This window comes from Haliotis rufescens, unplaced genomic scaffold (assembly GCF_023055435.1).
Source record: "Haliotis rufescens isolate VD_foot unplaced genomic scaffold, xgHalRufe1.0.p SCAF_14, whole genome shotgun sequence".
NCBI lineage: Eukaryota > Metazoa > Mollusca > Gastropoda > Lepetellida > Haliotidae > Haliotis > Haliotis rufescens.
This window is the reverse complement of record NW_025963824.1, coordinates 1925399-1997487: the sequence shown is the minus strand read 5'-3', so window position 1 is coordinate 1997487 and position 72089 is coordinate 1925399. Positions and strand designations below refer to the sequence as shown.

The following is a 72089-nucleotide window of genomic DNA, read 5'->3' as shown; positions in this document are numbered from 1 at the left end:
GTACGGAATTGACATGGTGTATATTACCTGTCTTAAGCTCCACATATGTACCAAGATGACATGGTTAACATTACCTGTCTTTAGCTCTACATATGTACCAGGATGACATGGTGTTCATTACCTGTCTTTAGCTCCACATATGTACCAAGATGACATGGTGTACATTACCTGTCTTTAGCTCCACATATGTACCAAGATGACATGGTTAACATTACCTGTCTTTAGCTCTACATATGTACCAGGATGACATGGTGTTCATTACCTGTCTTTAGCTCCACATATGTACCAAGATGACATGGTGTACATTACATGTCTTTATCTCACATATGTACGAAGATGACATGGTGTACATTACCTGTCTTTAGCTCTACATATGTGCCAAGATGACATGGTGTACATTACCTGTCTTTAGCTCTACATATGTGCCAAGATGACATGGTGTACATTACCTGTCTTTAGCTCCACATATGTACCAAGATGACATGGTGTACATTACCTGTCTTTAGCTCTACATATGTACCAAGATGACATGGTGTACATTACCTGTCTTTAGCTCTACACATGTACCAGGATGACATGGCTTACATTACCTGTCTTTAGCTCCACATATGTACCAAGATGACATGGTGTACATTACCTGTCTTTAGCTCCACATATGTACCAAGATGACATGGTGTGCATTACCTGTCTTTAGCTCCACATATGTACCAAAATGACATGGTTTACATTATCTGTCTTTAGCTCTACATATGTGCCAAGATGACATCGTGTATATTACCTGTCTTAAGCTCTACATATGTACCAAGATGACATGGCTTACATTACCTGTCTTTAGCTCTACATATGTGTCAAGATGACATGGTGTATATTACCTGCCTTAAGCTCCACATATGTACCAAGATGACATGGTTTACATTACCTGTCTTTAGCTCTACATATGTACCAAGATGACATGGTGTACATTACCTGTCTTTAGCTCCACATATGTACCAAAATGACATGGTTTACATTATCTGTCTTTAGCTCTACATATGTGTCAAGATGACATGGTGTATATTACCTGCCTTAAGCTCCACATATGTACCAAGATGACATGGTGTACATTACCTGTCTTTAGCTCCACATATGTACCAAGATGACATGGTGTACATTACCTGTCTTTAGCTCTACATATGTGTCAAGATGACATGGTGTATATTACCTGCCTTAAGCTCCACATATGTACCAAGATGACATGGCTTACATTACCTGTCTTTAGCTCTACATATGTGTCAAGATGACATGGTGTATATTACCTGCCTTAAGCTCCACATATGTACCAAGATGACATGGTTTACATTACCTGTCTTTAGCTCTACATATGTACGAAGATGACATGGTGTACATTACCTGTCTTTAGCTCCACATATGTACCAAGATGACATGGTGTACATTACATGTCTTTCTCTCACATATGTACCAAGATGACATGGTGTACATTACCTGTCTTTAGCTCCACATATGTACCAAGATGACATGGTGTACATTACCTGTCTTAAGCTCTACATATGTACCAGGATGACATCGTGTACATTACCTGTCTTTAGCTCCACATATGTACCAAGATGACATGGTGTACATTACCTGTCTTTAGCTCTACATATGTACCAAGATGACATAGTGTACATTACCTGTCTTTAGCTCCACATATGTACCAAGATGACATGGTGTACATTACCTGTCATTAGCTCCACATATGTACCAAAATGACATGGTTTACATTATCTGTCTTTAGCTCCACATATGTGCCAAGATGACATCGTGTATATTACCTGTCTTAAGCTCCACATATGTACCAAGATCACATGGCTTACATTACCTGTCTTTAGCTCTACATATGTGTCAAGATGACATGGTGTATATTACCTGTCTTAAGCTCCACATATGTACCAAGATGACATGGTTTACATTACCTGTCTTTAGCTCTACATATGTGTCAAGATGACATGGTGTATATTACCTGTCTTAAGCTCCACATATGTACCAAGATGACATGGCTTACATTACCTGTCTTTAGCTCTACATATGTGTCAAGATGACATGGTGTACATTACCTGTCTTTAGCTCTACATATGTACGGAATTGACATGGTGTATATTACCTGTCTTAAGCTCTACATATGTACCAAGATGACATGGTTAACATTACCTGTCTTTAGCTCTACATATGTACCAGGATGACATGGTGTTCATTACCTGTCTTTAGCTCCACATATGTACCAAGATGACATGGTGTACATTACCTGTCTTTAGCTCCACATATGTACCAAGATGACATGGTTAACATTACCTGTCTTTAGCTCTACATATGTACCAGGATGACATGGTGTTCATTACCTGTCTTTAGCTCCACATATGTACCAAGATGACATGGTGTACATTACATGTCTTTATCTCACATATGTACGAAGATGACATGGTGTACATTACCTGTCTTTAGCTCTACATATGTGCCAAGATGACATGGTGTACATTACCTGTCTTTAGCTCTACATATGTGCCAAGATGACATGGTGTACATTACCTGTCTTTAGCTCCACATATGTACCAAGATGACATGGTGTACATTACCTGTCTTTAGCTCTACATATGTACCAAGATGACATGGTGTACATTACCTGTCTTTAGCTCTACACATGTACCAGGATGACATGGCTTACATTACCTGTCTTTAGCTCCACATATGTACCAAGATGACATGGTGTACATTACCTGTCTTTAGCTCCACATATGTACCAAGATGACATGGTGTGCATTACCTGTCTTTAGCTCCACATATGTACCAAGATGACATGGTGTACATTACCTGTCTTTAGCTCTACATATGTACCAAGATGACATCGTGTATATCACCTGTCTTTATCTCCAAATATGTACCAAGATGACATGGTGTACATTACCTGTCTTTATCTCCACATATGTACCAAGATGACATGGTGTACATTACCTGTCTTTATGTCACATATGTGCCTAGCTATTGGAGAATTACAAGTTGTGAAAATCATAGGTCGGCGGGAGGGTGTACCTGGAAACTTTAGATTTTGTCCCTAAAAGCTAAAACTATTACAGGAGACAAGTAACATTTCTTTTTTAGTATGCCAAACTGATGATTTTTAAGACAAACATATTTTCCCAACAATAACAATAAAATGTTTATTCCCTCAGAACTTTACTACACATTTCAAACATTGAAACCTTGTCATTATTTGCTGAATACATTAAAGATATCCTTTATTTACGTTCGTCATTATTATAATGTTAATTTGTTGATTGGAACTCGCTACTTCTTGATGTTTCTCCACCAGTTTGTAATGTACAATGACCTTGCCACTGGCCAATACGACATCGTCTTCTGTTGGTTGCCCAGCCATGTCGGCATTGTGGGTAACACACTGGCTGATGCTGCTGCAAAGGCAGCACTCAAAAAATCTGTGACCCCACTTCTTATTCCATACAGTGATATTAAACCTGTTATTAGATGTTACATCAGGGACCTTATGCAAAAGAAGTGGGACACCCAAGTAGGTGTAAATAAGCTACATGCCATAAAACAAACCATCGGTTACACTTACTTGGGTTGTCATTCAAAATTTGAAGAGGTCACTCTGTGACGATGTCGTATTGGCCATTCTCGTTATACGCACGAATATTTGTTAAAAGCTAAAGATCCTCCATTCTGTATCCCTTGTGATGAGAGAATCACCGTCATGCATGTTTTGCTTGATTGTGTCGATTTCTCTCTCTAAAGGGATAAATATTATCATTCATCTTCATTTAAGGATCCTTTTAATAATGTCAGTACTCATTTAATTCTTGTTTCTTTAAAAGAAATTGAGTTAATAGATAAATTTTGATTGTATGTATTGTAAAAATAAGTGGTTTTAATTTGGTAGAATGATTAGATAACTGTGATTATTTGTGGCTGTACCTTCAAAGGGGGTTGAAGTATCGTAAAATGATTGTCCTCCTGGGAGGGTGCGTAAGTCCGACTTCCTCCAAAGTATGTTTCATTTTCCTGGATTTTAATCGTAGTATGCTTGTTATTTTTAAATATTTTGGCTTCAACTGTCTAACTATCACCAGTAGCCAGAGGGATGATGTAGTTCCTGCTGGGGTCCCATGCAGGAAGCAGATGTACCGTAAGTCCCCATGGTCCCTAGTATGGTGTCCTAACTTCAGTTGCTGGTGATCTCTAGCCCATTTTTATAATGTATTGTTCAGAGTAGTCACATTTTTTGGATAACATGCTAGTTTTAAATCTATATCTGTGATAGACTAGTACTTTTACTGTCCTTTGTTGACATATTTTAATATCTATGTGAATGTATTATTACTGTATAACTTGATTTAGTCACTATATGGCTGAAATATTGCCGATGTGACTTTAAATCTTAACTCACTCACTCACTAACTCCACCACTTTGTATAAAAAAAACAACCATATATATATACTCTACTTGGGCCTGTGGTCTTTGTACTGAAATAAGCTTCTTCTTCTTCTTTAGGTATGCACCTAGCTGAAGTGGTGAACACTTCCTGTCCATAGATCTACAGGTGTGTTTAGCTGGCATGGTGTACTTTACCTGTCTATAGATCTACATGTGTACCTAGCTGACAAGGTGTCTATATCTGTATATGCAACAGCACTTTGTCACCGATTTTAAGCCACTCGAGGGATTCTACAAGAGCCAGCGCCAGCATATGCTGTGTAAGTACGTTGTTGTATTGATCTCTTCACGACAGAAACGTGTGGCATCACGTGACGTATCAAACCGCTTAAAAGCAGTGTTCAACCTACCTGTGGTACTTTGGAAACATTCATGTAGATAGTCTTGTCATCTGCATCTACGAAGTGACAGTCTCTCTTACCGGGTGTGGTGAATTATAGGATCCTCTGTAAACACTTTAAGATGACGCTGATGTGGTCAAGCGACGCTGGAAACCTGTGCCTGGCATTTTATTTTATGTCAGTATTTTCCACATGCAGCACGGAACAATGTGTACTTCAGAAGGTAGACAAATTGACGCCTTGTTCTGCCACTATCAGGAACATTGGCATCAAAATGTGCCAAGAAAGATGTAATGAAAAGGGTGGATGTTTGAGTTTGGAATACAATCATGAAACTTTAACCTGTCGTTTGTCAAGTGATGAAGCAAAGAAAATTAAGAAGAGGGAAGGATTCATCGTAGAATCTAAGGATCATTCTTATGTAAGTTAAAGATACAGCTAGCTAAATAAAATCTAAATTCATATAATTTTCATTGTGTCTTCTCAAATATCATAGAACACCATCTGTAAAATCGATGTACTCATTAGAAGGCAGACGTTCTATCTCGGAGTTTCTTCACGTGCAGAATAATGTATTGTGTGATTTATAACATTACAGATATGTGACAGATCAGAGACAACAAAATAAATCACGAAAATGAGAAAGAGATTGAGATTCTATTTTACTATAACATCTAATCCGACCACTTTACCCAAATCCCACCTACACTTTACAGTAAATGCAACAAATACATATGGTCCCTTTCCTTTGTGTTTAAAGGTTCAGACTGGGCCCTGTGCATCCAAGACCTGCAGCCTGAATTCTCGATGTTTGGCGACTAGATCTGGGAAAACTGTCTGTATAGACGGTAAGCGCCCAGAAAATTCTACCATATTTAAATTTCAACTGAGTGTTTTCAACTGCTTTCTGGAGTTTTTCAGCAATACACCTTTATCTTTTTAGGTATATTTATATTTCTTATTTCTAAAACACACGTAATATCATTTATCTAAAAGTTGATTCATTCCTCAATCAAAGGTATATCTGCAAATAAATTTACTGAACTATGTATTTCGTGTCGAATGTCTGCCTGAAATCTTCCGCCTCCTTGCCTGTCTGGTAGAATAATACTGTTCTGATTATGTTTTTTTTAGAATGACCATTCCGTGTCTAGTGCTCTTAGTACGGGATAAAGTTTGCTTTGGGCCAAATTAATAATATAACCATTGTGAAAATGACCCGGGTCAGTCTTCATTTGAAAGTTGTAAATTGCTGGTAGTTTACACTATTAGTTTGAAATCCGCCAATATAACAACATCTACTCTACTGTATAAACATTGCCTTCCACATGTGTATATACTAGCCAGCCAGACTCTGTATATCACTTGCTTGATACCGGTCTAAGAACCTACATCGAAACGTCGCTCTTAATTGTAACTCTATCAGTGTTTAAGTTGACAGTAGTCTATCAGACCAACATGTACTAGCTCCACAGAAAGCCTGCTGTAGTAGGTACTGATCATGTAAAACGTCATATATCTACCCATGGTGACCTTATTTTGCGATTCAGTATATTAGGACTCGTTAGTCCAGCCAAACTATAACGCAGAACTTACAGTCAGGTTCCGCAAGACATCTGAACTTTTACAGTTAACTCCCTTGCCTCGGGAAGATGTTCTTTGACGACAGAACGTGGTAACCAGTGTAAACAAAAACTAAATACGCAAACGAAAATAAATTTAACGCTTTAGGGTATTTTGTCAATGGATGTTACCATTTTATAACATATATTGAAGCAAATGTGTGGATTCGAGATGAAAGGTTGAACAACACGTGTAAGTTGTTGACTGGTCTGGGAAAGATGTGACGAATCACCAAATCTCTCTGGCCTGTGGGAGATGTACATGGCTGACCACAAGGAACTACGAGAAGGCGTTGTCGCATTGTCAGCCTTTACTAGTAATTGTGCACATGTGCAGCAAGTAAATTTATCTACACATGCGCCGAAATGGTCATACTCATTTGCCAGTGGGCTTTTATTTAGCTCCAAAGGTAGCAATGGAAATAAGAGGTTTTTTTCTTACCATATATACTTAGCAAAATTTAAGACGTCATAATCCTAAAATTTTAACATTTTGACCAGTTATCATTGTGGGCCCTTGTTGTATATTTAAACAGTAATGGCCACGTATTGTCTTCAGATAACACCCGTTTTTCTGCACGTGAATCGATCAAAATCATGTGCACAGCACTGGAGTGGCAAAAGTGTTTTTTTTCACGTGCAACTGGTCACGTGGCCATAATACCGCACGTGTTGTCAGCCATACTTGTTAGCAGTCATTAAAAAAAAGAAGAAAAACACAAGAAAACAAAAGTCTTTACGGCCATTTGTCATGCCACGCCTTTCAAATATACAACGTGAACGTGCCATCAGCATGTTGCAGACGGGAACGTCCGTAGCTGAAGTCTCAAGGACGATGGGATGTCGACGCACTGTTTATGATTTACAGACGCGTCTAAAGCAAACAGGTACCACCGCTGATCGCCCTCGGCCAGGTCGACCATATGTGACGTCATATGCAGAGAATCGTCAGATTGTCTTACGTCACCTCCGTAACCGATTTTTGACGGCTACATCAACCAGAAATGAACTGTTTAGGGCTAGACGGAGTACGCAAACTGTTTGAAACTGTCTGAGAACTGCTCACCTTCAAGCACAAAGACCATACTGCGGGCTGATTCTGACTCAATTATACAGACGTCAACGTCAATTGTGGGCACAGGACACTTACGAGGGACTCAGAGGAATTGGAATCAAGTGGTCTTCAGGGATGAATCCCGAGGTAGGGTAGGGCAAGGGTGTGGAGGCGCGGTCATGAACGTTACGCCCAGTGTTGACAGATTTCGAGGCGGAAGTGTCATGGTGTGGGGTGCTTTCTGAGGCAATGCACATTCCAGGCTTCTTGTCATTCATGGCAACCTCAACGCTACTGCTTATCGCGACAGGGTACTGGCACCAGAACTTCTGCCTTTTATGGAAGCTCATGGACCCGTTTTGATCATGGACTGGCCGTCAAGGTCTGGGTTGCTCTTGGCAGAAGTCTGCGCACACTCAAGAACCAACCAAAGACTTTGCAAGATCTTGGCACCATTTTGCAGCAACAATGGCGTTGTCTTCCCAATCATGTGTTCACAAGCATCACAAGGTCTATGCGGAGGCGTTGTGTGGCAGTTGTCAACACACATGGTGGCCATACATGCTACTGAACTTGTGTGCCATCAGATTCACCGTTGATTAAAATCCTTCTTTGGACATTAATTACCTTCTCTAAATTGTCCGTTGCATATCATATATTTGATTACTTTTTAAAATGTGAAGTGTTTAACGTGACTCAGCATATATTGTATGTCACATATTTCATTTATCGCTATTGTCAATGTCGAATTTGTTTTCAAAACAAGAAACACATCAGTTGCATTTCAATTAAATTCATTTGTGGTCTCCAACAAGTTTTAAAATTGATTTTAAGAGTTGCGTCCCCTAGGTGTGCAAGAAAACTAGTCATTAGTTTCATTCCCAATACCATACCAGATACAACTTCACACATCAACGTCGGATGTCGTGATATGACTGAAATACTGTTTCAGTCCTTCACTCTGTGAAACTCTCACGGCCATGCGAGTGATGTCTTAGACTGATCATGGCGACACGGAACAGTAATAGGAATAGGCCATAACGTACTGTGATTGTGCAGGTCACACCATTCCATTGATGTTGGTTTGAACTTTATAGTTTTTCACTGGAGGAGCCTGATTTACTGGTGCATTGTCATCCTGGAAAAGCTTACATCATTTCCATGCATTAACGGCCAAAGTACCTACACCGGGCCATGTACTGCAGACCCACACCATGAAACAAACACGGGGCTGACGACTGGGACACAAACACCGGGGGCATTATTCTTCGTGGGTCAGTTCCAGATATAGACACGAATGATATTGGGCAGACTTTTCATCACCTTTTCTTTCCAGTTATTATCTACAGTCCCAAAACGCTTTCTTCTTGTCCGTGCCAATCAATTTCTGACATAACCACGGATTCTAACGTTCGTCCTCACAGCACGTGGATCGAAGTTATTTACATATTGATCTACCCTACGTCCCATAGTTCTCCGAGACACAGAGCGTATTAAAGATGGACTAGAGCATGCAATATGTGACGACACATTGAATTTACTCCCTACGACCCATTCTAGTGAACAAAACGAAGAAATGCACATCCAAACTATGGTAGTATGGACTCGATTTGTGTCTAGGCTGACAGTGACAGTCTACAGCAATGTTTGAGTTTACCTTAGTGTGTATTGGCCTATTTCTTCTTTAACCACCTGTCAATGATCGGCTAATTGATCAATGATGACTAAAACATGTAACCACCATAGGTCAAATGTTTTACGATGCACTGTCATTGTGACTGACTTACTGAGGTAGATCTTAACAGACCTTTCTCATCCAATGGCGATATTATTTGAAAACATGTGTTTCGTAAGATTTTCTGAAGAGCAAGTTGTGCATCCATACGCTCAAGCCAACTCTCTTTTTGAGGAACTATTTTATTCCGTGATATAGCTGGTTTCGTATGACTGTCAGTGTAAACACGAAGTTAAACATACTAACTCTGACATTCATACAGTTCGGCCCTCATTCTATGACGGTTCATACTCCAATGAACTCACACAAAGTGAAAGTCAATTCTGTCAACAATGACGTTCCTGTAATGTGTAGCTGATGCAATTATGGATATTATAGTTATTTTCCCATAATTATTTTCTTTTTTTAACGAGTGGCATCGTCTAGATAGGTGAATCGTCAAGTGTTTTATAACTTCCCTAATTTGTTCAAGAAAAATATATTATTTACTGTCGAGACATTAGTAAAAATAGTGGACATTTAACGTATATATATATGTATTAGTAATAATTATGGTATACCACTTCACACTGCATTAGTGCTAGAATGGTGACTGGATGGATAGTAGGGTTTAGGCTACAGTGGTGTAGTGTCACTAGCGGTTGATCTCGGGTGCATTGCAAGCCCCGAATTGCTAAGAAAAATGAAATTAATTGCTCGTCTCGCGCTCTACAACAGATTAAAGTGATTGGGAACTTTCCTAAAATGGCGGCGCAACTACCGCTTGGTTGCTTTGACGTAATAAAGAACGTAATAGGAGAGGCTCGATGATGAGCGGATGAAACTTATGACCACTTTGAAAATGTGGAGTGGGCTGAGGATGATGGGGTGTTACAGCTGCCTTCGTTCATTTCCCCTTTGATCCAGTCAATAATTTCTTGTTCCGCTGTCAAAGTAAGCCACCATGTTGTCGCCAGTTTTAGGGAAGGAAACCCCTAACTCTATCCTTAGCCCTTGGATCCCCTTTACGATCAATGACCCCTTTACGATGATTAGGGTCAGGTACCCGGTTAGTGGCTAATAGCCATTGGATCGCCTTTACGATCAGTCATCACTTTACGATTATTAGGGTTAGGTAGATCTACCCGTTTAGTAGCTATTTTAGATTCTATAGTGGTTCCTAATATTATTCACAGAAAAAAAACGTTGATTAAAATTAATGAAATGGTTTTGTGTCAGATATTTTGGCTACTGGAAACTGTCCTGGAACATTCACACAAGCCACCTTCACCGGCTACATTTTGTCAGTACTGATTCAAAAGCAAACTCACCGTTGTGTCGTCACTAGCCATGCACATGCCTCCCTCGTTTCTTACTTTTATCCACATCATCCTTTTATTATCCCCTACCACACTTTTCTGTCAAAAAGTCCACCTGACGAATTATTAGATACCATGTCATTCATACATACACTACTGCCTAGAAGTTCATGGGCAACGCGTTACTCAACCAGTGTGCATCGGGTTGGTCACGCGTGTGATACCCGTGTGCAACGCGTTGCACACGGGTGTGCACTCTGTCCGCCACTCGTGTGCAACGCGTGACACACTCATTAGAGGGGGAACAAACTTTTGACCAAAGGAGGACCCGTGTTAAGCAGAACCTGGAGGTGGTAACAAGGAGAGAAAATTTTGTTATTCTGACGAAAAATGATAATACACATGTATTTGCTAATGTCTCCTTTCTTTATGTGATTTTGTGGGAATAACATGAATACTGTTGTGATTAAGTTGATCTGTCTTGTTTTTTACGACCATTGCTTCTAAATCCGATGGTGTTAAGAGAATACATGGTCCTGGAACATATTATTGCAATTGAAATGCTTAATATGTATGAGGTTTGGCGGCGCATTGTTTTTATTGGACCCTAATTACTTTATGATGACTTGGACTCTTTATCTCAGCTCCATAGCCGTGAGCCTGGACAAGAGCAGCAATTAATGAGGGTGGGTTATATCATTGAGGATACACTTGAGGGAGAGAATACTAATTACCGTACTACAGGAAGAAACCTGTAGACGTAAGCGCGGGGTTGTGTTTTAGCTGGCCGTTCGATAATGGCCGCCAGGAGAAGTGAGCTTTGACTGCGTCATCTAAAATAAATAATAAGATCAGCAGTGTTATTTTTACGGGTCTGTTGAATAAACTCCCAGCTCTACGGTCAATGTCTCTTCTACTTAATCCTTGATACATCAATTTGGCATTCACAATATATAGTATTTCAACGTACAAAGGAGCATTGATCTAAAGCAATTCCGCGGGAGTAGTTGTTACCTGTGCATTACTGTATTTTCCCAGTGAGTACCCGGATGATATAGCAGAAATCTAGGCTTGTTCGCGACCTGTGCTCGCCATTTGTAAGCGCATTTTTATTGATATTAGAAGGACGTATTGTCACATTGATCAACAAAATGAAATACAGTTTTGGAAATGTAGGTATATTTGTGGGGAACATCGGTAATGGTGATGCAGTTTTGATAAGTCACTTGCTTGGTAATTGTGCGATCTTTGTGTACACTATTTTGACTTGCAACACAAAGTTAAAATTTCATCTGAACATTGCTTATTTTACCGTGTGTATATCAAAATGTAAACAGATTTCACTAAGGAAATTTATTAAACGCCTAAATATTCAGTTTATTTTACAAATTAACTGAAAAATATGTCCATCTTTATTAATATGATAACGAATTCCAAATATTTGTTTATGTTTAATATCATCACCAAGTACAGTTCTGTATTGTTTGGCTTCTTTTCTTAGCATAATTAATATGTTGTGATGTGTTTAAGCTCTTTTGATCGTCTTTATCATTTTTAGTCAGTCGGTTAAATAAATGAATGGATTATTCAGTCAAGTTGTAAAAAGACTGAAATATTTAGATATTTAATAAATTGCCTGAGTGAATCATATTTTACACCTTGACTGTAACATATACATGCTTACAAAAGAAATACTTGTGAAAACAACGTCTATCGCGCAGCGAAAAACTTCCCAACCAAACGGAAAGGAACAAGAATGATTCTGTTCAAAGCTGCAGCGAATGAATGAAAACAAAATGCAAATATCATTATTACAACCTACCAAAGTTATAATGTATCCGGGGATATCAACATAACGGAACAATATCCATTGCGTCTGCAGCTGTACCAAAATACTTATTCGATGTCAAATGTCTATGTGAGAATCAAATACTTTAATAATAATTATTTAGAAACCATTTTTGAAATATATATGAAATATATTAAAATATTTAAATATATCGTTTTTAAACGTTATTTAAATGTATCGAATATTATAACCCGTGTTTGTTTCTTAACTGATCACTTAGGTTGTTTCAAATGTTTCACATAGGTGCCAAGTTAGCTGAGAAAGCCCACGTGACAACTATTTTTATAATGTCCACGGTTCTTAAAAACATACATTGAGTTAGATAACAATGAACAACCAGTCAGTGTATTATCGGTTACCCTTTGAACAAAGTATGTTGTTTTTACATCTGTACTTCACGCCATGATATGAGTGTATTCCCTAGGTTTAGTAAACCTTCCTTCACATGCAAAAACTTACTTTTGACATATCCACTGTGCAAGATAACAGTTATTAATCAATCAACGTATTTCCTGTTGATCCTTTGATGTCTGGGAATGATCAGTTGATTTACAAAAAAGTAAAGCAACTGATCATACATCTCTTGCCGGGCTGCCACGTGCATATCACATAACTCACATTCCACCTCACTTCAAACCTGGATTAAGATTGAATAATTACCCCAGGTACAAGAAAGACCAAATTTGAACCTTTATCGGGTAATCTGAGTGGTGCTACAACTAAGTATACATGTTATAAATTCATTAACTGAGCAGCAAGTGAATTATGACAGATACACAAGTGTAGGGTTATACCAGAAAATGTGGATGACAACAAGGGAGTAGTAATTGTATCATCCACGCAATCCGAAATCCGCAAATGCTTTCACTCAGGGATGCTTTTTATTTATTAAACTGTAACCATCAGGTTTTTTTTCAAAATAACGACATCCGATGAGCTTTCACCATTATTTGTCTGTTTGTTTAGGCTGAAGAAATTTTATTGCAAATTGTATTAGTATCCACGTATCCTATTTTTATTATTTTTGTTAAATTGTACATAATAAAAATTGTAGATAATTGTATGTCATGTTTTTCTAAGAATAAATGAGTTTGAGTTTTTGTCCGACACCCGAGAAGAAGCCAGAGATTAGTGCCCCTTTTTTAATAGTTTACAATCATGTGTTTTAGGGTTAGCTGTGTTGGCTTAAACGTATTTTTATTTCAAAAGAAATCTGGATCGGTAAACAAGCAAAACTTGCTCATGTAATACCTCTCCAGGAAACAACTTAACAACAGCTGGATATATATAAGAGAGTGATGAACATAAACATACAAAATGCACAAATGAAATACACAAAGCCAATACACTGAAGCAAGTGGTGTCTGTGAAATAAGGTAATGCAGTTTTCTTTTACTACATGCATAAAATGAAGCTACTCAAACCTTTTGCTTTTGACAATGATGTCGTGAACTGATTTAAGAAGAGTCATGTTTGTAGAACTGCTCAACTACTGCCATGTAATATCATTTTTAGACCATACCCTTGCGTGTAGAAATACAGTGTTTCTGATATTATCGTATTATCGTATAGTTATAGAAAAAGTGAATTGCATCTTCAAGGTGATATCCAAAAGTGCAGTCTGGTATTTCTGATACATGTCGTCTAAACTTATCAGCGTTTAAGTCACTGCAGCCGAGCCTAAGGCGACAGTGGACAATTTAGCATGATCTATGAAAATATTTGAGGTCAAAATTATTAATAATTGCATCAGAACGATTAATTAAGGATTTGATTTCTTTTAATGAGCGAGCATTAGTTACTTCATCGGATAGAGGGTTCCGCAGGTTGATCATATGCAGAAGAAATGATTAAGCATAGGTCTGTGTTCTACATTTGATTGTTTGTATGTTGAATCTATTTCTAAGGGTATATTTGCTGTTATCAGAGAATTGAATATTCACTTTTCAAATATTTTGGCTAAGCAACTTGTGAGGGCTACAGGTCTATAATTTGAGCATTCATGTTCATCGCTGACACTGACACCGCATCAGCCCGGCAGTGGACTTCACACAGTTATTTGCGCACCGATTATATAACTCCTACAGACAGGGTGGGGTGGTTGTTCAAAAGCGAAACGGACGACCCCGTCTGTTATTTAATAAATACTGTGCGGCGCCTTTGATCTTGCCTCCAACCATACACCTTTTAGTAGTAAACGACGATCAGGATGGCCTGGAAATAAACACAATTCTGTCTGCCCAGTGTATCCACAATTAACTGGAATGCTTCATATCCACAAATATATATAGAAAATAGATATTTGCCCACAGCAAATATTAATTTGCTTAATTGCATCAGTGTGGTTTATCAGAACATGTACAATGCTTTCTTACGCTTGGTGAGGCAGACTGAAATTGAACATTAGGATAACGTCAGCAGGGATAAAATAGGTCAAACCAAAGAACTTTATTTACTAGTGGAAAAGTCAGACATTCCGATCAACCACTACAAGGCCCGGCCGGATCTCAAGGTTGACCAGATCAACACCCCAAACGAACATTACTACGCCAAACAAGGAGTCTCTTTCGTCATGGTGCACAAGAAGGGGGGACAGGACATCGAGTACTACGTCACAAACTACACAGACTTGTACCACTTCTTCCAGAGTGGTGGCATACCGACCTCAAACCACTTCGTCGCCAATACCGCCGCCCTCCTTGCCAAGAGTCTCTACCAGAATCCCGACCCGCAGAATGAGAAGCTGACCAAGAGACTACTACAAGGATACCGCGGCTCGATTTCTAGCCACACACGCTCGCAAGCCGACGCCGTACCTTCCCACACTTGTCCCCACAAACTGTGGACTTTTAAGACATTTTCGCTTATTGTAATAACATCTACCTTAAAAATCATGCCTATCTCTGAAATCCACAAGCATAGTTGCTGTCAAACCTGAAAAAAACATATTCAGGGAGGTCAGTTTTGACTTGCCAGGCACCTTAAGGTGAGTTTATTTTTAAACTGTCAAAAGCGATTGTCCCTTCAATACTAGTATATGGCTGGAAGCTGTCTCTCGGACTGTTATGAGTTATGATTTATTTTATGATATTACTGGGGAATGTTCAAATTAGTTACTGTCATTTAATCCAACATTCTAACTGTCAACTGTCTCAACAGGACCATAGGTTTGGTTATATATCTCCTCCCTGTCTCTATGTCTTAAGTTGTTAATCGGTAACTGCGGTCCAAATGTATCAACTTACTCATCTATTGTTGCAAACTTGGCAGATTTAAACATATCTAATTGATCATGAACTACTCAGTCAGTCAAGCACCTGTATCAGAAATGTATAACCAGCCATGTTTCATGTAGTCCCAATATCACTGAAAAATGCTGATGTAACGTAACATATAAATTTACCCACAGACAATATATTTTTCGTGAGAATGTAGCACAATTTTATTAAAGTTTTATTAACAATTTTATAAACTATAATAATATTAATATTAAAATTCATCATCACTTGCCAAGTTTATGAAAATGTCCCCATTTGGGAGATGACACATATAAACAAGGATTAGAACTAAGTTTGATCGTCTTTGACACTGAGGTTTATCCCCACTCTGCAAAAGATTAACAGTGAGTGAGTGAGCATCGTTTCTATGTTTATACAAGAAAATATGTCATGCCAAAAACGCTCACAGTAGTTAGTGAGTAAACTCACGACCTGTCATGACCTGGTTGAGTGACTTCCTCCAATGAACGTGAAAGGATTACCCACAGAGAAAGAAAGGATTAAAGTCACCCATAAATCTTATCCTAACGTAGTACTCAAACTTCTAAATGCCTCTCAAAGAAGGATTAAAATCCTAAATATATCCTATCTACGTGGTATAGGAACTCACAACCTCTAATAATAAACTGTTACGTTTGGTATCCCCAGCAATACTCACTATGGTCATTGGGCAAATGTCAAAATCACAAACCCTAACGAGATTCTGTCTACATTGTCACACCCGGTGATTGTGAAGATATCAAATTATATCAACAGTCAGACAGCATGGCTGTTCATATTCATTTACAACATCCTCTTATACTTAGTATAAAAGTGTCCCACACAAAACCTTCTTTTATTTATTCTTTCAAAATACAAAACATTCCTTAATGGCGAACATTTAACAACCCGCGACAATCGTGTCAACACGGGAGTTCCCCTAGCAATAAACTCGCATCTAAATTCACTACTGTTCTACTGTCTGCTAGCCACAATGGCTAGACTGGACCCTAGTGGAATGGTTCATGCCATAAAAGTCTAGCAACCGAACACTTAATAAGACGGGCCGACCTTGTATTTACGGTCTGGTGAACACAGCTCATTAACTCAAATTTCACATCTCACTGTTTTGTTTTATCTCACTATTCATTTGATAAATTTGTCAACTTCAACTGGAACCCGTTCCCGTGTTACACGCGTGGCACATGCGTGTGCAACGGGTTGCACACGCGCTGCACACCCGTTGCACACCCGTGTCCAACGGGTGCTCACCCCGTGTGCAACCCGTTGAGCACCCGTGTCACATGCGTGTTACACGCGTTCTCAACGCGTGTTAGGGGAATGAACTTTTAGGCAGTAGTGTACTCCCGAGTTCGACGTCTGACGTCTGGAGCCATATTGGATCATCTTTTAGATTATGGAATGGGACGAGTGTGCCAAATGGCATCGGGATCATATGTAAGTGTCAGTAGACTGAAGTCACTATCCACCATGCCTAACATTAACCTTTGTATGTGTCCGTCACCTATTCGACCATTTTCGTTCAGTTCCGTAACGTTGTAGGCATGAGTAGGTAAAATTGCACTTACTTTCACAGTGTGAACGTACATGTAGCTCAATCTGTTAGTTGACACGCGAGTTCGCGTCCGACGGATTCTTACAAAAAACTGGTTGCTTGTTTTTGAGACATGTGACCTACGGCAGATATCGTCCTTACGAGATGTTGTGGTACTGTATTCTAAAGTTGGATAGAAAGAAATGCCAGGCAAATAAATACTGAAAGAGTGTATAACGAGCCGAGACACCCCCAGGGATCAGACCAGCTCGGAGGACGTACCCTACAACATGCATGTAACATACAGGTACTGCAGTATAATTATTTATTAGACGTAATGATGGGTGAATTTGTTAGAGACTAATGACACTGGGACATCCTGACTATGTTTCATATTACTTCCTTCTGAATTCATGGGGATCACTGATTCTGCAGCATCATCAACTGAGGAACCTTGAGGCACACGGAAAGAATAACGACACAGAAAATAATAACACTATTTACTTCAACGTATGTGCATGCTTCTGGTAACAGTTGCGGTGCTTTCATCACTGCATGGAGTTATTTCCATGATGTTCTACGTAACATAAGCTGTGTTGCAGCCTCCAGTGACCCGATCAAGATGAAGGCACTGAAACCTGGGGTGACACCAGAGTCTGACCACTGGTGATAGTGTCAGTGTGCACATTGGATAGTTTGTCAAGTCACCAGATGTATCAGCAAGCTCTGTCCTTATAAGAAAATATCCCTTCGTCTGGAACATATTTCTTAAATTTACCACAGAGTGGTTAAATGTATATGTATACGGGAATGTGTCAACACATAAGTAGAGTTTCAGTCAAGTCTAACCACCCTGTTTGTCTCCACAGCCACGAGCAGAGAGGAGGAAACACGGAAGTCTCGGATCCCTCTAGAACCTGACACACGAGGTGGGTGGAGACAATGTCACGTGTATTGTAGTGGGCAAACCACCCTCCAGACATACACACAACTGTGTTAGAACTGTAAGACCTGACACACGAGGTGGGTGGAGACAATGTCACAAGTGTGTTAGAACTGTAAGAATATGACATGTGTACATAGTTTACTTTGTGTTTCAGCGACACCGACTCCTGCAAGTACAGACCCCCGAGCAGACAGCGACCTCCGTGATGCCAGCAAGCGGGGAAACGTGGCGGCTGTGAAGCGCATCCTGGCAGCAGGACGGGCTGACGTCAACAGTAAAGACTTGAATGGGTGGACACCGGTGCTGTGGGCAGCAAGGTGGGGGCACGGAGAAGTCGTGGAGCTCCTGATGAGGAAAGGAGCTGATGTGTCAGTGTTGACCTTTAACGATAACAACATCCTTCACGTCGAATGTATGGGTAGTGATGTGGAGACGGTGAAGTATGTGCTGTCACTGAACGTGGTGGACATCAACGCCAGGAACAAGCAGGGGCAGACCGCGTTCTTCTGGGCGAGAAACTTTCGACATCGGCGAGTGGAGAGTCTGCTTATGTCCATCGGCGCTCATTGACATCAGTGTAGTGTTTGTGTAGACTGTGGAGGAGACAGTGACGTGGTGTGCCGTTCACGTTGTCTTGTTATATATTTCCGGACTAGGTGAGAATGTTTGTAGTGTTTGAATAGAAATAAAACTTTGTGAAAATATTTTGAGATATTTTGTCATCTGTTTTGTTCGGAACTCCGCACGATCAGGTGAGAAAATTGTTAACTGAGTGTAAATAGAGATGATGCGTCATTATAAGGTGAACACTGCATCTCGTAATATATAAATTTGTCTGTCTTAATAATGATGTGTCAAGAGTTTGTAACCAATCGTGAAACAGACAAGAATCTGTTTGTTTACATCTCGCTGCACTCTGTGACCTCACACTAAGCCGAGGTTCGTCGAGCTGCATTGGCAGCAAATGTACAAGGAATGCCGCCAAGACCAATTCTAACCCTGAATCATCACCTGGACTATTACAGTTTTAAGCTTGGTTGACTCGTGCAAATCCGTGGCATGGTTTTAACACACCATCTATGTTTGTTTGTTGTTTAACGTCACAATCAGCAAATTCCCAGCCGTATGACGGCGGTCTGTACATAACCAGACAATCCAGTGGTTATGAGCATCTATCTACTCAATTGGGAAAATTCGATTTATTTTCTCGTTACTTTGATTATACTTTCGTAATTTCGACTTTATTCTCGTTATTTCAATTATATTCTCGAAACTTCTACTTTTAATTTGAGAGAAAATATTCAAAATTATGATAAAACATTACGATGTTACAAGAAAAAACTCTAAGCAATTACTTAATAATGAGTTGAAATTCGAAATTTCAAGTTTTTAGAATAAATTTAAAACAAAAATGGAAATTACGATAGAAACAAACTCAATTATTTAAACAACAAGAAAATTACTGAAATTACGAAAATATAATCGAAGTAACGAGAAAAAGGCCGAAATGTCGAGAAAATAAACACATAATTGGAACAAGGAGAAATTGTGGTTTAAAAATATAGATATTCTACCACAGTGGGTTTTGTAAAAAGTGAATTGTGCGAGGATTGCACTCACACCACAGGGGCTTGTAAGGCAAACATTAGCAGCAAGAGCAATAACGGAGTCATAGTGTAATAGTACTGATCCTGTTAGTGACGGTATATACATCTTGCTTGTGAGTTTTGCGTTACAATCCCTTGTGCCTCGCACTGCACGTACTTGGTCTACCCCCGACAATATCCTTGCGCAGGGATGTAGATTATTACATTTCCTGATTGTGTGAATTTAACAGTCCAATACTGCCTAAAATGTGAACGACAGAAATATTGATCAAATAGATTGGTATGCTTATTGAGCCAATGTATGCAACGAATAGACGAGTGGATCTCTCAAACTATGAGAAAGTGCTACAGTGTAAAATCTGAAGTTTGCTTTGTTTACATTTCAAACCATTGCAGTTTTCCGAGCACAGCCTGTATTTCGCTTGATTTTTAGGTGACAAAGACCATTTGTCATATCACACTAAAATGTAAACTGGGCAGCAAAAGAAAGTATAGGTCGAGTTCCATGATGGATTAAAAAATAACAAGAAGAGGTTTTGTTATGAATTATTATATAAGCTAGGGACGGGAAACAGATGATTGATCAACCACAGTTTGAATAAAAGTGTGCAATCACAGGTAATGTAAGCTCAAGGTAAACAACGGTGGGGTAAGAAATTTCATTTTCAAAAGTTGTCTGAAATGTCACCAAAAAATTGTCAGACAAACTACAAGTTCATTGTCGACACAGTTGCCTTCAAAAGCGTGTATGACCTCCAACTGCCTCAATGCATGCTGTGGAAGCCGCCTCATCGATGACATCAGTCTTCTGATGACATGGCCTGGGATCCGTTGCCATTCGTCTCTCAGGGCCTGTTGCAATTCTTGTCTGTTGACGGGAGGCTAATGGCGTGGCAATCTGTCCGTCCAGATGGACCCACAGATACTCGATAGGATTCACATCTGATGAGTGGGCAGGCCAGGGCAAACCGTCAACGTTCTGCTGGTTTAGAAAGTTCCGACTCAGTCTTGCAGTATGGAGCCTGGCATTGTCGTGATGAAACAATGTCCCCTGTTGTTGGTTTTGTAAGAACGGAAGCACAACTGGCTGCAACACTAGTATTGGGATTGCAAATACCGCCCCACACCATGACACCTCCCCCGCCAAATGGATGGACCTTCCGAATACACGCCGGAGCCAAACGTCCCCTCTGCATCGATAAACGCGTTCTCAACCGTAATTCCAAAACAAGTTAAACTGACTTTCATCAGTAAACAGCACTCGACGCCAATTTCTCACTTGCGAGCGTCGAACCTGCCTCGCCAATTGCAGTCTCAGTCGTCGATGTTGAACAATCAGTACCAATCCTTGGAAAGGACGATACGCTCGGATTCCAGCAGCACAAAGTTGTCTTAGTACTGTACGTTGGCTGATAGGCTGTCCCAAACCTGTTTCAGCCGTCGCCTTCGCCGTTACGAATCAGTTTCGGAGGTAAATGAGCCGTATCTGACCGTCTTCCAGTGGTGTTGTCACTTGAGGTTGTCCAGTTCTATGCCTGTCTTGTGTCCTCCCTGTCTGCTGTACCGTTGGATCAGCCTTGCTACTGTCAATGGTGTACAACCAAACCTTCTGGCAATTTCCCTCCCTTTTCGGCCATACCGATGGCTCCTTCTCTCTGCTCCTGTGACAGTCGTTGCAATTCTGTTGTGTGCCTTCATCACGTGTGGTTATACCCTGCAGACGAACGCATTTATACAGCTAACATGCACGTGCTGTTTATGCCATAGGCAGGAAACCTGTTTCACCATTTTTTATCACCGCACAAAGTTCCAGTTGAAGTTGACAAATTTATCAAATGAATAGTGAGATTAAACAAAACAGTGAGATGCGAATTTAGAGTTAATGAGCGGCCATTGAGCTGTGTTCACCAGACCATGAATAAAAGGTAGACCCGTCTTAATTAGCGTTCGGTTGCTAGACTTTAATGGCATGAACCATTCCACGAGGGTCCAGTCTAGCGATTGTGGCAAGCTGACAGTAGACCAGGAGTGAATTGAGATGCGAGTTTATTGCTAGGGGAACCCCCGTGTTGACAAGATTGTCGCAGGTTGGTAAATATTGGCAAATGATTGTTTTTCGTTCCCCAAATTTATACTTTAGACATTACAATAATGATATAGCCGTCACCACTACTAATGTCTTATTATTTCACGTCCCATTTCCCCACACCCCACTTTCTGTTTTGTATTTTGGAAGAATTAATAAAAGAAAGTTTTGTGTGGGACACTTCTACACTAATTCTAAGAGGATGTTGGAAATGACTATGAACAGCCATGTGGTCTGACTGTTGAAGGAATTTGAGATCTTCACAATCACCGGGTACCATGTAGACAGAATCGCGTTAGGGTTTGTGATTTTTACATTTGCCCCCAAACCCCAACATTTTATTATTATAGGTTGTGAGTACCTATATCATGTAGATAGGATGTTTTTAGGATTTTAATCCTTCTTTGAGAGGCATTTGGAAGTTGGGGTACTACGTTAGGATAAGATTTATTAGTGATTTTAATCCTTTCTTTCTCTGTGGGTAATCCTTCACGTTGATGGGACGAAGTAACTCAACCAGGTCATGACAATGGTTATGCGCAAGGCTCGGGATCGCAAAAAGATCACCAGAGGTGTTGATGGAGGCTGGCCATGTAGCATACAGCATTCCCTGTGTTTGCAGGAACGGGAACCTCGTCTGTGTTTAAATCGGTACTTTCTGGATGCCGAGTTTTTTTTCTGACGCACATTTTCCTAAGATCAGAAAAGTGAAGTTTGCGCGAGAATTGCGCTCACACGGCACTGGATCTACCTCTGGCTATAAAATTACCCAGAGGTGGAGAATATGAAATTTCTTATTAAAAAGTGTAAATTTAACTGTAAATATCAAACCGGTTTTTAAAAAAGACACTCCTAAGTGTTGTCCGAGAATTTATTCTGCGTTGAAAAACAGTAAATTTCTCCGCTTTTTATCGTACACCGATAAAAGTACTGTGCGACATTTTTTTTTATTAAGAAGCTTTACGGAAACTGTGAGCGAACAAAATAATGCCTAATATCTGAACGACATAATAACATATCAAATGGAGTTATATGCGTATGTATAACGACATACATTCAATTCCAAAAATAGCATGCCGTAAATGACGAAAACTGATTTATCTCTATGACGTCAAAAGGTGACAGAGAGGTTACACACGTACAAAGAAAAGGGGGCATAACTCCGCTATGCTTAGCTCTAGTTTGTTGTAACTCAGGTCACTTGGTGAGAATTAACTGTGGGTAAGGACAATATATTTTCGTGGTGTTTTGTTCAGGAGGAACCAAACTATTCCAACACAAATATCAATATTGAAACTGTACATGTTTAGTTATAAAATATACCCATCAGAAATGATGAAATCGTACTTCATAAAAAGGAGGTAATAGAGAAATGGATGGCCTTATCTAACTTATAACTTTGTCCTTAGATTCCAACATTCTCCTGATTGTGTAAGTGTAATTTGACTAATGTTGCATCATTATTAATGGAGCACAAGCCTTATCACCAAATGTTATGAAATACCCTAAAAATAACACGATACCTTTTGACGTCATGGCTGGTTTTATGTCTTCGATAACGTCGGAAAAAGAGGACACTGGTATTTTGATTAATATATATCTCCCCTAATTTTCGTTCATGGTATGGAAAATCTCGATGTGTGAAACGGAATTTGACGCTTTTTCGACACAACATAAAACGACTGCTCTCACAAAGTAAATAATGTCTTGAATATGTAAACAATTAGAACGTTTATCGTGTGTCTTAACTGGACAAGACACGCACCTGTTTGGCATCAATTTACGTAATGAAATTCCCAAAAGAATATTTCAAAACAACCAGAATTATATTCAATATTGGACATATATTTGTTCATAATTATGCTATTTTTTCTTACACAATAAAAGATGCAAAGAAAGCTCTATTGGTATAGAATTATCAGGGAAATCGTATACGTTTGAACCAACGGGGTTCCTGGCATGGGTTTTATTTTTATACATTTTACAATTCCTGGAGAAATAAAGTAAACTGTTTACTATCCTGTGATCACAATATTGAAACAATAATGTAACCATTGATTATATAATGCAAAACGAGAGGAATAATTCGTAAATTGTTTGTGACTAACGCGCCCTGGTGAATCGTTAGATATCACTGTTCTTTGTATCCAACGACATAAAAGACAAATCCAAGACCAAGACATTTCAGAAATGTGTGCATATATTTTACCAAAACATATTATCCATTTTGTTAAAGTAATATATTCAGTTTTAGTTATAAAATAAAATGAAACGGCTGTTAACGTTCATGGACATTGGTTATATGAACTTATAATATTGACTTATTACACATCCCAAGAGATATGTACATGCTGCAGTTACATTTACACTTCATCTTGTAACACTTGTCCAAAGGAAAGAAATATCATAGTCGACACTATAAACCTATCACATTGTTATGTAAACAATGTTCTAACAAACAGGAGATTATCAAAGGTTCCTTCATACATGTTGTGGCCTATATGTACGTATGATTTCATTTTGAACATTGACAAATATCCAAAGTGAAATTAATTGTGTGAAAAAATGTATAAAAGACATGCAAAATATACACCATAACTGAAACTGTAAACAGCATGATACAGTGATCGTGTGCACTCTCATTCAAGGACCTTCACCTCAAAGAAATGACCAAATATGTACAACAATGTTGACGTATGACATCACTACCTGTGACCCACTTTTACAAAATGGCGTGTACACTATCAACAGTACGCGGGATTGTACGATGGGACTTTCGTTGATTCAGGGATCGTATAAACATAAATGTGACATGTAAGTAATCAGAAACATTCTGATAATCTATGTACTGTTATTTGTTGTCATAATTTCCATAGAAACAAACGGAAATAGTCAGAAATTCCGATAAATACCGTTGTCGTTGTGCGTGATTTTGCGTCAGTCATGGCGTCAACCAGAACGTAACTTTGACAACTTCTGTTGAAAATATCTAATCATTGCAATGTATCTATTTGAAATTCCGTACTTCTTCCTACGATTCTCTTCCCATGCATGTTCTGAAAATGTTGAGCCAATATATTGAACGAATAGACGAATGGATAGCTCAAAATAGGAGAATATGCTACACTGTGTAAAATCTGAATTTTGCTTTGTTTACATTTCAACCATGTGCAGTTTTTCGAGCACAGCGTTCGTTTTCACACCTAAATTATTTTGCTTGATTTCATCTAGCCACTTTGTATTGGTGACAAAGACCACTGGTCATTTGATTCTAAAATGTATGAGGAATTCAAGGATGTAGGTATTGCAGATAAGTTTGAAATATATACGTGATGTTACAGGCGTCTCATAACCGGTGTACCTGAAACGTGATTTTGTAAACACTATCCAATATGGCGGAAAGTTCACTTCGGCGTTCGTGTTTTCGTTTTTCCCAAACATTCTAAACGATTCTAGGGTTATCAGAGACGTTTTGGAATGATCATTGGTGATTTCATAAAAGACAGATACCCGTGATCACTAATATGCTATTTTTGAAATTCATTTCTCCGAGTAAATATCCGAAATTTAGATTTCAAAACATGCTGTAAATAACGCCGTGAGTGGTGATTTAGTAATGTGTACAAAATTGCGACATTTACGATGTGCCTAATTTTCAGAGGTCATGTTCAGTACTTTTGCTTGGCCTAAAATGCCAGTGGATGAAATCACAGGACAGGGAATTTCCCACCTTATTCAAAACTGTAAAGTGTTGTTGTGTGGGTGATGTATTTGGAATTTTATTCGACTTCAAAGTGAGGGTTGTAGAGGAGGGACATATATGTCCCTCTGGCATCCAGGGGGTTAAAACCTTGATATACAAGGGTACGCACCACAACGGTACGGCCACCACAAGGCTACGTCATATATACAAGGCTACGTCATATATATATATATATATATATATATATATTAACGAGACTGATTAATGAGTGATTTCGGTAATTCGTTGCAAATTAGGTGTGTCGGAGTCGGAGTGCGAGAATGTCGAATTAACGGGACTAAATAGCACTGAATCAATCGGTTCCCATCATTTGTGTCGGATAAAGCCGAGTGTCGGATTAACGAGTGTCGGATTAACGAGACTTGACTGTATATATATATATCCGACACAGTGATCAGCGTACTCCGTGGTCATCTGCCCGCGAGTACACAGCCAGTGTTTTGACACGCACTGGCTGCAGAGATTAACTTAACAATTAACAGGAAAAGCTATTCAAACCTGTATGTACAAAGCTATACAAATGTAGTTTACAAATTGAAGCCAGATAAATGTGCATGAAGCCAGCTTATTTCGTTTTTAATGATTTTATTACAAGGTACACACGGTTATTATCTATCGTGAAGACGTCCGATTTTCGATCACAAATCAATTAATTTCGTTAATCCGACATACTCGTTAATCCGACACAATCACGTGCAACCAACGATGTCGGATTAACGAGACTTGACTGTATATATATATATATATATATATATATATATATATATATATAAAGCACAGAACAGTTCTAACTCTCAGGCACAATATGGTAATAATTAAATAAGTGGAGTAAGATTGAACACAGTTTTAATAGGCTACCGCTTTCAACTCGTACCACGTACGAGTCTCATCAGGCAATAACTGAATAACGGACATGAAGTAGTAACATATAGTTACGTGACGTCATAACATTTAGGAAACTATGACGTCACAATACCAAGGTGAAAATGGACAAATAACTTACGCCTTGACATTTAACTTAGGCGCGTATTTATGAATGAAATGTTGCTCTTGTAGGTTCATGATCAAAATTTAGCTTATATAGCGGGAAAACTAAAAAGTTGCCGTTTCCACATGCTTCTAAATGTTCACTGAGTGGAATCGTACGGTTGTGTGGCTGCTTTATTTGTGACCATACGTCCTTCTACTATCAATAAAAATGCACTTACGAATCGTGAGCACAGGTCGCGAACAAGTCTAGATTTCTGCTGTATCATCCGGGTACTCACTGGGAAAATACAGTAATGTAAAGGCAACAACCACTCCCGCGGAATTGCTTTAGATCAATGCTCCTTTGTACGTAGAAATATTATATATTGTGAATTCCAAAATGATGTATCAAGGATCAAGTAGAAGATACATTGACAGTAGCGCTGGGGCTTTAATCAAGAGACCCATGAAAATAACACTGCTGTTTCTTATTATTTATTTTAGATGACGCAGTCAAAGCTCACTGTTTACCTCTCCAGGCGGCCATTATGGAACGGCCAGCTAAAACACAAACCCGCGCTCACGTCTACAGGTCTCTTCCTGTAGTACAGTTATAAGTATTCTCTCCCTCAAGTGTATCCTCAATGATATAACCCACTCTCATTAATTACATGCTGCTCTTTTCCAGCGTCACGGCTATGGAGCTGAGACAAAGAGTCCCAGCCATCATAAAGTAATTAGGGTCCAATATAAACCGCCAAACCTCATCACTGAAAGTCGTACCACAGACGGTTAATGTCAAATCACAATAAAAGCATGTCAATGGCAATAACATTTTCCAGGACAATGTATTTTCTTAACACCATTCCATTTAGAAGCAATGGTGGTATAAAACAAGACAGATCTATTTAATCACAACAGTACTCATGTTATTCACACATCTAAAAAGGAGACATTAGAAAATACATGTGTATTATCATTTTTCGTCAGGATATCAAAAAATTATCTCCTTGTTACCACCTCCAAGTTCAGTTAAACATGGGTCCTCCTTTGGTCAAAAGTTTGTTACCCCTCGAATGAGTGTGTCACGCGTTGCACACGAGTGACGAATGGGGTGCACATGAGTGACCAACGGGATGCACACGGGTTGCGCAACGCAGTGTCCATGCGTGTAAGGGGAATAAACCTCTAGGCAGTAGTGTACCAAGGAAGAAAAGATGATTTTTTTTTTTAAATAACTCAGTATTTACACTGTGTCAAAAGATGTTCAAAGTCAGTCTATATGGCTAGATTTTACCACTGCTTCATTCAGTTTCCTTCAGTAAGAGAATCTTTGGTTGCAAACAGAGTGTGATTAATTGTTATTTCATGTAAAATATCACTCATAATTCCCTACTGGACAGTATTCTAGTGCATGTGACAATAACGTGTTTAATACTACTTTCATTATCACAACTATATTTGGAGGGTTATGATATAATTTGTAATAACAGATGTTGACAGTATTTTACATAATATATTATTAATACTGTCAACATCTGTTATTACAAATTATATGAAGTCATGAATCATGCCATAGAAAATATCTCCTAAGAGATGATATCATTTAATGGACATCGTTGGAAGTCTTAATCCATCCTTCTTATGGCTTTCTTGATGCTAGTTCAGTAAATGCTATTGGTCCAGGATTTAAGGTTTTTATTAACAGCCTTGGCCCAATGCCAGATGTTATGTCTTCAGGAGACGTTCTTGAATCTTAACCAGCAATTCCGCCTGAAAGGCCATGTCTGCCTACTTAAAGATTGTCAGATTGGTTTTAGAGGTGGTAGTGCTAAACTCACTCAATCACTCACTGTCATTCAGTGAAATACGGTTCCACCATCCCAATTAGAAGGGAATGAAGACAATATACATTTGAAGGATAAAAGATCAGTCTCCATGTTTCTTGCTACCTATGATGTCTATAGTTCTCTATTGAATATGTCAGACAATCTCAAAGTAGTGTGTGGTGATTTTAAAGCGTGTGGCAGTCTTACTACTCTATGAACGATCATGGCACTTAGCAAACCTTTATCATGGGCCTAGTTGCCCGAACACCTATACAACTTTCTAATAATCAATCGAACATCCCCGATTCAGACTCGACAAGTTATTTAAAGAATTTTAGTTTTCATTTTTTCTTCCTTGGCATGTTCCCATGAAAACAGCATGTTTACTTTTGTAAATACTTTTGTTCCTGACGGGTTAAGGCCGTAGAATTTTTTGGACCTTTGGGTTTCCAGAATTAAAATGGGATGTGTTATAAACATACAACATTTGAGCATACTTTAGTAACGGAAAGATCAATAACTACACATATGTTATGCATACCAGCTTTTCACAAATAAAATAATATATCTAGTATATATTAGTTCTCGAAAGGTTTTGTACAAAAAAAACATAAACTTAGCCGCTAAAGAAAGTATAGGTTGGCAATTTGTAATGTTCCTAGTGGAAAGTGGGTATTGGGCATATGACTGCCCAGGAACAGGTACCAAAAAGCGCCTCACCCGAACGCGCAACCTTAAGCTTTAACGGCGCTCATGCGGTGATGAAAAAATAATGAAACAGGTTTCCCGCCTATGGCATAAACTGCACGTGCATGTTAGCTGTATAAATTCGTTCGTCTGCAGAGTATAACCACACGTGATGAAGGCACACAAAAGAATTGCCACGACTGTCACAGGAGCAGAGAGAGGGAGCCATCGACCCAGGTAGCATGCCATCATGGGCCCTGCATCGGCCCAACGTCGGCTACACCATCGGCCTAACGTCGGCAAACTGCATCGGGCCGATGAAGTTTTGCTCATCGGATCGACATCCGCCCAAAGTCGGCAAACGTCATCGGCCCTGCACCGGCCCAGCATCGGCCCAGCGTCGGCAAACATCATCGGGCCGATGAAGTTTTGCACATCGGATCGACATTGGCCCAACGTCGGCAAACATCATCGGCCCTGCATCGGCAATGCAGAGGCCCAGCATTGGCCCAGCGTCGGCAAACACTGTCGGGCCGATGAAGTTTTGCTCATCGGATCGACATCGGCCCAACGTCGTAAATAGTTATCTGGCCAGCCTTCGGCCAGAAATAGGCAACTGTTATGGAATCAGCATCGGATGGACATCGGCCCAACGTCGACAATAATTATCAGCGCAGCAACTGACATCTGCCATTGTCTTAAATAGGCTGATGTCATCAGAAGTCATAACTGACAACATCTCATCTTAATATTTCATGTAAATGATGGCACAATAGAACTCTTCCAAGTGTAGTGTTAGGGTACATAAAACTTAACATTTCTAAAACCTGCAGCTAGCCGTGATGGTTAAGTTACAAAGATAAAAGGTAAAACTAAAAAATACTGAATTTTTAAAAAGATAATATTTTTTTATTATAGTTAATACTTTGAAAACCAAATGTAACTAATATAAATACTTCTAGCTGTACAAAACAATCAAAATGCTTACACTAGTTACAGTACTATTTTTGTATGTACCCTAATACATGTGTATATAATAAACTTTATTATTAATTAATTATTATTTACAAGAAAACAGTGTTACTACCTGCAACAAGGCGGATGTGAAACATATTCTAAAAACCAGTTTTAAAACACAGTCTAAACATATACCCCTCATATTGGCCTGCAAAATTTCATTTATGTGGCTTCAAATTCGTTTGCGAGACAAACTTTTCCCCCTATATTTCATCAAGTTAAGAAGCATGAAGCAAAGGCCATAACTCCATACAAAATAGTTCTTATAACCATCTTCTGGAGTTTGTACCTTAGATAAGCACGGAAAGTTTCATTTATTAACGTCAGTAGTGTCCAAGAGAACCTGGCAGTGTATGTACCAAGTTCAAAAACAAGGGTCATAACCCTGTGAAAAATATGTTGTCAACACCAACGTTTTGGATTTCTTTGTTCCTTTGCAATTCAGCACTTTTGTTTGCAGATTCTCTATCTACACCTCTGTTTTTCAGTACGCGTTTTCCTTATGCCATTTCTAAGCCTTGCTCCTGGAACTCGAAGCCATTCTTTTACACAGGTCACCATGTACTTGCCACTTGCTTGTGAGAGTTCAGCTGCAGGCTTCCTCCTCAGCTTCTGTTTACAAATGATAGCAAAAAATGTCAGTGTGCATATAAGTCATTGCATGCACTCTCACAATTACAAGTAATGGACTTCACAAGTGTGTCAAAACAAGTTATTGATAACATAATGGAATAATAGAATAAGTAATACCCTGTTCACATGCACCACCTTACATATGTGTGTATATATTATTTTGAGTCTTGAGACCTGTTAATAAATACAGGGTTCACTCAAGGAATTTTCTGCCATGGGGCCTTTATGTGACAATTTCATATATTCCCTAGGTACACCCGCACTTGCCCATACAGCACAATGTTAAAATGCCCCGTTGTATTTGAAAATGTAGGCCTTTTTTCCAAATTTAGGGGCTGAAAGCAGAAGGCTCCACCCTAGAATTATCGGAATCCCAGTAAGTAAATTGATGAGTTAATAATATGTATAAATAAGTAAATTGAATTATGTGTAATTATATACGCAAATAACATAAAAACTCCCAATATTGTATGGTAGGTCCCTAATCTGTTTCTTATGTCAATTAAAGAAATATTTTATAATTGACATATCACAATATTAATTTAGCCCTATAACATCCCCAATAACCACATAACCCCCCTCCTCCAATCTTGCTGGAGAACAGTTTTAGGTGTGCAATCTCTCTTGTATGTCCATCAAAAGTAAGTCAGCATGAAATTTCATTTGGAAGATTACCATAGTAAGTGTCAGGGGCCCCTTAATAGAGCAAACATGATATTAAATATATGCTTATAAATATTTCAAGCATAAACATGTATCAGTTGGTTTGGTTTGTTGTTTAAGGCAGCACTCAGCAATATTCCAGCTATATGACGGCGGTCTGTAAATAATCGAGTCTGGACAAGACAATCCAGTGATTAACATCATGAGCATCAATCCATGCAATTGGGATCGATGACATGCATCAACCAAGTCAGAGAGCCTCACCTCCCGATCCCATTAGTCGCCTCATACCACAAGCATAGTTGCCTTTTACGGCAAGCATGGGTTGCTGAAGATATCTTCTACCCCGGATCTTCTATATGAATCAACTTTGCAGTAAATTTCCCATACTTGATACATCTAAAGAAATTTAATCCACTCACCAGTGCTCTCTCAGTTGTTCGATTTTGGAAAAGCTGTTAAGAGTTCATTCAGCTCATCCATGTCTGCCAATAGGCAATGGCTGAACATCTGGTTTTCTTAAATAGAAATATAAGAATATTAAATATGCAGTTTGTGTAGCAGCAGTGAGCACTTAGCTATTATGGTGATGATGTCAAGAGGCTGAGATGAATATTGCTCAAAACATAAAAGTAACATTTAAATAAAGCTTTGGCCATACATAGATATCAGGTCGTTTCCTTAATTCATACATCGTATCTCGTATATTTGCACTTGTACATACAGTCCTTGTCTGGAGCCATGAAGCAGAAATAATTTTCCAGGGAAAGTAGTTTCACTGTAATAGCCATAGCCCCATCCATTGAGAAGCAGTGAGAAAATCCCCATATTGACATAATATTGAACAGATCCTGTGAAGTCTGGTTACCACAAAACAGATTTCATTTATTATATGATACCAAAATATATGTAGATTACATCATGGTAAACCAAAACTGCAAATAAACGTGTGTCATTAAAAGATCAGATACAAAGGTATGTACATATTACAAACACTTGTATGCAAAAAATAGCAGAAAAATATTGGGGACAAGTAATTTTATGCACAGTTTCAGGAAAAGGAATAATGATATGAAATAATATATCTTTAGTTAGAATAAATCAAATTTGAAACAAGGCTCTGGATGTTTTTTCTACAATGGATAATGTCCTGAAAAATCTGTACTGAAGTATCTTCATCAAAGTTTTACAATTAATTTGAATTTTGATTAAATAAATGACATTCTAAATTGTCTTGGATGGATTATATATTTAGCATCATACCTTTAAATAGTACATTTTAAATTTTTTTTAATTCAGTATTTCATCACAAATGTACATCATTCATTACTTAACTAGATAAGACAACCATACCACCCCCCACCCCTGCCCCCACCACCACCCCCTAAAAATCCATTCTGAAATAGCCATATCTCAAAACCTTATTTGATCGATACAGATACCATATATCGGTATAGGATTTCTGATCGCTATATAGGCCTAGGTCTATGTAAGGTATCCAAGTAGATCTTGATAAGATTGCCCACACCTGTAATACGCAGTGATCGTTTACAAAAAGAGCTGTCCTTTCATTTCGCCCATTATCCAGAAAATGTTCAAAATTCGCAAGTAACTGTGACATTAAAAAACATCAATTTAATTTTTTTTATTTCAACTTTTTGGTGATCGAAAACTGAACTCGGCAGTGAGCTCCGTTCATCGATTAGAAGGAACATTAGCTGGATCGCATGACATGCACACGCAATGCTGAAAGTTTCCGAAAGCCTCGTTATGAATTTCATGTTCACTGCTTTTTGCGCTGACAGTAATCACAAAGTTGACTTGTAATTTCGAGTTTGTAATCAATTTCCTAACCTCATCCATCCCCACACTTACGCCTGTGACAATGACAAATAAAGCAATGTTCATTCAAAAATACTAATGTAAGTAATTGTTTGGCTATTCATTTGCTTGCCGCTGTAATACTCTCACCCCGAGATTGCGACTCGTTGGTTGAACATCGCTGAATCTGCATGGAAGTAAAACATATCTTGTCATGTTTTGTATTTGCCCTCGTCCCCGCGTTTTGCTAGAAATATGTATATGGTGTTTAAAAAATATAAATAGAGAATCTAGCGAGGATGCAGTGTCACGACATATTCCACGGATTTTGTCACTGACGTAGAATTGACAGGAATGTGTTTCTCAAACTTCCAAAACACATAGGCCTAGATTTCTCTACTCACGTTGACACTTATGAATGAACACTGTTTCTCGTTTCAATTTTAAGGTTTGAAAATGGAATAAACACCTCGTAAATACAGTAATGAAGTAAACACTTACCACAAAATAGGTTTTCCCTCAGCCCTCCACGCATCATCCTTTCGTCGTCTGCTTGAAAAGACGCGCGTGAGTAACAGCGCCCTCAATAACAAGAGTAGCTTCCCTTGAAACATGTTGTGAAAACGTTGGACCAACGTAACATAACCGCTCGAGATATTCCAAACTTTTGCCAACATCATGTAATTTGCTGAATGAATTGTAAGATGTGACGAATACCGTCTGTATCTTCTCTGTCTGTTGTATATGTGCAGCCAAAATGGTCAGTGAATTTGCTTGATCTATTTAATTTAAAAATTAAAAATAAAGTTTATATTTTGAGTTCGAAAAGAATTATTGTATTATTCGTAAATATACTTGATCTATTATTTGTCACATTGTAATCGACAAATGTGTTTTTTTTTCTTTTATGTTATCATAACAAGATCAAACCATACATCAGGTTCAATAGTGTCAGTGCCAAGCACCAGCATTGGCCTGACAGCGGACCGGTGCAGTTTACTTAAAAGTAGAAGTTTCGAGAATATAATTGAAATAACGAGAATAAAGTCGAAATTACGAAAATATAATCAAAGTGATGAGAATATCAAAAAATCAAATTTTCCCAATTGAGTAGTTCGATGCTCTTAAATCACTGGATTGTCTGGTTATGTACAGACCGCCGTCATATGTCTGGGAATTTGCTGATTGTGACGTTAAACAACAAACAAACATAGATGGTGTTTTGAAACCATGCCAAGGATTAGCACGAGTCAACCGAGCTTATAGCTGTAATAGTCTGGTGATGATTCAGGGTTAGAATTGGTCTTGGCGGCATTCCTTGTACATTTGCCGCCAATGCAGCTCGACGAACCTCGGCTAAGTGTGAAGTCACAGAGTGCAGGGAGATGTTAACAAACAGTTTCTTGTTTGTTTCACGATTGGTTACAAACTCTTGACACATTATTAAGACAGACTAATTATATATTACGAGATGCAGTGTTCACCTTATAATCACACATCATCTCTATTTACACTCAGTTAACAATTTTCTCACCTGATCACGCGGAGTTCCAAACAAAACAGATGACAAAATATCTCAAAATATTTTCAACAAGTTTTATTTCTATTCAAACACTACAAACATTCTCACCTAATCCGGGAATATATAACAAGACGACGTGAACGGCACACCACTTGACTTTCTCCAACACAGTCTACACAAACATAACACTGACGTCACTGAGCGCCGCGGGACATAAGCAGATTCTCCACTCGCCGATGAATCAAGTATCTCGCCCAGGAGACCGCGGTCCGTCCCCCCTTGGTCCTGGCGTTGATGTCCACAACGTTCAGTGACAGCACATACTTCACCGTCTCCACATCACTACCCATACATGCGAGGTGAAGGATGTTGTCATCGTTAAAGGTCAACACAGACACATCAGCTCCTTTCCTCACCAGGAGCTCCACCACTTCTTTGTGTCCCTTCCGTGCTGCCCACAGCACTGGTGTCCACCCATACAAGTCTTTACCGTTGACGTCAGCCCGTCCTGCTGCCAGGATGCGCTTCACAGCCGCCACGTTTCCCCATTTGCTGGCATCACGGAGGTCGCGGTCTGCTTGGGGGTCTGTACTTGCAGGAGTCGGTGTCGCTGAAACACAAAGTAAACTATGTACACATGTCAGACATCTAGATCTTACAGCACTATTGTTCACAACTTACTGTGAGGATATAAAACACATGATGTATTTTCTGAACATGCAACACATGCATGGCTGACACTAAGACGGTGATTGTCGAGAGAATGACTAGAGCTGGTGAGGATTTACACATGAGGTATTTACATCACCAGAATGTTTCTGTTATATCTTACAGTTCTAACACAGTTGTGTGTATGCCTGGGTAGTGGTTTGTCCACTACAATATATGTGACATTGTCTCTACCCACCTCGTGTGTCAGGTTTTTCTGTTCTAAAACAGTTGTGTGTATGCCTGGGTAGTGGTTTGTCCACTACAAAATATGTGACATTGTCTCCACCCACCTCGTGTGTCAGGTCTTTCTGTTCTGACACAGTTGTGTGTATGTCTGGGTAGTGGTTTGTCCACTACAAAATATGTGACATTGTCTCCACCCACCTCGTGTGTCAAGTCTTTCAGTTCTAACACAGTTGTGTGTATGCCTGGGTAGTGGTTTGTCCCCTATAAAATATGTGACATTGTCTCCACCCACCTCGTGTGTCAGGTCTTTCAGTTCTAAAACAGTTGTGTGTATGCCTGGGTAGTAGTTTGTCCACTACAAAATATGTGACATTGTCTCCACCCACCTCGTGTGTCAAGTCTTTCAGTTCTAACACAGTTGTGTGTATGTCTGGGTAGTGGTTTGTCCACCACAATACACGTGACATTGTCTCCACCCACCTCGTGTGTCAAGTCTTTCAGTTCTAACACAGTTGTGTGTATGTCTGGGTAGTAGTTTGCCCACTACAATACATGTGACATTGTCTCCACCCACCTCGTGTGTCAGGTCTTACAGTTCTAACACAGTTGTGTGTATGTCTGGGTAGTGGTTTGCCAACTACAATACACGTGACATTGTCTCCACCCACCTCGTGTGTCAGGTCTTACAGTTCTAACACAGTTGTGTGTATGTCTGGGTAGTGGTTTGCCCACTACAATACACGTGACATTGTCTCCACCCACCTCGTGTGTCAGGTCTTACAGTTCTAACACAGTTGTGTGTATGTCTGGGTAGTGGTTTGTCCACCACAATACACGTGACATTGTCTCCACCCACCTCGTGTGTCAGGTCTTTCAGTTCTAACACAGTTGTGTGTATGTCTGGGTAGTAGTTTGCCCACTACAATACACGTGACATTGTCTCCACCCACCTCGTGTGTCAAGTCTTTCAGTTCTAACACAGTTGTGTGTATGTCTGGAGGGTGGTTTGCCCACTACAATACACGTGACATTGTCTCCACCCATCTCGTGTGTCAAGTCTTTCAGTTCTAACACAGTTGTGTGTATGTCTGGAGGGTGGTTTGCCCACTACAATACACGTGACATTGTCTCCACCCACCTCGTGTGTCAAGTCTTTCAGTTCTAACACAGTTGTGTGTATGTCTGGAGGGTGGTTTGCCCACTACAATACACGTGACATTGTCTCCACCCATCTCGTGTGTCAAGTCTTTCAGTTCTAACACAGTTGTGTGTATGTCTGGAGGGTGGTTTGCCCACTACAATACACGTGACATTGTCTCCACCCACCTCGTGTGTCAGGTTCTAGAGGGATCCGAGACTTCCGTGTTTCCTCCTCTCTGCTCGTGGCTGTGGAGACAAACAGGGTGGTTAGACTTGACTGAAACTCTACTAATGTGTTGACACATTCCCGAATATATATACATTCAACCACTGTGTGGTAAATTTAAGAAATATGTTCCAGACGAACGGATATTTTCTTATAACGACAGAGCTTGCTGATGCTTCTGGTGACTTGACAAACTGTCCAATGTGCACACTGACACTATCACCAGTGGTCCACCGTATTCTCCCACGTACCGCGTAGCTCAGACTCCGGTGTCACCCCAGGGTTCAGTGCCTCCATCTTGGTCGGGTCACTGGAGGCTGCAACACTACTAATATACTGAACCGCAAAATAAGATCACCATGGATAGATATATGACGTTTTACACTTCATGATCAGTACCTACTACACTAGGCTTTCTGTGTAGATAGTACTTGTTGGTCTGATAGAGTACTGTCAACTTAAACACTGATTGAGTTACCATTAAGAGCAACGTTTCGATGTAGGTTCTTAGACCGTTATCAAGCAAGTGATATACAGAGTCTGGCTGGCAAGTATATACACATGTTGAAGGCAATGTTTATACAGTAGAGTAGATGTTGTTATATTGGCGGATTTCAAACTAATAGTGTAAACTACCAGCAACTTACAACTTTTCAAACTGTAGATGAAAAGCACAGAGCAAGGGCCATAACTCTTCTTGAGTCTTGATACCCATGCAAACTTACATTCAGCTAACTTAAGTAGTTTCGATTTCACGCAGTATGTACCAACGGATCAAGGGATATTACTCTTTAAAAAAATAATTTACGACACCAATATTTCGAACTCATTTGAGGTCAATGCAAGAAACATCAGTGTGTAAAATATCCTTTCCCTTACTTTAAATTGTTTGGGGGAAATTTTGTTCCCTTTGAGAAGCGGGCTGACTTTGTTGCGGGTGATGATAATATGTTTTCATTGAATCACACCAGTGACAGGAGTCTGATTAACTACAGCTTGATTTGATGGGTTCTTTCTGCGTAGTATTCACGAAGTAAAGAATCAGGAAAAGAAACGTGAGGCTGTTCTGTAATCCATGTAATCAATGTAGTAATATAGTCCAAAAGAAACAGACAAGGTCTTATCTCAGATAGCGTGTTTTGATTGATGTTCAGTGGTTTGGAGCCTCCACTCCAGCTCTAATGTGACTGAAGTGATAGAAACAGGATTAAATGAAACATTGTACACCACTTTGCGTGAGACACCACATACCTTGCACACCGACGGCTTTTCCATATCCACTCTCCAGACATTGGGAGGTCCGATTGCAGACCTTGGATGCTGAGGGTTTAGTCAGGACCTTCAGACAGCAATAAAAAGTCCCTTTTCAGACAAAGTGTATATCTGTGATTTTTATCAATATGAAGTGATGTGGTCGATATAGCATTCCAAACTTTGTATGTGAGATCTCGAGTAATGTAGGGCTTGTGTCATTATACCAAAGATGCAACGTAATAAAGCTGGAAACATCAGTCAGTTATTCATGATAAACTTGTCAACATCATGTATTGACTATGAAATTGGGAATATAATAAAAGCGACAAAATCTTCTCCATAATCATAAGAAGAGGCCACTGTACCGTTCCGACTATGTCAGAAACAGTATTCGGCCAGTGAAAATTTAAGTAATAGAATACAATTTGTTATTACTTATAATAGTTTACATTGCTAGAATTACCATGAAAGCATGTTGTCAAGCAGGGTGCGGGTAAGTGAAAGTTGATAATGCTTTCAGTTTGCCTAACGATGGGCCTTTGTAAATCATTCACTCAATTCACTGGCTGTTACTGTTACTTGCTGATTGCCGGATTACTTTGGTGATAAATAGAATATCAGCCTTGTGTTCTTGATATCAAAAACACTCTTAAAAAAAGACACACATAGTTAAAAGATAAGAATATTTATTAAGCTGATGTAAACGTATCAACACAAAATATGCGTGAACACAATCAAATGAAATTTGACACAGTGATCGACAAAAGCATGGTCCTCATTGTCAGCATTAATTCTTTTCAGTCATTGCACAAGGGGGCGTCATGGTCAGTACCTGGTCACACCACCTCTTGCAGCCGTCACTGCTGGACACATGCTTGGCACAGATTCCACAAGTCGTCTGATTTTTTCGAGGGGAATTCTTCGCCATTCCTCCTGTAAGGCATTGGCAAGTTGTGCCAGTGTGTGGGGAGGCTGGTGAAATATTCAATCGGGTTGAGATCAGGCGATTTGGACGGCCATTGAAGGACATTGATGTTCTCATTAAAAAGTAAATTATCTGTTGCACGTGCTGTGTGGGGTCGAGCGTTATCATATTGGAACTGCTCCCTCTGGCGGTCCAAAGTTGGGAGGAGGTGAGGACGCAGAATTTGGTCTAAGTATCGGTTTGCTGTAAGATTGCCCTGGACAACCTCTAACTGTGATCTACCCGTGTAGGATATGGCTCCCCATACCATGACACTCCCTCCACCAAATCGGTCTACCTGTTTGAGCGCAGTTCGGCACAAAACGTTCATGTCGACGTCGGTATACACGTTGTCTTCCATCCCGTCGTTGAAGAAGAAAACGTGACTCATCGCTGAACCAAACGCGTCACCAGTTCCTGAGATCCCAAGCCTGTACTCTGTTGCATCACCGGACACGTCGTTGACGGTGTAGACGTCGCAAGACAGGTCCATCTTTTGGTCGTCTCGCTTGATGTCCCACTTCCCTCAGACGATTTCTGATGGTCGGAAATTCTTTGCATACCAGGCACTTGTCCTGCAGTGTCCGGTGCTGTAGCAAATCGTTTCCGAAGGTGATGCAACCAGATGTACCGATCCTGAGCAAGGGGGGTCACTCTTGGTCTTCCACTTCTGGGATGATCTTGAGTCGAATTAGTGCAGGTATATCGATCCCATAGTCGAGATATGGTGCTTTGGTGAATGTTAAAGTGTCTTGAAACGGCAGACTGGGACTTCCAAACGTCCAATGCCGATATTTCCTGCATAATTGTCTTCCTTAATTATTGGCGAACTGAAAGGCCATAGTCGAACAACACGTTGTTGTTTGATTGTTTGAGGGATATTTTGATACTAAATATTAATTATTTTCAATTAAGCTATTAAAAAGGTGATGCAATTTTTCAGAGCACTTTCTTTTGCAGAATCTGTCTGTTGAGTAGCTGTCCTCGGAAGACAGCAGGCTTCTGCCAATCATAATCCCTTGAAAAAGAGCCTCAACCTTATATAAGCTTGCGTATTCAGCACTATCATAAATGGCATATAGTTTTGACACGTTTGTAATTCTCATCAATATTTTGCTCAAGGACAAATTTTACTGAAAACATTTTCATTTCTTGAAGGCTTTGGTTTCGCCCAAAGTCACTTGATTCAATAAATTGGAACTGAGTGATATTCAGTGTGGATCCTGTGATCCTAGCTAAGATCAACACACCGTCTAAAATCTACACACAATTGACATAAACATAACTTACATGGGGATGATTTTGAGGACGGACACTGAATCCGCCCGTCCCAATGTTCTTTGATTTACGACAGGATGCAAAAATGAAGCTCTCTTGGCAGTACAGGTGGCAATACTTCATATCAATAGTTCCGAAAGTGGTAGATCTGTCCTTCATTTTCTCCGTCATGTGAAGTATGCATTCCTTTGTGCTGCATGTGGAAAATACACACATGATGTAAACAGTTACTGTTAAGGCCATCTGCAGACTGTTACTTGAACACAGCGGCATCATCGTCAGCTGTTGACAGAGGAGTGCTGGTTACACAAACTGGTAGGAGGACTACACGCTAGCTTGCAACACAACGGTTAACCACGAGGTAGACTGTAACACAGCTGCTAAGAGACCAGGTAGACTGATGCCTCTCCTGACGTCACGTGATGCATAATTAAAGCAGTTGTTTTCGCAACATTCACAAGCTGAAGGGATCAATAAAGCATACATGTTTAACAATTTGCTGACACTTTTAATAGACATGTAGATATAGTCATTGATTCAAACTATTGATGTAAAATATACCTGTCTGCACTACTTAAAGGAGGAGTTTGTGAGTAAGTGAGTGAGTGAGGAGGATGTTACGCCATTTTAGCAATATCCCAGTCACATATATTTGAGTATTTGTTTATTGAATTTGACATTCAATATATTTAGTTAGTTTACAACCATCTTCCAAACAGTCCCATCACCAACACCACCATCAACCTAACTGTCTCATCACCTATCCCACCATTATCCAACCAGTCCAATCATCTACACCTACACCATCCCAACATTCCCGTCACCTACATCACCATCAGCCCATTAATCCCATCGCCTACACCTACACCATCCCAACATTCCAATCACCTACATCAACCCAACAGTCCCATCGCCTACACCTACACCATCCCAACATTCCCGTCACCTACATCAACCCAACAGTCCCATCACCTACACCTACACTATCCCAACATTCCAATCACCTACATCAACCCAACAGTCCCATCGCCTACACCTACACCATCACAACATTCCCGTCACCTACATCAACCCAACAGTCCCATCACCTACACCTACACCATCCCAACATTCTAATCACCTACATCAACCCAACAGTCCCATCGCCTACACCTACACCATCCCAACATTCCCGTCACCTACATCACCATCAGCCCATTAATCCCATCGCCTACACCTACACCATCCCAACATTCCAATCACCTACATCAACCCAACAGTCCAATCGCCTACACCTACACCATCCCAACATTCCCGTCACCTACATCACCATCAGCCCATTAATCCCATCGCCTACACCTCCACCATCCCAACATTCCAATCACCTACATCAACCCAACAGTCCCAGCACCTACACCTACACCATCCCAACATTCCCGTCACCTACATCACCATCAGCCCATTAATCCCATCGCCTACACCAACAGCATCCCAACATTCCAATCACCTACATCAACCCAACAGTCCCATCACCTACACCTACACCATCCCAACATTCCAATGACCTACATCAACCCAACAGTCCCATCGCCTACACCTACACCATCCCAACATTCCCGTCACCTACATCACGATCAGCCCATTATTCCCTTCGCCTACACCTACATCAACCCAACAGTGCCATCGCCTACAGCTACACCATCCCAACATTCCCGTCACCTACATCAACCCAACAGTCCCATCACCTACACCTACACTATCCCAACATTCCAATCACCTACATCAACCCAACAGTCCCATCGCCTACACCTACACCATCACAACATTCCCGTCACCTACATCAACCCAACAGTCCCATCACCTACACCTACACCATCCCAACATTCCAATCACCTACATCAACCCAACAGTCCCATCGCCTACACCTACACCATCCCAACATTCCCGTCACCTACATCACCATCAGCCCATTAATCCCATCGCCTACACCTACACCATCCCAACATTCCAATCACCTACATCAACCCAACAGTCCAATCGCCTACACCTACACCATCCCAACATTCCCGTCACCTACATCACCATCAGCCCATTAATCCCATCGCCTACACCTCCACCATCCCAACATTCCAATCACCTACATCAACCCAACAGTCCCAGCACCTACACCTACACCATCCCAACATTCCCGTCACCTACATCACCATCAGCCCATTAATCCCATCGCCTACACCAACAGCATCCCAACATTCCAATCACCTACATCAACCCAACAGTCCCATCACCTACACCTACACCATCCCAACATTCCAATGACCTACATCAACCCAACAGTCCCATCGCCTACACCTACACCATCCCAACATTCCCGTCACCTACATCACGATCAGCCCATTATTCCCTTCGCCTACACCTACATCAACCCAACAGTGCCATCGCCTACAGCTACACCATCCCAACATTCCCGTCACCTACATCAACCCAACAGTCCCATCGCCTACACCTACACCATTCCAACATTCCAATCACCTACATCACCATCAGCCCATTAATCCCATCGACTACACCAACACCATCCCAACATTGCCGTCACCTACATCACCATCAGCCCATTAATCCCATCACCTACACCTACACCATCCCAAAATTCCCGTCACCTACAGCACCATCAGCCCATTAATCCCATCACCTACACCTACACCATCCCAACATTCCCGTCACCTACATCACCATCAGCCCATTAATCCCATCACCTACACCAACACCATCCCAACATTCCCGTCACCTACATCACCATCAGCCCATTAATCCCATCACCTACACCTACACCATCCCAACATTCCCGTCACCTACATCAACCCAACAGTCCCATCGCCTACACCTACACCATCCCAACATTCCCGTCACCTACATCACCATCAGCCCATTAATCCCATCACCTACATCTACACCATCCAAACATTCCCGTCACCTACATCACCATCATCCCATTAATCCCATCACCTACACCTACACCATCCCAACATTCCCGTCACCTACATCACCATCAGCCCATTAATCCCATCGACTACACCTACACCATCCCAACATTCCCGTCACCTACATCAACCCAACAGTCCCATCGCCTACACCTACACCATCCCAACATTCCCGTCACCTACATCACCATCATCCCATTAATCCCATCACCTACACCTACACCATCCCAACATTCCCGTCACCTACATCACCATCAGCCCATTAATCCCATCGACTACACCTACACCATCCCAACATTCCCGTCACCTACATCAACCCAACAGTCCCATCGCCTACACCTACACCATCCCAACATTCCCGTCACCTACATCACCATCATCCCATTAATCCCATCACCTACACCTACACCATCCCAACATTCCCGTCACCTACATCACCATCAGCCCATTAATCCCATCGACTACACCTACACCATCCCAACATTCCCGTCACCTACATCAACCCAACAGTCCCATCGCCTACACCTACACCATCCCAACATTCCCGTCACCTACATCACCATCAGCCCATTAATCCCATCGACTACACCTACACCATCCCAACATTCCCGTCACCTACATCACCATCATCCCATTAATCCCATCACCTACACCTACACCATCCCAACATTCCCGTCACCTACATCACCATCAACCCAACATCCCGATCACCTGCACCACCTCCCCACAAAAGCAACACCACAAGCGCCTTCCACCCCATGTTGATTCTATAGTATCATGTCTTTCTGATAGAATCAGGACCTAAGTAACCCTTGCTTGTCATGGAGCGGTCAACTGGGGAGTATTTACTTTCGCCACTGCTCGTCGTCTTCCCTTGAACACACAGTTCGTCGCACACATGGAAACCACTGTTTTCCCACATATCCCAAGCGAAAGGTAGATGCAATTTTTAAACAAAATATTAATTATTAAAATTTAAGTAAGCCATATCTTGAAGTAACTGGTACTTATGACTTCAATGTATACTTTAATTTAGTAAAACTAATATTTGCAAAAGAAAAAAAGCAGACGCTTATGCATGACAAGTTATCCATGTTATCCTAAATACCAACAGATTCGAAATCATAACTTAACACAAGTAAAAAAAATGTGACGAAAAGAAAATATATGACGTGAATATTTCTCTTAAAAATATTGTGGATGTAGAATGTCCATAAGACAGAGAAGGTGAAGCTCACATACACTTTTAATAAGGAAGTACACAGTGATCACACTTACCAACATAACATATATAAGAGAACATAGAAAATATATAGATACCAATACGTTGTTTGAGTCTATGCAATGCGTTTGTTTTAGTACAGAGAACGTGAAGATACACAATAAGCAATGTTACAAACTCTCTTTCGGAGCTATTATGTCCAGCTGTGACCATATGGGGTGTCAGGTTAGATTGGAAATCAGTTAAGGGAGGTGTTGTAGAGGGGAATGTCAACTAGCTTAATCGACTTTTCAGCAAGGATAGTGAGACGCTGTTTGAAATTTTCGTAGAAAGACCATGATTGAGTGTACCCCAAAGATTGTGAAATTTGGACTCCAAAGGCTGCTGGAAAATATTTTGAAATTTAAGTTCATATGTATAAAACATAGTTGATGTTTATCATTAAAATAACAATTATTCAAAAACGGTATTTGAAAAGGACAAGATCAAAAATTTAAAGTCCTGCAGACATGTTAATCATGCGGGGTACACTGCGCAGTATTCGATCACAGCGGCAGAATCAACGTCGATCTCCTTTTTAATGTTCCCTGCTACACACATGGCTCGGTATCGGATGTGAACCTCTCAAGCAACGATGCAGGGCCTAACGTGACGTCGAACTGAGTACACGTGTCTCCTGACATCCTCATTAGGGATCCTACGCCATTCCTCCTGCAGGGAAATGTCAAGGCATCCCTCGTCAATGGCGGCTGTTGACGTTTCCGAATCCTTCGACCAAGTCGGTACCAGAGGTGCTCTGTGGACGACAGGTCAGATGATCTTGCTGGCCAATTTTATAAGATCACGTTGTTGTTCGGCAAGTTGCTGGTGACTCGCGGGGTGGCGTTGTCCTGGCAAAACAACGGACGTGGGTGTCGTTGACGGAAAGGCAGTACCACAGGCCGCAAACCCTCATCAATGTAACGACTTGCAGTGAGATTTCCGTCGATAATGACTAGACAGTGTGCCGTCCGTTCACCCTGTCGTCGGTAGATTTGAACCCGCCCATCAGACTTGAAGAGCTGGAACCTACTCTCTGTGACGTCGATGTAGAAACGTTAATGTCATGCCCTTGAAAGGTCAATTGAAACGGAGACCATACAGGCGGAGTCGTCTAGCTACTGTCCTTCTACTGACTGGATGTCCAAGGCTGTTAGCGGGTAATCACGTCACAGTTAGGAATCTGGACATTAGGTGAAGCACACGTAAATACCGGTCTTCCTGTGGGATGGTGACCTTTGGGCTTCCATTCCTCGGCCTGTCTACAGTTCTGTCAGTTTGCCTGCGACGTGTTACAATTTCTGGCAATGTTGCACTTGAAGCAGCCCATGATACTGGCAACGTGCTCCTGCATCACTCCCATTTGCAACATACCGATGGCTCTCTCCCTCTGCTCTGTGGTTGGTCGAGGCATGTTCGTTGTTGAGATGGTCTCATGTGATGAGAGAGTACAATCCTGCTCATGTTTTCCATAATTTCATAATTTCTTACGGGTGCACATTTTACACCACGTGAAGCACTTGCACATGTTTGGGGTTGTTCCGAATGTCAACCAAAGGTTGGTTTTACTGGCTGGTTCTGGTCCTGTCAATCCAGATATGTCTATTGGGGACAGGTCTAGAGAAACAGCCGGCCATGGCAGAACAACAATGTTGTACTGCCTTATAAAAGTACATGTATATTACAAGATATGTCAAGGATACAAAATTCAAGGCCTCAGTGACACATGGAGCGCAATTCCCCTGAGTAGACAACGGATGGCATCTTCAATAGTGTTACTGATATGGCATAAGTTGACAAAAGTTGTGGACACTGTATAAGAAAAACAAAAATAAAACGTATCAACAGACAGAACAAGTCCAGTGAAGCCATTAAAACCTCCAAGGCAAAAGACCAATCGCCGGACCAATCTTTGATATAGTTCTGCACGTCAATCACTCGATTCCCCATTGGAGGCTATTTTTTTTTTTTGGACGCCTATTTTACACTATTTACGTTTTTCAAATTACTTTTGGTCAAGCATTTTTTTATTAAATAAAATCTGTAAGGTTTTTCAGAAAATGTTGAATAAATGTTTGGCTCGAAATATTTCCAATCTGGATCTTCAGGGGTCCCACGACCACATGTATCATGTGTATGCTGAGTTATGTAAGATGAGGTGTGTGAGTCAGTTGGGGTTTACTTGTGTCAGTTATATCACGAGGTGTCTGCTAAAAGTCGAAGGAAAGCACGAAGTGATGCAGATCTTAGATGTGTATCGCTTTGTTGAAACCCAAGTCACGGTTGTTACTGAATAGGATGCTGATCATATTCAGTGCGAATTTTGCAGTCAAAATAATGTTCATAAGATTTGTAGACCTGTGAACTCAAACATTAAATTAACTCATCCCAAAGAACCATGGCTTCTTACATGATTTTATCCATTTAAACTGTCAAATTCGTAAACAGATTGGTCAACCTGCCCATTCACATTTTTGAAAGGTAATGTTAGAAACTGAGCAGTGAGCAGTCAGTGCCAGAGCGACTCAACAACTTCAGAGTCCTATGCACTAATTTTAGAAATTCTGTCACACATGAACATTCTTTGTCAGCCCGAATGAACACTGTTCCTCCAAATACATTCGTGTGTAAGGTCATCTGAATATTTTATATCCAAAACAGTTGTGGCCATTTCACCTTGACTTGACATCAACATTTATAGAAACCATGAAGTATAAGAAATCGTATCTATTTCACCACCAATTGGGTCACTTGTTCATTGTTTTCTTGGGGAGAAATAGATACATTTTCATTTTGTCCAGGTTCTGTGATACATATTTTCTTTGAACAGTCATGTGCAGTTTTCTAAAGGAAATTTTGATGCAATACTATTCCAAAGAAACAATCACAATATGACAACGATGCAACAACTGATTTGTAACTCGGTTATTCTTTCAAAAGGATTTTGTGGTAACCTTATCTTCAGTTTCTACGTCCATTGAAATCCACAAAGCGTTAATTTCCATTGCGTTTCATGAAATGGAGAGTCTCTAGGACAATATTATTCAAAAGGGAAAAACAAATATTTTTAAAATCACGATACACCAGTTTAATCCTATACCACCACATCCAACAAGTGTGATTTCCAAACTTACTGTTTCTCCCATACACCTGCTGGTCATATCATAACTGGTGATCTCCCGATAACTTACAATGTTTCCCTTAAAAAAAATATTTGAGAGTGGGCCCAGAATAAGGTCATTTGGGACTGATTTCAAATTCATCGTGAATGCTGTTGAACAGTATGACGTTAGTTAAATAGTGCGTGGATGGATTCACCAACCTCACCAAAATTATATTGTGTACGTATGGGAATCCTCCGCCATGAAGCAATGCCCTTGCGAACACTTTGATTATCCAGGCAAGTCGTGATAATTTGTGAGCAGTAGACAGTTTAATACACTGTATGGGTCTTCTGGACCTGTATCCTGCTGCTTTTAGCCGATTTCTGGTACCAATGTAGCTTAAAAGATGTGCTGAATTCCCATGGGCGGCGCCTAACAAGACTCAACAATACTCTATCCTCTCTCCTTATTGTCTTACAGGGTCTGCCTGCACTTCACACTATTGTTAGCCCTGAGTTTTTAAATGATGTCAGGGTTGTGCCCAAGTTGACGTCCAATTTGTCTGGAGGACACTCCTTCATTTCTCATGCCACTAAGTTACCATCTTGTTGCCTCTGACAACTGACTTTGTATCATGACTATTAGGTTCGTGAATACGCACTACCAACTGAAAGGAGACAGTGTGGCGTGTAATCGTCTCAAACTTGACTTCAACAATGTTGGTAGTTTGACATTGCTCGTGCCTTGCGTCTCATTGCACGTGCATTACATGTATCCAGAAAAAAGTCATGCTCTACAGCAAGATGCAACATGTCACAATGATCAACCAGACGTTAGCTGTTTTCTTAAGTCACAGAACTATAGGTCTATGATTTAGGTGTTGATTAATAATTATCCATGTGTATAGTTAAAATCAGTCCATATATTCTTTCTGTGTCTGGTACAATGGGGGCAACTCGACTCAGTATTTCTGGTGACATGCTCACATCTGTCCCTGCAGTGTTTCAATAATTGCCTTATCTGATAACATACCATGGGCTGGCTGTAATATTAAGCTCATGTGTTATGTACGTGCCTTAAACTTGTACTTTTGTTATGCTCATTCCTTACCAAAAAAAGTTATTTGGTACATATGTTGAGGGGGCATAATATACTCTCCAAAACAGAAAATTACATCAGGATTGCAACTCGGTATATATTTCTAGTTTCGATTTTTACCAATATTATAAATAGTGAAATGTATAGGTAAATTATTGCTGTTAACGTGCACCGAAGAAAAACAGGTACAAAGACGTCTGTGGTAAGTGGAGAGTCAGTAACGACTATGGCTTCCTCGAGCTGCTATCACCTCATGACAGCTACAGAAGTCCGAATAACAGCCCAGGGGATGTTATGCTACTCCTGCACTAGCACCACGAACAGTTCCTTTAGTCTCTGCGGTGGTTAACGTTGACGGACATATCGATCCAGCACGTCTCACTTGTTCAATAGGGGACAAGTTTGGCGAAAGGGCAGGACAGGGTAACGTAGGCATGTTATTCTGACGCAGAAACTATGTGCAAACATGTGACGTGGGTTCTGGCGTTGTCCTGCTGAAAGATGCCGCCATTGGTGGCGATGAAGGGGACCCATGGGTAGCGATGAAGGGGACAACGTAGCGCTGCAGGATCTTGCCTCGGTAGCGTAGTCAATTCAGAGCACTAATCACTCTCACAAGTGCTGCCCTGCCTCCATGATGAATGCCTCTTTACACCATGCTTCCCCCTTCAAAACGATCCACTTGCTGAACCGAAATTTTAGCGTAAAATTCGTTACATCGCCAGTACACACGGGCACATCCTAGAATACGGTCTCAGCAGAATATGGGACTCCTCTAAGCTAGAATACTGCCTGCTAAGACAATTTAAAAAAAAAAGAAAAGCTGGTCCAACATTCAGTCCCAGTACATCACCGGCAACGTTCGTGACAGGTCAAGGTCAGGACGACCTCGTGCTAGAAGATCGCTACATCCGGAAATACACCTGTGGGGCCATTTCATCACGGCGACATCAACAGTCACATGACCGGACCTCATCAGCATTCATGGTAACGCCAATGGGCCTCATTATCAACAGAAGGTCTTTGAGAGAGATGTTCCCCATTTTGATAATCATCCTCTAGCCACAAGACCCATCTTCATGAATGACAGTGCCAAGCCTCACAGAGCATGTGAGGAGTTTCAAATCACTCTTGCTTAAAAACAACAAAACCTACATGCATGAAGTAAAGTATATTGAGAAGATGGATATATCAACATAATCAACACTGAAAATACTGCGACCGTTGCAAAGGTAACGGCAACACGGGAGCAACCGAAGGTTTGTGCAATATGGGCGTGGGTGGCTCCCATCTGTACCATATCCAAGGCTCGTTCACATTGTCCAACTGTGAGTCGTGGCATTTCGTTTGTGTTTTTTATCACTGTGGATGTCTGACTTGTCGTTGCAATCGTATTATACACTTACCCGCACGTGCATTTGCAGTAAACTGTTGTCCGTGGTTCACGAGTTTTTCACTTTTTCGCGTGTTATCTCGCAAACATGTAACAGACGATTAACATTTTCTGCATACACTATTGTTGTGTTTAGGTTATGTGTTTTAGATAGAATTCATCGAAAGAAAATTATATGTCTCAAATTTATATTTTCAGTTGGTAAAGGTTTTTTTTGGACATTGTAAGTTATAGGGAGATCACCAGTTATGATATAACCAGCAGGGAAAAACTTAAAGTTTGGCAATCACACTTGCTGGATGTTGTGGTATAGTATCAAACCGGTGTATCATGGTTTTGTAAATATGAAGGAATTATATATAAAACAATCTGTATTAATGTCCTGGCCTTTTTTGGAAATTTTCAATTGTATTCTTTTATTAACGTTATCATCAGTTAATTCACACTGTTTGTTTAAGTGCCAAAAAGGCAAATCATCTATGATGGTCTGACATTGAATGTCTTTTCTTTTTTTTTCCATTTTGAATAATATTGACCTGGAGACTATTCATTCTATGAAACGTAATGGAAATTAATTCAATGTGGATTTCAATGGAGGTAAAAATTGAAGATAAGGTTACCACAAAATCCTGTTGAAAGAATAACCTAGATACAAATCAGTTATTGCATCATTGTCATATTGTGATTGTTTCTTTGGAATGGAATAGCATCATAATTTCTTTTAGGGAACTACACATGACTGTTAACTTGACAACACTGTGTGACATTTGTGATATATATGTTTACGAATTTGACAGTTTAGATGGAGAAAACCTGAATTTGCAGCAGTGCAATTTTAAATGTTGAGTTCACAAATGATCAAATCATGTAAGAAGCCTTGATTCGTTGGGAAGAGTTAATTTAATGTTTGAGTTCACAGGTCTACAAATCCAATGACTATGATTTTGATTTCAGACATCCCACTGAATATGATCAGCACTCTGTCTAGTGCCAACCGTGACTTGGGTTTCAACAAAGCGATACACATCTAAGATCTGCATCACTTCGTGCTTTCCTTCGACTTTTAGCAGACACCTCGTGATATAACTGACACAAGTAAACCCCAACAGACTCACACACCTCATCTTACACATCTCAGCATACACATAATGCATGCAGTCGTGGGACCCGTGAAGATCCGGATTGGGAATATTTCAAACCAAAATATAAGTTCAACATGTCATGGCAACTGCACTCAACATAGCAACTTAACAGTGTTTACAATTCAAAATTGCTTGACCAAAAGTAATTTGAGAAACGTAATTAGTGTGAAAGAGGTTATAAAAATGACATGCAAAATCGTCCCAAACGAAAAATATATGTCATTGACGTGCTGAACAATATCAACGATTGGCCCGGCGTCAGTCTTAATCTTTGGATTTTTTAATGGCTTCACTGGATTTTTTCTGTCTGTTCATCTGTTTTATTTATGATATTATTATACAGTGTCTACAACTGTTGTGAACATATGCCATATCAGTAACACTATTGAAGATGCAATCCATTGTCTAATCAGGGGATTAATCCTTTTCAGATATTCATTCTGTTGAACAGGACCGACTGCAGCAGTTGGTTTATGGCAGCCAAACAGGGATGTTAGTCATCAACCGCTGATAATAGATATTCATTTTAGTATTCAAAGAGTCAAGAGCAATTGGACTGTTGGTGTGATGGTGATGTAGGGGAAGGGACTGTTGGGGTGATGGTGGTGTACGGGAAAGGACTGTCGGGGTGATGGTGGTGTAGGGGAAGGGACTGTTTTGGTGATGGTGGTGTAGGGGAAGGGACTGTCGGGGTGATGGTGATGTAGGGGAAGGGACTGTTGGCGGGAAGGTGATGTAGGGGAAGGGAGTGTTGGGGTGATGGTGGGTTAGGGGAAGGGACTGTTGGGGTGATGGTGGTGTAGGGGAAGGGACAGTTGGGGTGATGGTGGTGTAGGGGAAGTGACTGTTGGGGTGAAGGTGATGTAGGGGAAGGGACTGTTGAGGTGATGGTGGTCTAGGGGAAGGGACTGTTACGGGTGATGGTGGTGTAGGGGAAGTGACTGTTGGGGTGAAGGTGATGTAGGGGAAGGGACTGTTACGGGTGATGGTGGTGTAGGGGAAGGGACTGTTGGGGTGAAGGTGATGTAGGGGAAGGGACTGTTACGGGTGATGGTGGTGTAGGGGAAGGGACTGTTACGGGTGATGGTGGTGTAGGGGAAGGGACTCTTGGGGTGAAGGTGATGTAGGGGAAGGGAATGTTACGGGTGATGGTGGTGTAGGGGAAGTGACTGTTACGGGTGATGGTTGTGTAGGGGAAGGGACTGTTTGGGTGTTGGTGGTTTAGGAGAAGGGACTGTTACGGGTGATGGTGGTATAGGGGAAGTGACTGTTACGGGTGATGGTTGTGTAGGGGAAGGGACTGTTGGGATGATGGTAGTGTAGGGGAAGGGACTGTTACGGGTGATGGTGGTGTAGGGGAAGTGACTGTTACGGGTGATGGTGGTGTAGGGGAAGGGACTGTTAGGGTGATGGTGGTGTAGGGGAAGGGACTGTTGGGGTGATGGTGGTGTAGGGGAAAGGACTGTTAGGGTGATGGTGGTGTAGGGGAAGGGACTGTTAGGGTGATGGTGGTGTAGGGGAAGGGACTGTTGGGGTGATGGTAGTGTAGGGGAAGGGACTGTTGGGGTGATGGTGATGTAGGGGAAGGGACTGTTTGGGTGTTGGTGGTTTAGGAGAAGGGACTGTTACGGGTGATGGTGGTATAGGGGAAGTGACTGTTAGGGTGATGGTGGTGTAGGGGAAGGGAATGTTGGGGTCATGGTGGTGTAGGGGAAAGGACTGTTAGGGTGATGGGGGTGTAGGGGAAGGGACTGTCGGGGTGATGGTGATGTAGGGGAAGGGACTGTTGGGGGGAAGGTGATGTAGGGGAAGTGAGTGTTGGGGTGATGGTGGGTTAGGGGAAGGGACTGTTGGGGTGATGGTGGTGTAGGGGAAGGGACAGTTGGGGTGATGGTGGTGTACGGGAAGGGACTGTTGGGGTGATGGTAGTGTACGGGAAGGGACTGTTCGGGTAATGGTGATGTAGGGAAAGGGACTGTTGGGGTGATGGCGGTGTTAGTGAAGGGACTGTTGGGGTGAAGGTGATGTAGGGGAAGGGACTGTTTCGGTGATGGTGATGTAGGGGAAGGGACTGTTGGGGTGATGGTGGTGTAGGGGAAGGGACTGTTACGGGTGATGGTGGTGTAGGGGAAGTGACTGTTGGGGTGAAGGTGATGTAGGGGAAGGGACTGTTACGGGTGATGGTGGTGTAGGGGAAGGGACTGTTACGGGTGATGGTGGTGTAGGGGAAGGGACTCTTGGGGTGAAGGTGATGTAGGGGAAGGGACTGTTACGGGTGATGGTGGTGTAGGGGAAGGGACTGTTGGGGTGAAGGTGATGTAGGGGAAGGGACTGTTACGGGTGATGGTGGTGTAGGGGAAGTGACTGTTACGGGTGATGGTTGTGTAGGGGAAGGGACTGTTGGGATGATGGTAGTGTAGGGGAAGGGACTGTTACGGGTGATGGTGGTGTAGGGGAAGTGACTGTTACGGGTGATGGTGGTGTAGGGGAAGGGACTGTTAGGGTGATGGTGGTGTAGGGGAAGGGACTCTTGGGGTGATGGTGGTGTAGGGGAAAGGACTGTTAGGGTGATGGTGGTGTAGGGGAAGGGACTGTTAGGGTGATGGTGGTGTAGGGGAAGGGACTGTTGGGGTGATGGTAGTGTAGGGGAAGGGACTGTTGGGGTGATGGTGATGTAGGGGAAGGGACTGTTTGGGTGTTGGTGGTTTAGGAGAAGGGACTGTTACGGGTGATGGTGGTATAGGGGAAGTGACTGTTAGGGTGATGGTGGTGTAGGGGAAGGAACTGTTGGGGTCATGGTGGTGTAGGGGAAGGGACTGTTAGGGTGATGGGGGTGTAGGGGAAGGGACTGTTGGGGTGATGGTGGTGTACAGGAAGGGACTGTTGGGGTGATGGTGGTAATGTAGGGGAAGGGACTGTTGGGGTGATGGTGGTGTAGTGGGAGGGACTGTTGGGGTGATGGTGGTGTACAGGAAGGGACTGTTGGGGTGATGGTGGTGATGTAGGGGAAGGGACTGTTGGGGTGATGGTGGTGTAGTGGGAGGGACTGTTGGGGTGATGGTGGTGTACAGGAAGGGAATGTTGGGGTGATGGTGATGTAGGGGAAAGGACTGTTGGGGTGATGGTGATGTAGGGGAAGGGACTGTTGGGCTGATGGTGATGTAGGGGAAAGGACTGTTGGGGTGATGGTGGTGTAGGAGAAGGGATTGTTGGCTGATGGTGATATAGGGGAAGGGACTGTTGGGGTGATGGTGGTGTAGGGGAAGGGAGTGTTGGGGTGATGATATTGTAGGGGAAGGGACTGTTGGGCTGATGGTGATGCAGGGGAAGGGACTGTTACGGGTGATGGTGGTGTAGGGGAAGTGACTGTTACGGGTGATGGTTGTGTAGGGGAAGGGACTGTTGGGATGATGGTAGTGTAGGGGAAGGGACTGTTACGGGTGATGGTGGTGTAGGGGAAGTGACTGTTACGGGTGATGGTGGTGTAGGGGAAGGGACTGTTAGGGTGATGGTGGTGTAGGGGAAGGGACTCTTGGGGTGATGGTGGTGTAGGGGAAAGGACTGTTAGGGTGATGGTGGTGTAGGGGAAGGGACTGTTAGGGTGATGGTGGTGTAGGGGAAGGGACTGTTGGGGTGATGGTAGTGTAGGGGAAGGGACTGTTGGGGTGATGGTGATGTAGGGGAAGGGACTGTTTGGGTGTTGGTGGTTTAGGAGAAGGGACTGTTACGGGTGATGGTGGTATAGGGGAAGTGACTGTTAGGGTGATGGTGGTGTAGGGGAAGGGACTGTTGGGGTCATGGTGGTGTAGGGGAAGGGACTGTTGGGGTGATGGTGGTGTACAGGAAGGGACTGTTGGGGTGATGGTGGTGATGTAGGGGAAGGGACTGTTGGGGTGATGGTGGTGTAGTGGGAGGGACTGTTGGGGTGATGGTGGTGTACAGGAAGGGAATGTTGGGGTGATGGTGATGTAGGGGAAAGGACTGTTGGGGTGATGGTGATGTAGGGGAAGGGACTGTTGGGCTGATGGTGATGTAGGGGAAAGGACTGTTGGGGTGATGGTGGTGTAGGAGAAGGGATTGTTGGCTGATGGTGATATAGGGGAAGGGACTGTTGGGGTGATGGTGGTGTAGGGGAAGGGAGTGTTGGGGTGATGATATTGTAGGGGAAGGGACTGTTGGGCTGATGGTGATGCAGGGGAAGGGACTGTTGTGGTGATGGTGGTGTACAGGAAGGGAATGTTGGGGTGAGGGTGATGTAGGGGAAGGGACTGTTGTGGTGATAGTGGTGTAGGGGAAGGGACTGTTGGGGTCATGGTGATGTAGGGGAAGGGACTGTTGGGGTGATGGTGGTGTAGGGGAAGGGACTGTTTGGGTGATGGTGGTGTACAGGAAGGGACTGTTGGGGTGATGGTGGTGTTAGTGATGGGACTGTTGGGGTGATGGTGGTGTAGGGGAAGGGACTGTTGGGGTGATGGTGGTGTAGGAAAAGGGACTGTTGGGGGAATTGTGGTGTAGGATAAGGGACTGTTGGGGTGATGCTGGTGTAGGGGAAGGGAGTGTTGGGGTGATGGTATTGTAGGGGAAGGGACTGTTGGGGTCATGGTGATGTAGGGGAAGGGACTGTTGGGGTGATGGTGGTGTAGGGGAAGGGACTGTTTGGGTGATGGTGGTGTACAGGAAGGGACTGTTGGGGTGATGGTGGTGTACAGGAAGGGACTGTTGGGGTGATGGTGGTGTTTGTGATGGGACTGTTGGGGTGATGGTGGTGTAGGGGAAGGGACTGTTGGGGTGATGGTGGTGTAGGGCAAGGGACTGTTGGGGGAATTGTGGTGTAGGATAAGGGACTGTTGGGGTGATGGTGGTGTAGGGGAAGGGACTGTTGGGGTGATGGTGGTGTAGGAGAAGGGACTGTTTGGGTGATGGTGATGTAGGGAAAGGGACTGTTTGGGGTGATGGTAGTGTTAGGGAAGGGACTGTTGGTGTAATGTAGGGGAAGGGACTGTTGGGGTGATGGTAGTGTAGGAGAAGGGACTGTTGGGGTGATGATGGTGTAGGGGAAGGGACTGTTTGGGGTGATGGTAGTGTTAGGGAAGGAACTGTTAGGGTGATGGTAGAATAGGGAAAGGGGCTGTTGGGGTGATGTAGGGGAAGGGACTGTTTGGGGTGATGGTGGTGTAGGGGAAGGGACTGTTGGTGTGATGTAGGGGAAGGGACTGTTGGGGTGATGGTAGTGTTGGGGAAGGGAATGAATGGGTGACAGTGGTTTCGGGGAAGGGACTGTTGATTTTTGTGTTTGTGATGGGAATGTTGGGTTGATGGTGGTGTAGGTGATAGGAACGTTGGATTGGTGGTGTGTTGGTGATGGGAATGTTGGGTTGGTAGTGCTGTAGGTGATTGGGATGTTGGGTTGATGGTGGTGTAGGTGATGGGAATGTTGGGATGGTGGTGGTGGGGGTGATGGGAATATTAGGGTGATGGTGGTGTAGGAGAAGGGACTGTTGGGCTGATGGTGATATAGGGAAAGAGACTGTTGGGGTGATGGTGGTGTAGGGGAAGGGAGTGTTGGGGTGATGGTATTGTAGGGGAAGGGACTGTTGGGCTGATGGTGATGTAGGGGAAGGGACTGTTGGGGTGATGGTGGTGTAGGGGAAGGGAATGTTGGGGTGATGGTGGTGTAGGGGAAGGGACTGTTGGGGTGATGGTGGTGTACAGGAAGGGACTGTTGGGGTGATGGTGGTGTACAGGAAGGGACTGTTGGGGTGATGGTGGTGTTAGTGATGGGACTGTTGGGGTGATGGTGGTGTAGGGGAAGGGACTGTTGGGGTGATGGTGGTGTAGGGGAAGGGACTGTTGGGGGAATTGTGGTGTAGGATAAGGGACTGTTGGGGTGATGGTGATGTAGGGAAAGGGACTGTTTGGGGTGATGGTAGTGTTAGGGAAGGGACTGTTGGTGTAATGTAGGGGAAGGGACTGTTGGGGTGATGGTAGTGTAGGAGATGGGACTGTTGGGGTGATGATGGTGTAGGGGAAGGGACTGTTTGGGGTGATGGTAGTGTTAGGGAAGGAACTGTTAGGGTAATGGTAGAATAGGGAAAGGGGCTGTTGGGGTGATGTAGGGGAAGGGACTGTTGGTGTGATGTAGGGGAAGGGACTGTTGGGGTGATGGTAGTGTTGGGGAAGGGAATGAATGGGTGACAGTGGTTTAGGGGAAGGGACTGTTGATTTTTGTGTTTGTGATGGGAATGTTGGGTTGATGGTGATGTAGGTGATAGGAACGTTGGATTGGTGGTGTGTAGGTGATGGGAATGTTGGGATGGCAGTGGTGTAGGTGATGGGAATGTTGGGTTGATGGTGGTGTAGGTGATAGGAACGTTGGATTGGTGGTGTGTTGGTGATGGGAATGTTGGGTTGGTAGTGCTGTAGGTGATTGGGATGTTGGGTTGATGGTGGTGTAGGTGATGGGAATGTTGGGATGGTGGTGGTGGGGGTGATGGGAATGTTGGGATGGTGGTGGTGTAGGTGATGGAAATGTTGGGATGGTGGTGGTGGGGGTGATGGGAATGTTGGGATGGTGGTAGTGTAGGTGATGGAAATGTTGGGTTGATCGTGCTGTTGATGATGGAACGTTTTAGTTTTAGGGGTGTGTGTACCTGATGGGACTGTTGTGTTGTGATGTAGGTGTTTAGCCTTGGTGATTGGGATGTTTACGTTGATGGTGTAGGTGTACCTGATGGGATTGGTGAGTAGGTCGTGGTGTAGATGGTGGGAATGTTGAGAAGATAGTGGTGGTGGTGATTGGAATGATGGTTGTGAACCTGATGGCAATTTTGGGTTGATGGTGGTTTTGGTGATGTGATTATTTGGGTTGATGGTCATACAGGTGATGGGGCTGTCAGTTTGATGGGGTTGTACATGACGACAATGTTGGGTTGATGGTGGTGTTGGTGATGTGATTATTTGGGTTGATGGTCATACAGGTGATGGGGCTGTCAGTTTGATGGTGCTGTACATGACGACAATGTTGGGTTGATGGTGGTGATGGTGATGTGATTATTTGGGTTGATGGTCATACAGGTGATGGGGCTGTCAGTTTGATGGTGCTGTACATGACGACAATGTTGGGTTGATGGTGGTGTTGGTGATGTGATTATTTGGGTTGATGGTCATACAGGTGATGGGGCTGTCAGTTTGATGGTGCTGTACATGACGACAATGTTGGGTTGATGGTGGTGTTGGTGATGTGATTATTTGGGTTGATGGTCATACAGGTGATGGGGCTGTCAGTTTGATGGTGCTGTACATGACAACAATGTTGGGTTGATGGTGGCGCAGATTATGGGAATATCCGGGACTGGGATAGTGCTATGCTGGATTCAAGCCATTTACATTTTAACAGGTCTTTCTAAATGTCTCGAATACATCGGCGAGTTCTAGCACATCATTTTGGAAGCAACGATCATCATAATCACCTCAATTCTTACAGCCTATCCAACACATTATGTTTATTACTTATTGTAGATTCCGTTTAGAAACTATAAGATGATTCAACGGGTGTTAATTTAGTTTCGTCAAACCTAGACCAATCATCCACATGTTCGTAATGATATATACCCTTCCTCAGTTAACTGATCAGTATATTGGTTTGTTACAGCGAAGTCATCCACATTGCTAACACTGGCTAAACTGTCCAGAGAAAATAACAAAAACAGAATCTAGGTCCATTATTTTATTTCGTTCTCGCTTCCCATCCTAGTATTTACAGTTTACACTTTTAGTCAAAGAAAATGATATAACTTTCCATAATATTGGGAATGCATGTTAAACCACCATCAGTCTTTGAGATGAGACAACTGTCCCCTTAGACTGGGAATTGGTATTGTTTGGGGACTTATTTTAAGTTTTAAGTTACTCTCGTAGTGCGCGGTTCCTCCATATTTACATTTTTCTATACTGACAATTCCCTTTGAGGGGTTTATTACAAACATGACACCTTCTTCGTATAGACTCTACAATCTCCCTTTGTCATACACATGGAGTTCAAATTTTCATTTTCACTCTATCTATAGCTGTACATATCCATCCAGCTAACTTGTCGTACATTACCTGTATTTAGCTTCATATATGTACCTAGCTGACATGGTGTAAATTCCCTGTATATAGGTCTACACATGTGCACAGGCCACTTGATGTACATTATATGTCTACAACTCTACACATGCATCAAATTCACCTTGTGTAAATTACCTGTCTTTAGCCCCACATATGTACCAAGATGACATGGTGTACATTACCTGTCTTTAGCTCTACATATGTACCAAGATGACATGTTGTTTATTACCTGTCTTTAGCTCTACATATGTACCAGGATGACATGTTGTATATTACCTGTCTTTAGCTCCACATATGTGCCATGATGACATGGTGAACATTACCTGTCTTTAGCTCTACATATGTACCAAGATGACATGTTGTATATTACCTGTCTTTAGCTCCACATATGTACCAAGATGACATGTTGTATATTACCTGTCTTTAGCTCTACATATGTACCAGTATGACATGTTGTATATTACCTGTCTTTAGCTCCACATATGTGCCATGATGACATGGTGAACATTATCTGTCTTTAGCTCTACATATGTGCCAAGATGACATAATGTACATTACCTGTCTTTAGCTCCACATATGTACCAAGATGACATGGTGTACATTACCTGTCTTTAGCTCCACATATGTACCAAGATGACATGGTGTACATTACCTGTCTTTAGCTCCACATATGAACCAGGATGACATGGTGTTCATTACCTGTCTTAAGCTCCACATATGTACCAGGATGACATGGCTTACATTACCTGTCTTTAGCTCTACATATGTGCCAAGATGACATGGTGTATATCACCTGTCTTTAGCTCCACATATGAACCAGGATGACATGGTGTTCATTACCTGTCTTAAGCTCCACATATGTACCAAGATGACATGGCTTACATTACCTGTCTTTAGCTCCACATATGAACCAGGATGACATGGTGTTCATTACCTGTCTTAAGCTCCACATATGTACCAGGATGACATGGCTTACATTACCTGTCTTTAGCTCTACATATGTGCCAAGATGACATGGTGTATATCACCTGTCTTTAGCTCCACATATGAACCAGGATGACATGGTGTTCATTACCTGTCTTAAGCTCCACATATGTACCAAGATGACATGGCTTACATTACCTGTCTTTAGCTCCACATATGTACCAGGATGACATGGTGAACATTACCTGTCTTTAGCTCCACATATGTACCATGATGACATAGTGTACATTACCTGTCTTTAGCTCTACATATGTACCAAGATGACATAGTGTACATTACCTGTCTTTAGCTCTACATATGTGCCATGATGACATGGTGTACATTACCTGTCTTTAGCTCCACATATGAACCAGGATGACATGGTGTTCATTACCTGTCTTAAGCTCCACATATGTACCAAGATGACATGGCTTACATTACCTGTCTTTAGCTCTACATATGTGCCAAGATGACATGGTGTATATTACCTGTCTTTAGCTCCACATATGTACCAGGATGACATAGTGAACATTACCTGTCTTTAGCTCCACATATGTACCATGATGACATAGTGTACATTACCTGTCTTTAGCTCTACATATGTACCAAGATGACATAGTGTACATTACCTGTCTTTAGCTCTACATATGTGCCATGATGACATGGTGTACATTACCTGTCTTTAGCTCCACATATGAACCAGGATGACATGGTGTTCATTACCTGTCTTAAGCTCCACATATGTACCAAGATGACATGGCTTACATTACCTGTCTTTAGCTCTACATATGTACCAAGATGACATGGTGTATATTACCTGTCTTTAGCTCCACATATGTACCAGGATGACATAGTGAACATTACCTGTCTTTAGCTCCACATATGTACCATGATGACATAGTGTACATTACCTGTCTTTAGCTCTACATATGTACCAAGATGACATAGTGTACATTACCTGTCTTTAGCTCTACATATGAACCAAGATGACATGGTGTACATTACCTGTCTTTAGCTTTACATATGTGCCATGATGACATGGTGTACATTACCTGTCTTTAGCTCTACATATGTACCAAGATGAAATGGTGTACATTACCTGTCTTTACCTCCACATATGTACCAAGATGACATAGTGTACATTACCTGTCTTTAGCTCCACATATGTACCATGATGACATGGTGTACATTACCTGTCTTTAGCTCTAGATATGTACCAGGATGACATGGTGTACATTACCTGTCTTTAGCTCCACATATGTACCAAGATGACATAGTGTACATTACCTGTCTTTAGCTCTACATATGTACCAAGATGACATGGTGTACGTTACCTGTCTTTAGCTCTACATATGTACCAGGATGACATAGTGTACATTACCTGTCTTTAGCTCTACATATGTACCAGGATGACATGGTGTAAATTACCTGTCTTTAGCTTCACATATGTACCAAGATGACATGGTGTACATTACCTGTCTTTAGCTCTACATATGTACCAAGATGACATAGTGTACATTACCTGTCTTTAGCTCCACATATGTACCAGGATGACATAGTGTACATTACCTGTCTTTAGCTCTACATATGTACCAGGATGACATGGTGTACATCACCTGTCTTTAGCTCCACATATGTACCAAGATGACATGGTGTACATTACCTGTCTTTAGCTCCACATATGTACCAAGATGACATGGTGTACATTACCTGTCTTTAGCTCCACATATGTACCAAGATGACATAGTGTACATTACCTGTCTTTAGCTCCACATATGTACCAGGATGACATGGTGTACATTACCTGTCTTTAGCTCTACAAATGTACCAGGATGACATGGTGTACATTACCTGTCTTTAGCTCTACATATGTACCAGGATGACATAGTGTACATTACCTGTCTTTAGCTCTACATATGTACCAGGATGACATAGTGTATATTACCTGTCTTTAGCTCTACATATGTACCAGGATGACATGGTGTACATTACCTGTCTTTAGCTCTACATATGTACCAAGATGACATAGTGTACATTACCTGTCTTTAGCTCCACATATGTACCAAGATGACATAGTGTATATTACCTGTCTTTAGCTCCACATATGTACCAAGATGACATAGTGTACATTACCTGTCTTTAGCTCTACATATGTGCCATGATGACATGGTGTACATTACCTGTCTTTAGCTCCACATATGAACCAGGATGACATGGTGTTCATTACCTGTCTTAAGCTCCACATATGTACCAAGATGACATGGCTTACATTACCTGTCTTTAGCTCTACATATGTGCCAAGATGACATGGTGTATATTACCTGTCTTTAGCTCCACATATGTACCAGGATGACATAGTGAACATTACCTGTCTTTAGCTCCACATATGTACCATGATGACATAGTGTACATTACCTGTCTTTAGCTCTACATATGTACGAAGATGACATAGTGTACATTACCTGTCTTTAGCTCTACATATGTGCCATGATGACATGGTGTACATTACCTGTCTTTAGCTCCACATATGAACCAGGATGACATGGTGTTCATTACCTGTCTTAAGCTCCACATATGTACCAAGATGACATGGCTTACATTACCTGTCTTTAGCTCTACATATGTGCCAAGATGACATGGTGTATATTACCTGTCTTTAGCTCCACATATGTACCAGGATGACATAGTGAACATTACCTGTCTTTAGCTCTACATATGTACCAAGATGACATAGTGTACATTACCTGTCTTTAGCTCTACATATGTACCAAGATGACACAGTGTACATTACCTGTCTTTAGCTCTACATATGAACCAAGATGACATGGTGTACATTACCTGTCTTTAGCTTTACATATGTGCCATGATGACATGGTGTACATTACCTGTCTTTAGCTCTACATATGTACCAAGATGACATGGTGTACATTACCTGTCTTTAGCTCCACATATGTACCAAGATGACATAGTGTACATTACCTGTCTTTAGCTCCACATATGTACCATGATGACATGGTGTACATTACCTGTCTTTAGCTCTACATATGTACCAGGATGACATAGTGTACATTATCTGTCTTTAGCTCTACATATGTACCAGGATGACATGGTGTACATTACCTGTCTTTAGCTCCACATATGTACCAAGATGACATAGTGTACATTACCTGTCTTTAGCTCTACATATGTACCAGGATGACATGGTGTAAATTACCTGTCTTTAGCTCCACATATGTACCAAGATGACATGGTGTACATTACCTGTCTTTAGCTCTACATATGTACCAAGATGACATAGTGTACATTACCTGTCTTTAGCTCCACATATGTACCAGGATGACATAGTGTACATTACCTGTCTTTAGCTCTACATATGTACCAGGATGACATAGTGTACATTACCTGTCTTTAGCTCCACATATGTACCAAGATGACATGGTGTACATTACCTGTCTTTAGCTCCACATATGTACCAAGATGACATAGTGTACATTACCTGTCTTTAGCTCCACATATGTACCAAGATGACATAGTGTACATTACCTGTCTTTAGCTCCACATATGTACCAGGATGACATAGTGTACATTACCTGTCTTTAGCTCTACATATGTACCAGGATGACATGGTGTACATTACCTGTCTTTAGCTCCACATATGTACCAAGATGACATGGTGTACATTACCTGTCTTTAGCTCCACATATGAACCAGGATGACATGGTGTTCATTACCTGTCTTAAGCTCCACATATGTACCAGGATGACATGGCTTACATTACCTGTCTTTAGCTCTACATATGTGCCAAGATGACATGGTGTATATCACCTGTCTTTAGCTCTACATATGAACCAGGATGACATGGTGTTCATTACCTGTCTTAAGCTCCACATATGTACCAAGATGACATGGCTTACATTACCTGTCTTTAGCTCCACATATGAACCAGGATGACATGGTGTTCATTACCTGTCTTAAGCTCCACATATGTACCAGGATGACATGGCTTACATTACCTGTCTTTAGCTCTACATATGTGCCAAGATGACATGGTGTATATCACCTGTCTTTAGCTCCACATATGAACCAGGATGACATGGTGTTCATTACCTGTCTTAAGCTCCACATATGTACCAAGATGACATGGCTTACATTACCTGTCTTTAGCTCCACATATGTACCAGGATGACATGGTGAACATTACCTGTCTTTAGCTCCACATATGTACCATGATGACATAGTGTACATTACCTGTCTTTAGCTCTACATATGTACCAAGATGACATAGTGTACATTACCTGTCTTTAGCTCTACATATGTGCCATGATGACATGGTGTACATTACCTGTCTTTAGCTCCACATATGAACCAGGATGACATGGTGTTCATTACCTGTCTTAAGCTCCACATATGTACCAAGATGACATGGCTTACATTACCTGTCTTTAGCTCTACATATGTGCCAAGATGACATGGTGTATATTACCTGTCTTTAGCTCCACATATGTACCAGGATGACATAGTGAACATTACCTGTCTTTAGCTCCACATATGTACCATGATGACATAGTGTACATTACCTGTCTTTAGCTCTACATATGTACCAAGATGACATAGTGTACATTACCTGTCTTTAGCTCTACATATGTGCCATGATGACATGGTGTACATTACCTGTCTTTAGCTCCACATATGAACCAGGATGACATGGTGTTCATTACCTGTCTTAAGCTCCACATATGTACCAAGATGACATGGCTTACATTACCTGTCTTTAGCTCTACATATGTGCCAAGATGACATGGTGTATATTACCTGTCTTTAGCTCCACATATGTACCAGGATGACATAGTGAACATTACCTGTCTTTAGCTCCACATATGTACCATGATGACATAGTGTACATTACCTGTCTTTAGCTCTACATATGTACCAAGATGACATAGTGTACATTACCTGTCTTTAGCTCTACATATGAACCAAGATGACATGGTGTACATTACCTGTCTTTAGCTTTACATATGTGCCATGATGACATGGTGTACATTACCTGTCTTTAGCTCTACATATGTACCAAGATGACATGGTGTACATTACCTGTCTTTAGCTCCACATATGTACCAAGATGACATAGTGTACATTACCTGTCTTTAGCTCCACATATGTACCATGATGACATGGTGTACATTACCTGTCTTTAGCTCTACATATGTACCAGGATGACATAGTGTACATTACCTGTCTTTAGCTCTACATATGAACCAGGATGACATGGTGTTCATTACCTGTCTTAAGCTCCACATATGTACCAAGATGACATGGCTTACATTACCTGTCTTTAGCTCCACATATGAACCAGGATGACATGGTGTTCATTACCTGTCTTAAGCTCCACATATGTACCAGGATGACATGGCTTACATTACCTGTCTTTAGCTCTACATATGTGCCAAGATGACATGGTGTATATCACCTGTCTTTAGCTCCACATATGAACCAGGATGACATGGTGTTCATTACCTGTCTTAAGCTCCACATATGTACCAAGATGACATGGCTTACATTACCTGTCTTTAGCTCCACATATGTACCAGGATGACATGGTGAACATTACCTGTCTTTAGCTCCACATATGTACCATGATGACATAGTGTACATTACCTGTCTTTAGCTCTACATATGTACCAAGATGACATAGTGTACATTACCTGTCTTTAGCTCTACATATGTGCCATGATGACATGGTGTACATTACCTGTCTTTAGCTCCACATATGAACCAGGATGACATGGTGTTCATTACCTGTCTTAAGCTCCACATATGTACCAAGATGACATGGCTTACATTACCTGTCTTTAGCTCTACATATGTGCCAAGATGACATGGTGTATATTACCTGTCTTTAGCTCCACATATGTACCAAGATGACATAGTGTATATTACCTGTCTTTAGCTCCACATATGTACCAAGATGACATAGTGTACATTACCTGTCTTTAGCTCCACATATGTACCAAGATGACATAGTGTATATTACCTGTCTTTAGCTCCACATATGTACCAAGATGACATAGTGTACATTACCTGTCTTTAGCTCTACATATGTGCCTTGATGACATAGTGTACATTACCTGTCTTTAGCTCCACATATGAACCAGGATGACATGGTGTTCATTACCTGTCTTAAGCTCCACATATGTACCAAGATGACATGGCTTACATTACCTGTCTTTAGCTCTACATATGTGCCAAGATGACATGGTGTATATTACCTGTCTTTAGCTCCACATATGTACCAGGATGACATAGTGAACATTACCTGTCTTTAGCTCCACATATGTACCATGATGACATAGTGTACATTACCTGTCTTTAGCTCTACATATGTACGAAGATGACATAGTGTACATTACCTGTCTTTAGCTCTACATATGTGCCATGATGACATGGTGTACATTACCTGTCTTTAGCTCCACATATGAACCAGGATGACATGGTGTTCATTACCTGTCTTAAGCTCCACATATGTACCAAGATGACATGGTGAACATTACCTGTCTTTAGCTCTACATATGTGCCAAGATGACATGGTGTATATTACCTGTCTTTAGCTCCACTTATGTACCAGGATGACATAGTGAACATTACCTGTCTTTAGCTCCACATATGTACCAAGATGACATAGTGTACATTACCTGTCTTTAGCTCTACATATGTACCAAGATGACACAGTGTACATTACCTGTCTTTAGCTCTACATATGTACCAAGATGACATGGTGTACATTACCTGTCTTTAGCTTTACATATGTGCCATGATGACATGGTGTACATTACCTGTCTTTAGCTCTACATATGTACCAAGATGACATGGTGTACATTACCTGTCTTTAACTCCACATATGTACCAAGATGACATAGTGTACATTACCTGTCTTTAGCTCCACATATGTACCATGATGACATGGTGTACATTACCTGTCTTTAGCTCTACATATGTACCAGGATGACATAGTGTACATTATCTGTCTTTAGCTCTACATATGTACCAGGATGACATGGTGTACATTACCTGTCTTTAGCTCTACATATGTACCAAGATGACATAGTGTACATTACCTGTCTTTAGCTCTACATATGTACCAGGATGACATGGTGTAAATTACCTGTCTTTAGCTCCACATATGTACCAAGATGACATGGTGTACATTACCTGTCTTTAGCTCTACATATGTACCAAGATGACATAGTGTACATTACCTGTCTTTAGCTCCACATATGTACCAGGATGACATAGTGTACATTACCTGTCTTTAGCTCCACATATGTACCAAGATGACATGGTGTACATTACCTGTCTTTAGCTCCACATATGTACCAAGATGACATGGTGTACATTACCTGTCTTTAGCTCCACATATGTACCAAGATGACATAGTGTACATTACCTGTCTTTAGCTCCACATATGTACCAGGATGACATAGTGTACATTACCTGTCTTTAGCTCTACATATGTACCAGGATGACATGGTGTACATTACCTGTCTTTAGCTCTACATATGTACCAGGATGACATAGTGTACATTGCCTGTCTTTAGCTCTACATATGTACCAGGATGACATAGTGTATATTACCTGTCTTTAGCTCTACATATGTACCAGGATGACATGGTGTACATTACCTGTCTTTAGCTCTACATATGTACCAAGATGACATAGTGTACATTACCTGTCTTTAGCTCCACATATGTACCAAGATGACATAGTGTTCATTACCTGTCTTTATCTCCACATATGTACCAAGATGACATAGTGTATATTACCTGTCTTTAGCTCTACATATGAACCAAGATGACATGGTGTATATTACATGTCTTTAGCTCCACATATGTACCAAGATGACATAGTGTATATTAACTGTCTTTAGCTCCACATATGTACCAAGATGACATAGTGTACATTACCTGTCTTTAGCTCCACACATGTACCAGGATGACATGGTGTACATTACCTGTCTTTAGCTCTATATATGTACCAAGATGACATAGTGTACATTACCTGTCTTTAGCTCCACATATGTACCAAGATGACATAGTGTATATTACCTGTCTTTAGCTCCACATATGTACCAAGATGACATAGTGTATATTACCTGTCTTTAGCTCTACATATGTACCAAGATGACATGGTGTACATTACCTGTCTTTAGCTCCACATATGTACCAAGATGACATAGTGTACATTACCTGTCTTTAGCTCCACATATGTACCAAGATGACATGGTGTACATTACCTGTCTTTAGCTCTACATATGTACCAGGATGACATGGTGTACATTACCTGTCTTTAGCTCTACATATGTACCAAGATGACATAGTGTTCATTACCTGTCTTTATCTCCACATATGTACCAAGATGACATAGTGTATATTACCTGTCTTTAGCTCACATATGAACCAAGATGACATGGTGTATATTACATGTCTTTAGCTCCACATATGTACCAAGATGACATAGTGTATATTAACTGTCTTTAGCTCCAAATATGTACCAAGATGACATAGTGTACATTACCTGTCTTTAGCTCCACATATGTACCAAGATGACATGGTGTACATTATCTGTCTTTAGCTCTACATATGTACCAAGATGACATAGTGTACATTACCTGTCTTTAGCTCCACATATGTACCAAGATGACATAGTGTACATTACCTGTCTTTAGCTCCACATATGTACCAAGATGACATAGTGTATATTACCTGTCTTTAGCTCCACATATGTGCCAAGATGACATGGTGTACATTATCTGTCTTTAGCTCTACATATGTACCAAGATGACATAGTGTACATTACCTGTCTTTAGCTCCACATATGTACCAAGATGACATAGTGTACATTACCTGTCTTTAGCTCCACATATGTACCAAGATGACATGGTGTACATTACCTGTCTTTAGCTCCACATATGTACCAAGATGACATAGTGTACATTACCTGTCTTTAGCTCTACATATGTACCAAGATGACATAGTGTATATTACCTGTCTTTAGCTCTACATATGAACCAGGATGACATAGTGTACATTACCTGTCTTTAGCTCCACATATGTACCAAGATGACATAGTGTATATTACCTGTCTTTAGCTCTACATATGTACCAAGATGACATAGTGTACATTACCTGTCTTTAGCTCCACATATGTACCAAGATGACATAGTGTACATTACCTGTCTTTAGCTCCACATATGTACCAAGATGACATAGTGTACATTACCTGTCTTTAGCTCCACATATGTACCAAGATGACATAGTGTATATTACCTGTCTTTAGCTCTACATATGGGCCAAGATGACATAGTGTACATTACCTGTCTTTAGCTCTACATATGTACCAGGATGACATAGTGTACATTACCTGTCTTTATCTCCACATATGAACCAAGATGACATGGTGTATATTACATGTCTTTAGCTCCACATATGTACCAAGATGACATAGTGTATATTAACTGTCTTTAGCTCCAAATATGTACCAAGATGACATAGTGTACATTACCTGTCTTTAGCTCCACATATGTACCAAGATGACATGGTGTACATTATCTGTCTTTAGCTCTACATATGTACCAAGATGACATAGTGTACATTACCTGTCTTTAGCTCCACATATGTACCAAGATGACATAGTGTACATTACCTGTCTTTAGCTCCACATATGTACCAAGATGACATGGTGTACATTACCTGTCTTTAGCTCCACATATGTACCAAGATGACATAGTGTACATTACCTGTCTTTAGCTCTACATATGTACCAAGATGACATAGTGTTTATTACCTGTCTTTAGCTCTACATATGAACCAGGATGACATAGTGTACATTACCTGTCTTTAGCTCCACATATGTACCAAGATGACATAGTGTATATTACCTGTCTTTAGCTCTACATATGTACCAAGATGACATAGTGTACATTACCTGTCTTTAGCTCCACATATGTACCAAGATGACATAGTGTACATTACCTGTCTTTAGCTCCACATATGTACCAAGATGACATAGTGTATATTACCTGTCTTTAGCTCTACATATGGGCCAAGATGACATAGTGTACATTACCTGTCTTTAGCTCTACATATGTACCAGGATGACATAGTGTACATTACCTGTCTTTATCTCCACATATGCACCAAGATGACATGGTGTATATTACCTGTCTTTAGCCCTACATATGTGCCAAGATGACATAATGTACATTACCTGTCTTTAGCTCCACATATGTACCAAGATGACATAGTGAATATCACCTGTCTTTAGCTCCACATATGAACCAAGATGACATGGTGTATATTACCTGTCTTTATCTCCACATATGTACCAGGATGACATGGTGTACATTACCTGTCTTTAGCTCCACATATGAACCAAGATGACATGGCTTACATTACCTGTCTTTAGCTCTACATATGTACCAAGATGACATAGTGTATATTACCTGTCTTTAGCTCCACATATGTACCAAGATGACATAGTGTATATTACCTGTCTTTAGCTCTACATATGTACCAAGATGACATGGTGTACATTACCTGTCTTTAGCTCCACATATGTACCAAGATGACATAGTGTACATTACCTGTCTTTAGCTCCACATATGTACCAAGATGACATGGTGTACATTACCTGTCTTTAGCTCTACATATGTACCAGGATGACATGGTGTACATTACCTGTCTTTAGCTCTACATATGTACCAAGATGACATAGTGTTCATTACCTGTCTTTATCTCCACATATGTATCAAGATGACATACTGTATATTACCTGTCTTTAGCTCTACATATGAACCAAGATGACATGGTGTATATTACATGTCTTTAGCTCCACATATGTACCAAGATGACATAGTGTATATTAACTGTCTTTAGCTCCAAATATGTACCAAGTTGACATAGTGTACATTACCTGTCTTTAGCTCCACATATGTACCAAGATGACATGGTGTACATTATCTGTCTTTAGCTCTACATATGTACCAAGATGACATAGTGTACATTACCTGTCTTTAGCTCCACATATGTACCAAGATGACATAGTGTACATTACCTGTCTTTAGCTCCACATATGTACCAAGATGACATAGTGTATATTACCTGTCTTTAGCTCCACATATGTGCCAAGATGACATGGTGTACATTATCTGTCTTTAGCTCTACATATGTACCAAGATGACATAGTGTACATTACCTGTCTTTAGCTCCACATATGTACCAAGATGACATAGTGTACATTACCTGTCTTTAGCTCCACATATGTACCAAGATGACATGGTGTACATTACCTGTCTTTAGCTCCACATATGTACCAAGATGACATAGTGTACATTACCTGTCTTTAGCTCTACATATGTACCAAGATGACATAGTGTATATTACCTGTCTTTAGCTCTACATATGAACCAGGATGACATAGTGTACATTACCTGTCTTTAGCTCCACATATGTACCAAGATGACATAGTGTATATTACCTGTCTTTAGCTCTACATATGTACCAAGATG

The 72089-nt window shown here is 41.1% G+C and overlaps 2 protein-coding genes across 2 annotated transcripts; one reads left to right on the top strand and one right to left on the bottom strand.

Annotated features, from left to right (window-relative positions):
- The first annotated feature begins 14957 nt into the window (after positions 1-14957).
- On the top strand, positions 14958-18713 carry LOC125379284 (GA-binding protein subunit beta-1-like). The gene is made up of 3 exons (XM_048395553.1): positions 14958-15159; positions 18067-18126; positions 18298-18713. Exons 1-3 carry the CDS (start codon positions 14958-14960, stop codon positions 18711-18713), a joined length of 678 nt encoding a protein of 225 aa, XP_048251510.1.
- A 16221-nt stretch (positions 18714-34934) lies between these two features.
- LOC125379283 (ankyrin repeat domain-containing protein 49-like) lies at positions 34935-39185 on the bottom strand. The gene is made up of 5 exons (XM_048395552.1): positions 39090-39185; positions 38255-38323; positions 37255-37339; positions 36964-37023; positions 34935-35350 (listed from the first exon to the last, which is right to left on the bottom strand). Exons 1-5 carry the CDS (start codon positions 39183-39185, stop codon positions 34935-34937), a joined length of 726 nt encoding a protein of 241 aa, XP_048251509.1.
- Positions 39186-72089: the final 32904 nt, after the last annotated feature.

What these genes read in the sequence shown, in the direction of transcription:
- LOC125379284 (XM_048395553.1), top strand. Translation starts at nt 14,958, where the DNA reads ATGGTGCACAAGAAGGGGGGACAGGACATCGAGTACTACGTCACAAAC. An exon ending in ACTACTACAAGGATACCGCG is followed by an intron (nt 15,160 to 18,066) that starts GCTCGATTTCTA and finishes TTGTCTCCACAG; the next exon opens with CCACGAGCAGAGAGGAGGAA. An exon ending in TCTAGAACCTGACACACGAG is followed by an intron (nt 18,127 to 18,297) that starts GTGGGTGGAGAC and finishes TTTGTGTTTCAG; the next exon opens with CGACACCGACTCCTGCAAGT.
- LOC125379283 (XM_048395552.1), bottom strand. Translation starts at nt 39,185, where the DNA reads ATGGCGAAGAATTCCCCTCGAAAAAATCAGACGACTTGTGGAATCTGT. An exon ending in GCAAGAGGTGGTGTGACCAG is followed by an intron (nt 38,324 to 39,089) that starts GTACTGACCATG and finishes CTAAACCCTCAG; the next exon opens with CATCCAAGGTCTGCAATCGG. An exon ending in AAAAGCCGTCGGTGTGCAAG is followed by an intron (nt 37,340 to 38,254) that starts GTATGTGGTGTC and finishes TTTGCGGTTCAG; the next exon opens with TATATTAGTAGTGTTGCAGC.